Source organism: Xenopus laevis, chromosome 5S (genome assembly GCF_017654675.1).
Source record: "Xenopus laevis strain J_2021 chromosome 5S, Xenopus_laevis_v10.1, whole genome shotgun sequence".
NCBI lineage: Eukaryota > Metazoa > Chordata > Amphibia > Anura > Pipidae > Xenopus > Xenopus laevis.
This window is the reverse complement of record NC_054380.1, coordinates 87,665,462-87,737,550: the sequence shown is the minus strand read 5'-3', so window position 1 is coordinate 87,737,550 and position 72,089 is coordinate 87,665,462. Positions and strand designations below refer to the sequence as shown.

Genomic DNA, 72,089 nt, shown 5'->3' with positions numbered 1-72,089 from the left:
AGGAGGGTGGGATGAGAATTGAGCCAAGAGGGGGGAGATTGCAACACACAGAGCCCTTGTGTATAAAGCAACCACACACTCAGTCCTCCCTCCCTGCACTCACCCACTCCCCTCACTGTAGCCAGATAATTACCATGCTCCCCAACAAGCTTAGTGCTCCCCCAACAATCACCACATGTACCGGCCCCTTACACAGCGGCAGCACGTACTCTCACGTACGCACGTACGCGCTTACCGGGATCCCGTGTACCTTCCCCTGGATCCACCCTCCGGCCCTACCTGCCCTTCCCTAACCCCTCCCTAATTAGCCCAACCCTTCATCCAGCCTTCATCCAATCTAACACAGCCCTACCCTAACTAACCCGACGCCAGACTCCAGCCTCCCAGGACTAACCTATCAGGATTAAAAGGGTATGGGAGAAAAGCTGGTCCTGCTTGATGGCAAAATTCCAGCAGCTGCCCTCCCTTGCCATTATTTGCGGACGCCCATGCCCTCTTAATTCTTTGGAGTTTTGTTTATCATTGGTTCCTTTTAATATATAACATGCCTTATGTAAACAGTAGTATTTAAGCAGTGACATAAAGTTTATTGGATTAACAGAAAATTTGCAATATGCATCATAACAAAATCAGACAGGTGCATACATTTGGACACCCCAACAGAGATATTACATTACTACTAAGTTGAGCCTCCTTTTGCAAATGTAACAGCCTCTAGACACCTCTTATATCATTTGATGAGTGTCTGGATTCTTGATGGTGGTATTTCTGACCATTCGTCAATACAAAATCTCTTCAGTTAAATTTGATGGCTGCCGAGCATGGAAAGCCTGCTTCAAATCATCCCATAGATTTTCCATGATATTCAAGTCTGGAGACTGTGACGGCCATTCCAGAATATTGTACTTCTCCCTCTGCATAAATGCCTTTGTAGATTTCGAAGTGTGTTTAGGGTCATTGTCTTGTTGGAATATCCAACCCCTGCGTAACTTCAACTTTGTGACTGATGCTTGAACATTATCCTGAAGCATTTGTTGATATTGGGTTGAATTCATCTTACCCAGTCCCTGAACATAGATAGCCCCACAGCATGATGGAACCTCCACCAAATTTGATAACAGGTAGCAGGTGTTTTTCTTGGAATGCGGTGTTCTTCTTCTGCTATGCAAAGCGCTTTGTTCCAAAATGACTGTGGCTTCTCTAAATTAGCTTTTGAATTCAACAAGTGACTATTTGTGGTGTGAGTGCAGAAAGGACTTCTTTCTCATCACCCTGCCCTACAGATGTTCTTTGTGCAAATTATGCAGACCTGGGTTTTACAGCAACTGTGCCTGTGGCCTTCCATTTCCTGATTACATTCCTTACAGTTGAAACTGACTCTTCAGAGGAGAGTCAAACAGAAGCACAAATTGCAATTGGCCACCTTAAATACCTTTTCTCATGATTGGACACACCTGCCTATGAAGTTCAATGCTTAATGAGTTAATCCAACCAATTTGGCGTTGCCAGTAATCAGTATTGAGCAGTTACATCCATTCAAATTAGCAAAATTACAAGGGTACCCAAATTTTTGCACAGCCAGTTTTTCACATTTGATTTAATTTCAAAAAGCTGAATATTGCTTCACTAAAAATCTTTGTTCAGATAACACCCCAGCACTCAGATGTTCCTGGGAAATGAAAGACATTGAAAGACCACTGTTATCTTTTTTGTTGAAAGTGGAGTAAATTATTATGCAGCCTGAGAGAGGTTCCCAAACTTTTTAATATGACTGTATTTAGATACACCAGCATAATGAATAGTGAGGGTGCACCTTGTACACATAGAATTTTCCTTCTCCTCATTTTCACAAGGAAACGTCTTATTGTTTGCAATACCGTAGACAAGATAAACAGCTTTTTTTGTGGTCACACAAAAATATATAACTATATTATACAATTTTTTTTTTTATCAAAATAGTTATATATTAACTATTTCTGGTTATAGAACAAGGTTAGGGGAAAGCGGTTTAAACCTATAAATAATCTAATTTTAATACATAATTATTAGCAGCTCTTATTAGTTCCTGAATATTTTTCCATGCAGTTAATTATTAATAATAATACATATAGAATTAAAACAAAATACCTAGCAGTAATATTAGTATATTGCCATGGGCACTCCAAGGTATGAGTTTTTAACATGCTTTGTTGTAAGAATGTAACACCACTGTCTGACCCATTCATTGTTCATTGATGGACATTTTTAAGACAAACTTTTAAATTGAATGCTGCCAATTTCATGGTAGAGTAGAAATACACACATTTAATGTCATCTCCTTGAAATCAACTTGGAAACTCTTATCAGACAATACAAGCAACTTTGCTTGGACTGGGTAATTACTTCTCCCTGACAGCTGATAGGAAGGCTCTAGCGGGGCTCCGCACCTTTATTATCTCCCCAGCTGGCAAAGGGTACATTGATCCAAATCATTTTACTCCTGTCACCTTCCTAACAGAAAGCTACAAGTGCTGCACAATCATCACTCTTCAGTCAGTAATGTTGTTTTTCTTGGAGCAGTTTTAAAAATAAATAGTGAAACCTAAACGAGTCTGTTTCTTTCAGGGACATCTAACCTGAGGTAAGACAAAAACTAAGGCAGTGCAAGACAGCAGGGGGCCTACGTGAAAATAGCAAATATTAAAAGTTAGTTACTCTATTGTCAAGCACAGAAATAATATGGATTTTGTTACCTCGCTTAGGGCTGTCCAACTGGAAGCTCACGGCTTTATGTGGCCCTCCTTGAAATTATCCCAATCTGCTGAAAGGAACCACAGACTTTGTATTTGTGACTGTGTATCATAAACATTAAAGGGATACTGTCATGGGAAACTTTTTTTTCCAAAATGAATCAGTTAATAGTGCTGCTCCAGCAGAATTCTGTACTGAAATCCATTTCTCAAAAGAGCAAACATGTTTTTTTATATTCAATTTTGAAATCTGACATGGGGCTAGACATATTGTCAATTTCCCAGCTGCCCCAAGTCATGTGACTTGTGCTCTGATAAACTTCAATCACTCTTTACTGCTGTACTGCAAGTTGGAGTGATATCACCCCCCTCCCTTTTCCCCCCCAGCAGCCAAACAAAAGAACAATGGGAAGGTAACCAGATAGCAGCTCCCTAACACAAGATAACAGCTGCCTGGTAGATCTAAGAACAACACTCAATAGTAAAAACCCATGTCTCACTGAGACACATTCAGTTACATTGAGAAGGAAAAACAGCAGCCTGCCAGAAAGCATTTCTCTCCTAAAGTGCAGGCACAAGTCACATGACCAGGGGCAGCTGGGAAATTGACAAAATGTCTAGCCCCATGTCAGATTTCAAAATTGAATATAAAAAAATCTGTTTGCTCTTTTGAGAAATGGATTTCAGTGCAGAATTCTGCTGGAGCAGCACTATTTTTTTTGTATAAACTTTTTTATTGTATTTTCAAAGGTAAATAGCATAATTCAAGCAGAGAAACTGTACATAGTATTGTATGTTCGTTATGACAAAATGTGTATACAAATATCATTATTCCACGAGTTTGTTGAGCAGCAACAATCACTTTTAACAAGGTGTCTTGATATCTGTATAACACAATAAAATTTGAAAATAGACAGTTGGGGTAGGAGACAGAATAGAAAGAAAGATGGGAAGGGGAAAGAGTAAGAAACATTGGAGAGGGGGAAAGGAGGGGGTAGAGAGAGCTTCTTCATCATGTCATTTCCGACAGTTAGGAGGGAGCAGCCATTGACGCAGATATATGAGTTGGGGAGAGAGAAGGAGGAGGGGGCGAGTATCTTTTTTTTTTTTTTTTCCCTTTTTGCCTTCTTGCTCTGGAGGTGCTAGCTAAGTTCTCCTCTGAGAGAGTTTTCTGCCCACCATTTAGTACATCTGAAAGGGGCTAGTAATTTTTGTTGTTTTTGTCCTTCCAATGTGTCTAGGTATTTGCTCCAAATATCAAAGAAAAGTGAGCCTTTGAGTTCCTTGTCTTGTAATGCCAAGACCCATTGGAGTTGCATTGTGTACAGTAATTTGCGTTCCCAAAGTTGTTTTGGAGGTGGTTGCGCATTAGTCCAATATTCCAAGATGGTCTTAACTGTAGTTAGTACCATTATATCTGCAAGTCTGATGTTACCTTTGATGGTGTTGTCAGTGGGTGTGGGATACAATCCCAATAGTATTTGTGGGTTTGCTCGAGTTATTGTGATGTCGCACCAACTTGCGATATTGGATAGAACTGTACTCCATAAAGCATTTAATTTAGTACATGACCACAATGCATGTTCTAAAGTGGCGTCCGCGTGATTGCACTTTGCGCAGTTGGGTGACTGTGTTAGGCCAATTTTGTGTGCTATTTTGGGTGACACATATGCTCTATGGAGGAGTCTAAGGGCCACGTCTTGGAAGTATACTGCTGATAAGGCTTTTGTGCGTTTCATATATGCTGTAGTAATTTGGGTTATTGTTGTGTTTGGTATGATATTTGGCCATCTCGATATTCCTTCTGTACGTATGCTGTAGTCTATATTTGGTCTAATGATAGCATATACTCCAGATGTTGTAAGAAGCCGTCCCTTATTTGCCTTTATTAAGACATCCAATGGATTATTTGTTAATTGTGCTTTTATACCCCGAATCACTAGCTCTGCATAGCTTTTGACTTGCAGGTATGCAAAGATATGGTTATTAGGGAGGTCATATTTGGATTGTAGTTCTGGGAATTTATATATTGTGCTCGTGTTGGGATTAAGGAGTGAACCAATCATGGTTAAGCCTTTAGAATGCCATAGTTTGAAACGAGGGTCTGCTTTAGCATCTTGGAAGCGATTATTGCTTAATAGTGGCAGGAAAAGTGACAGTTTGTATGTATCGAATAAGTTGGTTCTGATTTTTTGCCATGCTGCAATTGTGGTGTGTATCAGTGGATTAGTTTGGCAGTGGTTTGGAATTTCCGAGGGTAGGGCATGTAGCAGATAGGCTAAGGAGATATTTGGTGCGAAATTTTGGTCTCTTTGAGTATCGGTGTACATATTCTCTTGGTTGAGCCAGTCTTTGGCTGTTCGCATAAGACTAGCCAAATTGTAATATTTTAATAATGGTAGGTTAAGTCCACCATTGCTTTTAGGTTGTGCTAGTTTCATTAATGATATCCTGGGTCTTTTACGCTTCCATATAAAGGCTTGTAGTTTTTTGTCGAGTTTAGTTATGTCGGAGGGTTTTATTATAAGTGGTAGTACTTGTACCTTATAATACAGCCTAGGAAAGGTAATCATTTTGTATAGATTAATTCTGCCAATATAATTTATGGGTAGATTTTCCCAGCTCTTCAGGTCTTGTATTACTTTTTCTATGGTTTCCGTTATGTTTAGGTTGTATAGTTGCGTTATATCCGCTGGTATCTTTACTCCCAGATATTTTAAATAGGAAGTGGTCTGTTGGAACATATTAGCTGCCAGTTTTGTATTATTATCAGGAGGGGCTCCCAGCCAGAGTAGTTCCGATTTGTCTAAATTGGCTCGGAAGCCTGAAATGGCCCCAAAGTCTCTTATTGTATCTATTATGTGTGGGATCGCTTTGGCCGGATAAGCGACAAATAACATTATGTCATCCGCGTACGCTGATAGTTTCATTTCTGTATTGCCTATGTTAACACCATTGAAAGTTTGTAATTGATTTAAATTTCGTAGCAATGAGTCTATTGCCAGATTAAAAAGCAGCGGCGATAAGGGGCAGCCTTGTTTTGTACCTTTATGTACAATGAATGGGTCAGAGTTTATCCCTTGTGTTGAGATAATAGCTTGTGGGGCCTTGTATATTGTTCGAATGAAATTGATGAAACCGAGGCCGAATTTTTCATCTGATAAAGTCCTGAGCAAATGCGGCCAGGTGACTCGATCAAAAGCCTTCTCTGCATCTAGGCTAATTGCTGCAGCTGTGTGGCTCGGGAAGTCTCTATATTTTACCACTGTTGCTATAAGGTTCCTGATCTTTTGAACAGAGTATCTGCCCTGAACGAAACCGGTTTGCCCAGGGGAGATGAGTTTAGGTAAGATCAATTTGAGCCTCTCTGCAAACACTTTGCTCAGGACTTTGTAGTCCGTGTTTATCAACGAGATGGGTGGAGCAGCACTATTAACTGATTCATTTTGAAAAATGACAGTATCCCTTTAATATAACTAAGCCACTATGTATGAAAAAGGTTTCTGGTTGGCATTAGTGAAGAGGGAGCTGACAATGCAGGATGGTTGGGGGGAGTTACATTAATGAGGTTTCTACAACCTGTAGTATATAGCTTGCAATTGCATATTGGGAGTTGCAGCTAAAAAACAGCTGGAAGGCCAGAAGTCAAAAATTACTAATATTTTGGTGATTTTAGTCAGTTGGTACATAGTGTAATATGTCCTTTGATTGTTTATCCATTATTTCCCCCAAACCTGCCCTTGTGTGAAATGTATTCTTGTTTTACACTAATAAAGCTGGGTCCCATGTTATAAGACTCTTTTTTTAAATAATCATATTCTTATGTATGTATATATGCTTTCCCAGGGAAAGCACACAACTGCCTCCCTGTTTTATATAAGAAATCGTTTCTGTGGGTGAGATCAGTAAAGAGTGTGTTTCATTAATATATTGCGCTTGGACAAAGGGAACTGTAGATGACTACTTATAGAACATATCCTGACTCATGTCCTGAAGTGTGTCACACCTGGTGTGCTAACAGTTTATTGTGTATTTAGGCAATTACACATGCCTGATGTTGCAGCTGCCAGGAATAATCCAGACATCCACGGACAGTCAAAAGATGGAGAAGGACAAAAGGAAAATAAGTGCAATCTTGACTTTCCTGGAAGAATTCAGAGTTCCCTCTTGAAGTGGATGGTCTGGGAACAATCAACATTTACAGTGTTAAGTTTTCCTCTTTATGCTTTACTTTATATGTTATTAGTCATAGTTGGTTAATAATGGACCTTCCAAACCAAGGATACATAATAGTTGACATTACCTCTGTGGTTCTTGCCTAACATTGACTTCTCGTCTTAAACTGGCCATACACGGTTAGTGTTAAACCTCTTACCAGGGTCCCTACAGTGAGTCAACAGACAAAGTGCAAGTGTGCCAAAACAATCAAGTCAAGTCAAGTGGATTTTATCACAGTAAATAGTAGAAAACGAAATGGCATTCCTCCAGAACCCCCCGGTGCTATACAACAACTCTAGTACACAGTCATGCTGGGCAAAGTGGACATTTCAGTTCCTTATAAATATATTCAGTTCAGTCCTTGGGAGTTGAGATACCTGATGGCTTGTGGAAATAGACTGTTTCGCATTCTGGAAGTCAGCGCTCGAATACTGCGGTATCTTTTACAGGATGGCAAGAGGGTAAAGAGATCATGTGCAGGGTGGGTGCTACCCCTGGCAATACTGGTAGCCTTCTGGAGACAGCGGGTGTTGTAAATATCCATAATGGCAGGAAGCGAGACCCCAATGATCTTTTCCGCTGTCCTCACCACCCGCTGCAGGATCTTGCGATCTGATACAGAGCAGTTTCCATACCAGGTAGTGATGCAGCTGCATAAAATGCTTTCAATTCCTGAAGTCAACAACTATTTCCTTTGTTTTGTTTGTATTATCATGTGCCACAGTCATATTGCCATTTGAGTGTCAAAAGTGATGCCATCCTAAAACATTTTCAGTGCAATTGCATCCAATTTGCAAACACAGGAGTGATTATTTTAAGCCATAGTCTGCAAGTGCCTTTCAAAAATATGCTGGAATTATTGGAGAACATCAAATTAAGCATTATTATTTTTGATTTAAAGGACAAATAAAACCCAGTTATAATATTATAACCTAGAGTTATATGGGATTTTTAAAAGAGTATTGTTGATGGGTGAAAGGGAAAGAGTGGCGACCTCTAACTTCACTCTTTTATAAATATAACTCCTTGTGTTTTGGGACTATCTTTTCCTTGCTAGTTAGATTATAACATCCATTTTAAAAGAGATACGATTATGGACTTCACTTGTAAAACAGTGTGGAGTTATACATGTTTATTTAAAATCCTGGATTGCCTGTAATAATCCTGTTGAGTTTAACTAGGATTATGACTGGGAGTTAAAAGACCAGTAACACCAAAACATGTGTTTTATATGCCTTCAAACAAATATACTGTTATGGCTGGCACACACATAAATCCACTCATTTGGTGTGGTCACCAGTGTAGTAATTATAAATTACAGGGCCCCACAGTACATTTATTTTAGGACCCCAAAATATCCAGTGGTTTACGAGTTTTGCCAATATATATTGAAACTGCTCATTAATTAATGGCACCCCCTATACTTCCTACCGCATCATGGTCTGCTTCCTCTGTAGTTAAACCCCTGATGGTCACCAGTGAATCAGTGAATATTTGCCCAATTTGGCCACCTATAGGATCTGATAGTTTGGCTCCAGATATCTCTGGAGAAGCAGCCTAAATCTTCCCGTATATGGACAGCTTTACTCTGCATTAGTAAAAGTTGTGTTTTGCTCCAGAACCACTACTATAGTTTATATAAATAAGGTGCTGTGTAGCCAGGGGGCAGACATACAGGTTTTTACAGCTGATAACAGATAAACTCTGTAGACTATAATGGGTTTAGATCAAATGCTTCAGCACTATAGAATGAAACACTTTCTCATATAAAATAGCATATTTTTTTTTACCATAAAAAGTTGTTTGGGTACTACAGGCAAGCATTTAGGGGGTTATTGTTATTAAAATGAAATTTTTTTAATTAATAACCTCCTAAATGTAAAAAAATATTTTCACTTTTTAACATTACTGGTGTTTTAAGTTTTGAGGGGGGTAGGGTGCAAAAATCTGTAGTGTACTGCCTGCCTTTATTGGTTTACTGTTTTATATGCATTCATCTAAGCCCCTCCTGCATTGAGACCCATGAATTCTGCTTTCATCGATGAAGTGTTGCTGTTTTTCTGTTTTCATTTATGGTCTGTTGCATGTCTACTGGGTATAATACTTATGAGGGGGGCACAACACTGTATTTCTGTGCATATACCGTACACATGAACTGCTATGAATGAGTATTTTTTAAGATTATTTAGGGCTCGAATCATGTTTCATTCCATCTTTGTTCAGTGGTTGGATGTGCCTGAATCAATACGTCACTAAACGAATGTAAAGTCTGCGTCTCATTCTGCGCTGCCCTGTGGTGGAATGCAGGAAAACTGACCATAGCAGAGCACAGGGTAAAAACAACTATTAGGGGCAGATTCATCAAGGGTCGAAGTGTATTCGAGGGAATTTTTGAAGTAAAAAAATTCGAAATTCAAAGTAATTTTTTGGATACTTCGACCATCGAATAGGATACTACGACTTCGAACTTCGAATTCAGTTTGAAGTAAAATAGTTTGAATATTCGACCATTTGATAATCAAAGTACTGTCTTTAAAAAAAATTCGATTTCAATACTTCGGCAAATTAAACCTGCCGAAGTGCTATGTTAGCCTATGGGGACCTTCTAGAGCATTTTTCTACGTTTTTTGAAGTCGAAGAAAAATCGTTCATTCGATGGATGAAATCAATTTTACTTAGACCGCAAATGGCCAAATTCGATGTAAAAAAACTTTGACTTCAATATTCGAAGTCGAAGTATTCCAATTCGATGGTCGAATTTTGAAGTTTTTTCTACATCGAAATTCGACCCTTGATAAATCTGCCCCTTAGTATGAGCCTTTAGTTGACTTCTCAAAATACAATATTGTTTCTGCTTAGCAGAGATTTTTTTCTCACACTAGAATAAATTTAGGATATTATATCATTTTATATATAAATAAAACAAAATTATAGTGTATATGTAACAGATACAATGAAACAATCAGTCTACAGTTTGCTGCCTGTATTTGTGTGCATGTGCTTCGAGAAAGGGGGGGGATATATGTGCTGCTCTTTATGGAAACAGCCCCCCCCTTTATATCTGTTTTAAATTCTGATGCAATCTGTTTCAGTTGTTTTTATTAACATTTCTGATGCAATTGCAAAGCCTTAAACTTATTCTGACACTAAAAAAATATGGTCCTTCTATTTCCAGGACTCACATCACAAAATAAAACAGATGGTGAAAAATGGCCCTATTAAGAGCTTACTATCGAAGGAGTCATGGAAATGCCTGCTCACACCTGTTATATGGGGCCCTGCTAATAAGAGCTTGTAGTCTAAGACATCAGGGAACTGCTGATAGTGGAAGTCTGAGAAATTATTTTATTATTGTGTTGGATTCCATCAAACTCACACTGCACAGATGGAAAAAAGATGCAACACACACAGTCATAAAAGAGAATATTTAACTATAATCCTGTTTCTTATTAAACAGTCATTCCTTTTGGGATATATTTGAGGATTTTTATTGGAGAAAAGTCATAAATAACCTACCCATGGGAGAAGTTTAATGCATAATAACATCCACAGTTATATTCTTACACTGGTCACTGTGAACGATGCTTTCTCAATTATTGATGAATATATATATATATATATTATAGTAGTATTTTTGCAATAGGACCCAGTTTTACAATTTAAGCCACCTTATACTCCTTTCTGTTACCTTTCTGTTGACCCATGATCCCATGATACCTTTTTAAAACAACCTGAATTTATATAGATTCCATTACAGCAGTGGTCCCCAACCAGTAGCTCGTGAGCAACATGTTGCTCTCCAGCCCCTTGGATGTTGCTCTCAGTGGCCTCAAAGCAGGTACTAATTTTTGAGTTCCTAGCTTGGAGGCAAGTTTTGGTTGTATAAAAACCAGATATACGGCCAAACAGAGCCTCAATGTAGGGTGACAATCCACATAGGGGCTACTAAATGGCCAATCACACCACTTATTTGGCACCCCGAGAACATTTTTCATGCTTGTGTTGCTCCCCAACTCATTTTACTTCTGAATGTTGCTCACAGGTTCAAAAGGTTGGGGATCCCTGCATTACAGGGTCAGTTTTTCCCTAGGGCCTATGTAACCTTTCCAAAAGTCTAAGACTCCCTGCCAGCTGCATGTCTCTCGAATGAAGAGATTCTGCTAAGGGCCTTGACCAAAGCACATGCTACCTGCATTGCTGGTTATATATTTAAAAGGCATAATAGTTGGGTGCTGCAAAATTAAAAGAATCTTTTAATCAGTGGCACATATAAGGGGTCATTTGCATACTGCAAGTGCAGTCACAGTAAAGCAAAGTGAAGTTGCTGCAGTTACTGCTCAAACTATTTTGTTCTATTAAGGTACTTGCATCTAAAGTTCCTTCTTGCACTACCAAGTTCAACAATTGACAAATGGAAACCCCGGAGCTACCAATACTTTTATGTGCTCACTTGCACCTAAAGAATTGGACACACATGTGACGGCGAGTGCCAGAAATGATACCATCTGGAGTCTGGACTTTCCAGTGCTATTGCGCCTGATTTGCATCCAAGCAGCTGTGCAAGTGTGCACATTTTGACGCATAGCTCCGCGGCAGGTTCATCTATCAGACACAATGATGATGGAATTATGGGGCACAAAACATGGCATTGTGGGAAAAAACATGTTGATTTTGTCTGAAATTGCACTATGCACGCCGCAGATCAGTATGTAAATGACAGTGATCCCTAAACACTACTTTGAGCCTTGGGTAGTGTTTGATTCATGGGACCAGCAGTCTATTGACCATTATTATGACTTCACACAAGCCAAAGCACTAACTGCATTTTGGAAGATGTTGTTGAACAACAGCTGATTGAACATCACAACTTTATATACCATGTAACCCTCTTTACCTTGTGGGCCCTGCAGGAGCCCTGCTCTCAATGACAGTATGGCATTCCTTTAATTCCACCCGTCAGAAAATTTGGGCTTGTTCATGACCCATTTTATTAACCTGCGCCTTCAGAAATATTTGTTAGAGAGCGAGAAGTAGAATGTTTGTCTTTAAATTACTACAAGTAACTGTACTTGCTATGATGCTTGTTATAATGTGTTATGCCTTGCATTCATCTTAATGGAACAGTAACAACAAAAAATGAAAGTTTTGTAAAGGAATTAAAATATAATTATTGTTTCCCTACACTAGTACAATTGTTTGTTTTCTTTATAAACACTACTATAGTTTATATAAACAAGCTGCTGTGTAGCAATGGGAGCAGCCATTCAAAGCACAGGCTATATAGCTTTGAACAGATGGACTCTGTTGTATTCTATAAAAGAGATGATAGGTCATCTGCTAAGTAGCCTGTGCCTTTTCTCCTTTTTCCGCTTGAACAGCTGCCCCATGGCTACACAGCAGCCTATTCAAATAAACTATAGTAGTCTTTCTAAAACAAACACAGAACTTTTAACAATGCAGAGCAACAGTACATGATATTTTAATTACTTTAGAATACTTTTGTTTTTCGGTGTTACTGTTCCTTTAAGCTTAGTTGCTGATTAAAATGGCAAGCAACTTATTGTTCCTCATTGAGTAAACATATTTGGCCTTCTGGCCAGCAGAAAGTTCAGAAGGGGGAAAGAGGTATATAAGAGATGCACGTTGGAGTCAGGATAATACAAGAAGGAGCAATTGCAAAGGACAAGCTGCAACTTAAAGCAGACCTTTTATTATGATAGAAAAAAAACTGCTGTTGTTTAATTTTTCTACTGAAAATAATTCAGGTGAGCCATTTAATTCTACCAATTGGGTTTTTTCCCTGCTCCATTATGGAAAACTGCTATTTGGCTTAAGGGCATTGTTGGTTGTCTGGAATCAGTGATCCCTCAAATTTTTTATTAGCTGCATGTGAAAAACTTTTATTTTTAGTATTGTATTAGAATGACATATCTGGTCTTTCAATTGGTAAATATCTTAATTACTACTGAGAATATCTGAATAGTTTACATCATTTGTTTTGTTAAGTTGGTTCCTCTTCAGAAAATGGCAAGACAATGCTTACAGTATAAGCGCGAATACAAAAGGAGTTGCTAAATTTGCTGCTGGTCTTATAGTTCATAGATAACACTCAGCAACTAGTAACTGGTTACTAGTTTCCTTCAAATATTTCACAGGCTGTTACAAATGACTAGAACTGTGATCCTTTTTTTATATTACCTCGTCTACTCCCAAAAACACAACAAAGGCCAATGTTCCATGGTGGGGTGAGAATATATTTTATTGTGGTATCAGGTAGATAATCTTCAAATAACAAGCATTTTTTCCAGTGGATGCAACATAACAGAAAAACATTGGTTTCCATAGCAATAAATAAATAACCTTTGTGTGTCTGCGTGAGTTCTGTTTCCAGTCCTCCATGGTAAGAAAATGTAAAGATTTAACTTATGTAAAGCATGTCAGCACTGCATGTTTGCTTTTAAAAAAATTTTTTTATAATAAAATTATTATATCATATCCCAGCTAACACGGTAGAAGCGGAGTGATACTTCCTTTAAGAAAAAAAAATATATATTTAAACTGATGTGAATTAATTATCATTTCTGTAAAGCACTGTGAAATATGCTAAATAAAATAAAGGGTAATAAGAAAATATATATACAGCTAGAAATGGACTGAGGTGCAGTGGACATTAAAGTGAGAATTTATCAAAGGATTTTCCGACATACAAACGTTAATGGAATCGATCCCACTGGCCGTTTAATGCTCATTAACAGATCACACCACACTGATACTCTTATACAAATACCTAAGGAATATTGTAACATGCCTCAGGCTACTCATGAGCCTTTTCTGTAATTTATTTGGAGCTTGAGTCATTTGACTTCATTGCCATTTTTCCCTCCAGAATTCCCCCACTGCAGCTGCTTTGATCTTCATTCATCCATCAATGGAAAAGTCTTTCTATGGCTCTTAGAAAGGTCTTTCATCACAATCTCACTTTAAAAGTGCACCCTCTCCAATGAGACGCAGAATTATTCACATGTGCTTAATGCTTCTTAGAGAACATATATATATTCTGGCAAAATTGCGTGCTGACTCAATAGTATTTTAACTGCATTAAATAAATGTAGATGTGCACAAAAACAATTCAACAGATAATAAAACTTGTCAATATAGTGGTGTGATTTATGGTCATCCCTACACAATATACTCTAGATAAAAGTGAGATTAAGGCATTTTGAACTGGACTTACATACAGTAAACAGTAAACTGAAAAAAATTTCAATTAAGATCGACTAATGATGCTCTGATCACATTCAGCAATGTACCTCGTTGTGCTTGAGCATGGATCCTTCTGTACACAATGGTGCCTGTTTTGTCCTGCGTGGCCTGACTAAAATCACACTAAATACCACTGAATTGCTGTAGAAAAGGTCCCCGAAAATGTATTTTATGGGATAATGCATATATGTGAATACTAATCAAGCAATGATTACACTGCAGCCTTGTCGCATTGGCTTTTAGGTTCAATTTCACCCAAGGCATTATAAACAAAGCGTTGTATGTTTTGCCTGTGATTGTGTGGGTTTCCTCTAGGTACAGTTGCTTTCTCTCACACTACAAAAACATACAGGAAGGTTAACTGGCTCTTGATAAAACCAACCATAGTGTGTGTGAATTAGTAATGTGCGGGCCATGGGGCTCGTGGGTAACCCGTGGGTCAGATGGGTTTTGGTCGTCTTCTACAAATTATTTTCTATCATGTTAGTTGAGCAAAATAATTTATTTACACTACATTTATTCTTTACATTTTGTTTCCTTCAGGCTTGGAATTACACAATCACAGCTCACAGGCAGGAGCCATTTTGTGCGATTAACATAAGTTGTGTATCAGCACAAAATCTTGTGTATGCACCAGAATGGGGGACCCAATGCCCATACACAGTACACTACATAATTATAGGGTTTTAGGAGGGAGGGCAAATGTGAGGAGGGCAGTGATATCTAGGAAATGCTGAAAGGCATAGAGATGGGGCAGATAATATTTGACTGACAGCTCAGATATTTAAACACCTTTATAACAGGTATGGATGCTTTAATGAAAAAAAGAATTTGCGACTTTTTTTATACAGCTTTTTATGTGTAGGTGACAAGTCTGCTTTTATTCCAACATAATTACCATCTTATGGAAAACTGCAATAAAATCAATGGATTGAACATTACTGACCTCCTATTAAAAAGCTGTATGGGTGGATGACTGCTAGGAAATCACATGACAACAAGCTCGCCTGCTTGCATTCCTCACGCCTGCTTCTAACAGGTATTGCAGTTTTGGCCAAATAGAACTGCCGCTCTGCCCAATGCTGTATATGAGCCAATGGCAACTTGACAAGATAACTTGCAAGCATTCAACAACACTTTCACAGGAGCCAAATACAAAAATACTTAGAATTATTATATAATAATTATGCATGACAGTATTTTAATTAGAGAGATACAAAGGGAAACATAAAATATAGATACAGAACCATTGCATGCTATTATCACTTATGCACTAGAACTAAGCCACTACAGTATTTTGAGGAAATGTTCATGATTTGCACTTGCTTATTTCAACAAAAACCATAGCACCCATTCCCATATCGCATACAATAAGTAAGAGTTTCATGGATTATTGGGACTTTTCCCTGAGACCTTGACTGTATACACATAAAGAAATGGAGCTACATTACCATGTGAACTTTACCCAACATATTGCTTGTTTATATGTTCCACACAGCCACAAAATATTTTGTAGACAGTTGGAGGCATTTGCTAATTACGTGTTCTCTATACAAGTACATGAAATCCAGACCGTGCCTGTCTCAGTCACTAAATTACAACATAGCTGAGCTCTAAGCTGAAAATATAGAGAGGCACCTGAGATGTTTTCCATGACTTGCTCCAATACATGTCAATAAACTAGTGCATATACTAGAGCTGTTCTAGAGGCTTGTAGCAGTACTCCAGACAGTATTACTTTATGGCAGTAATACTCTGAATATACTTCACCACAATATATAAATAAAGTCATATTACTCTGAAAGCTGAACCCTGTATTTCTACTTTGTCCTCTGTACATTTTGGAGCAAATATAGAGACTATGCATTTTGCAAAAGTAATGGTTATGAACCTTAAAACAAAACAAACTAAATAACCCTAAAATAAAATGCCTCTAAATGGATCTGCTCCAATTTCAAACAGGCATGCATGGGCCAAGCAGCTGATAAGCAATAGAGTTTGGTACATTAAAAACGTGGAACCACCAAACATATTTTTGAGCTAAAGAAGTTCCCTTTAAAGGATTTAAAGTTAGACATTATTCATTACGGATAAATAATTACTGAAAAACAGTATTTGTCTGCCTTTGTATCTGAGGATAGTAATCTGAGTATCTATAGCCATTTGACTCTGCATTTTAAAGGGGATTTGAAGTATCTGCATCTGACAGTATCTCCAGCATACTCATTGTGAATACAGTATGCCTTGTTCTGTGGTATTAAGCTACGCACCTTAGAGAAACTCTGGTGGTACTCCCGGTGCATATGCTCTGCTATGGGGCATTTAGCCATGGATCTGCAAGGGTTAGTGCACTTTGGCTGTGCATCTGGAGCACTCACGGTGCTTTGCTCATCTTACAGGGGCTCTGGGGGCATTTAACTGCATCAGTTAGAAAGGAATACTTGAATTCGGCTTTTCAGCAACAAAGACAGATACAGCATATGTGTGCTTGCTGCAAACAGTTAAAGGAGCAGGTGAGACAGAGAAATGACCATGCCCCAGACTCAGCAGTAAAGAAGCAGATTTTCACCACCAGTTTGTAACATTATCTGAGACAGCAGAGCACTTTGCATCTGGAACCCACTGGATCTGGGACAAGACTTGCTTACTGTGGATATCTGTGAGATATGGATGCAGGGTTGGTCCCTGCATACAGTACCACCCCCTGGTGGAGCTTTATAAACACTGTAAGGACAGAGCACAGCTTACTGTATAACTGGAGAGTGAACTGGACAGGCACATACTGGCACATTCTATACTGAGAGTGTTTAAAATTATATGAAGAATGTGGAGCATCTGTGTACAGCACAGCCCATAGCCAAGTGAGCAGGTGAGTGCCTTGTCGATTCCTTTATATCCAGAAAGCTTTTTGGGTTAAGTGCGGAGGCATTCGAGAACTGGGGCATGGGTTATAGATGGAAAAGGATACCTTGGATGGTAAATCAAAATTTCACTTAGAAAAGCCAATGAAACTTCAGGGTCTACTGACAAGAGCTATAATATTTGTTGAAATTAACATTTCAACAAAAAGGCATTGCAGATTATTTTTTATCCTTGAGTTATGCCTAACTCTTTATGCCTAACTCTGTCCCTAGGCACACTCTCTACCTCCAATGAATTGCAGCATAGAAAAGGTTAAATTACCATGAAATCCGTCTGCTCGAAGCAGACACACGCCACAAACCCCCAATTAGATTCTCTATTGATATTTAATGCATCTCCACGGAGAAAACATCCATTCAGAAGTAGTCATTAAGAGAACAGGTTTACACTGTCTATATCCTACTGCTTGCCTCATTGTTTATTTCTATTATTCTAGGCACATAAAAACCCAGTGCATGCCTTTAAGTTTAACACAGCAGCGCTACTTTTGAGAAGAATGTAAGTCGCATGGAAACAAAACAAAGTCACAGAGGGACACTCAGTGTTTTTATTCAGCTGTAGCAGCCCTTAGATAAGTGAGTGCTCAAGTACACATAGAAGTATTGGCAGCCTTGCAGGACTTCCAGCTTTTGTCTTTTTTCTGAATAGTACAATGATGTATAGAGCAGTTAACATGTAAATTGGATTACAACTGCCACATGGATGCATATATGCAAAGCGTAGAAGCCAGCATGTAAATGTGTGGTCTGCCCTTATTGAGAATTGTTCAAATATTTTAAATGTAAAAAACAGAGTTTGGTATTTGGATTGGTCATTTTTATGGGTCTCTGGTATTACAGGTAAAAATGTAGATATAATATAAATTATATCATCACTTGTTAAATTTTATATGGCGTATACTTCAGGATATCAAGCCATTGGCCCCCAGCTGTCAACGCATAGCCACTGGCTGTCAAGGGAATGCTGAGATTTGTTCATTAACATGGAATGGAATTATTTGAGAATATGAATAAATGCAAGAAAAAAATAAAATAAAGTGCTCTGTTTAGTTGTGGTACATTGCTAGTCAGGCTACAGCTACTGTTACATATAAAGGGGAAGTGATTTACTTAATGTGTTTACCAGGTCCTCATGTATCTGCATTGGACATTTACATTCATGTCTTCATGTCATTCCTTTCCCTATCCCAGACTAGATATAGCAAACAAAGGGCCATTCTGGTCAAAATCTATTTTTGAAAATGAGTTAGTTAAATAAATAGCCCCATCAGGTGCATGGATCAGTATGACACTAACATGAGTGAGCGTCTTAATTCTCTGTTCTGCTTAACTAAACCAGAGCTATAAGTGAGTCATACCAGACTGCTTAAAATGATTGGGAATTCCAAATGCTAAAGCTCCCAAACAAATCTGGATTAGAAATTTGGAAGGAGATGTGGACATAAATATATACGTTTTGCTGAATACCATTTACTTCATTTCACACTCACTGAACACAGATCCAGAAAAGCAATTTATTTCCTCCGTTTTCATGGAAAATAAAGTTAGGAATCACAAGCAGGGAAGTAGCCTGACAAACCTTCAGATTCTACAGTCAATCTATATACAGTATATACTGTAGATATATGTGTATGTTAGAGAGAGAAGAGATAGATGTGTATGTTACAGAGAGAGATAGAAAGAAGAGGTAGATGTATATGTTACAGAGAGAGAGAGAGAGAGAGAGAGAGAGAGAGAGGGAGAGAAAAAGAAGAGATTGCTGTGTATGTTACAGAGAGAGATAGAGAGAGAGAGAGAGAGAGAGAGAGAGAGAGAGAGAGAGAGAGAGAGAGAGAGAGAGAGAGAGTAAGAAGAGATAGCTGTGTATGTTTTTTTGTAAGTTTTTCTTTGGCATTTCAAATTTAAAAATACATGGGGGGAGGGAGCTCCCTTGGTAAAGGAAGGATAGAAAAGAAAGGATAGAGTGAGAAGGAAAAGGGAAGAAGTGAGCTGAAGGGAGGTTACCAAGCGGAGAGCATTACACATATATTCCTACTGCGTCCGCAGTGCTTTTCTTAGTGATTCTTGAGGCGCTGCTAAGACAATGTACAGTGGCGGAACTACCGAGGGAGCAGGGGGTGCGATCGGGCCAGGGCCTGCACCCCCTTAGGGCACCACGGCAAACTTCATCTTTCCACATCTCTTTGAAAGTGTATTGAATTGTTTACAGTCCCCATAAGGTGTGTTTGAGAGAGAGAAAGCAGAGATAGCCGTGTATTTCAGAGAGAGGAAGATAAAGAAGAGATAGCTGTGCATGCTAGAGAGAAAGAAAAGAGATAGCTGTGTATGTTACAGAGAGAGAAAGAAGAGATAGCTGTGTATGCTAGAGAGAGAGAAAGAGAGAGAGAGAAAGTTGAGTATTCTACATAGAGGGAAATTTGTAATCAATAAAAAGTATATGTTACAAATGTTACAAAGTTATCTCTCTGTATGTAACAGGGACATGAGATGTTTCCTCTATTTTCATGGATTGCAGGGTAAAGCTGGGAGTCCACAAATCCATTGGATGATAGTCTTACTTCAGTAGATTACATAAACCAGGGTCATAAATAAAAATACTGGAGCTCCCAAAAAAATCTGGATTAGTGGTGTGGATTGAAGAGCTCGACATAAATACATATTGTAGGTTAACACTAACTTCATTACACACTCACTGAACACAGATCCAGCAAAGTACATTCTTTCTTGGAAATGGAAATATATAATGTTACAGAAGAGGCTGCTCTTAGGCTATGAAAAGATCTAAAGTAGACATATCAAATATTCAAAATTGACATGCTATTTCCCATTTAAAAATAGGATTTTTTCAATGTACCACAATTAGAAATTCTACATTGTTTTAATAAAAATGCTAAAAGTATGTTGAAAAAAGGCTTACTGTATTTGTAAATGGAAAAACTGTCCGTCAGTTTTCTATTTTTGAAAAAATTTTCATTCGTTGTGTACAGTATGTCTTTAAAATGCAGTATGACTTTAAAATATTCCTCTTTCAAGCAAAGAAGGTAAAAACTAGAGATGTCGCGAACTGTTCGCCGGCGAACTTGTTCGCGCGAACATCGGGTGTTCGCGCTCGCCGGAAGTTCGCGAACGTCGCGCGACGTTCGCCATTTTGGGTTCGCCATTGTTGGCGCTTTTTTTTGCCCTCTCACCCCAGACCAGCAGGTACATGGCAGCCAATCAGGAAGCTCTCCCCTGGACCACTCCCCTTCCCTATAAAAACCGAAGCCCTGCAGCGTTTTTTCACTCTGCCTGTGTGTGCTGAAGAGATAGTGTAGGGAGAGAGCTGCTGCCTGTTAGTGATTTCAGGGACAGTTGAAAGTTTGCTGGCTAGTAATCGTTTTGATACTGCTCTGTTATTGGAGGGACAGAAGTCTGCAGGGGTTTGAGGGACATTTAAGCTTAGGTAGCTTTGCTGGCTAGTAATCTACCTTCTACTGCAGTGCTCTGTATGTAGCTGCAGTGGGCAGCTGTCCTGCTTCTGATCTCATCTGCTGACTGCTGCAATAACAGTAGTCCTTGTAAGGACTGCTTTTATTTATTTTTTTGTTGTTTTACTACTACTACTACTACTACTACTATAAGAGCCCAGTGCTATTAGTCTAGCAGTGTTGGGGAGTGGGACTGGTGTGCTAATCTGCTGCTCCTAGTAGTTCAGCAGCACCAACTTTAATTTTTTTTTTTTAATATTCATTTTTTTTTATTTTACTTTTTTTTATTTTACTACCGCTGTAGTAGTGTATAAGTTGACCTTTTAGGCATTATTTGCCCTGTAGGCATTATTTGCACACTGTTTTCTTCAACCCGCCATCGAGCTGTGTGACCTTGTTCACATTCTGTCTAAATATCCATAATATTACCGTCTCCAGAAAAAACACCGGAGTCACTTTTTTCAAGCAGCCATAATATATTTTACGTAATCCGTATCCACCGCTGTAGTAGTGTATACGTTGGCCTTGTAGGCATTATTTGCACACTGTTTTCTTCAACCCGCCATCGAGCTGTGTGACCTTGTTCCCATTCTGTCTAAATATCCATAATATTACCGTCTCCAGAAAAAACACCGGAGTCACTTTTTTCAAGCAGCATTCATATATTTTACGTAATCCGTATCCACCGCTGTAGTAGTGTATACGTTGGCCTTGTAGGCATTATTTGCACACTGTTTTCTTCAACCCGCCATCGAGCTGTGTGACCTTGTTCCCATTCTGTCTAAATATCCATAATATTACCGTCTCCAGAAAAAACACCGGAGTCACTTTTTTCAAGCAGCATTCATATATTTTACGTAATCCGTATCCACCGCTGTAGTAGTGTATACGTTGGCCTTGTAGGCATTATTTGCACACTGTTTTCTTCAACCCGCCATCGAGCTGTGTGACCTTGTTCCCATTCTGTCTAAATATCCATAATATTACCGTCTCCAGAAAAAACACCGGAGTCACTTTTTTCAAGCAGCATTCATATATTTTACGTAATCCGTATCCACCGCTGTAGTAGTGTATACGTTGGCCTTGTAGGCATTATTTGCACAGTGTTTTCTTCAACCCGCCATCGAGCTGTGTGAGCTTGTTCACATTTTGTCTAAATATTGATAATATTATCGTCTCTAGAAAAACCACTTGAGTTACTTTTTTTCAAGCAGCATTCATATATTTTACGTAATCCGTATCCACCGCTGTAGTAGTGTATACGTTGACCTTGTAGGCATTATTTGCACACTGTTTTCTTCAACCCGCCATCGAGCTGTGTGAGCTTGTTCACATTTTGTCTAAATATTGATAATATTATCGTCTCTAGAAAAACCACTTGAGTTACTTTTTTTCAAGCAGCATTCATATATTTTACGTAATCCGTATCCACCGCTGTAGTAGTGTATACGTTGACCTTGTAGGCATTATTTGCACACTGTTTTCTTCAACCCGCCATCGAGCTGTGTGAGCTTGTTCACATTTTGTCTAAATATTGATAATATTATCGTCTCTAGAAAAACCACTTGAGTTACTTTTTTTCAAGCAGCATTCATATATTTTACGTAATCCGTATCCACCGCTGTAGTAGTGTATACGTTGACCTTGTAGGCATTATTTGCACACTGTTTTCTTCAACCCGCCATCGAGCTGTGTGAGCTTGTTCACATTTTGTCTAAATATTGATAATATTATCGTCTCTAGAAAAACCACTTGAGTTACTTTTTTTCAAGCAGCATTCATATATTTTACGTAATCCGTATCCACCGCTGTAGTAGTGTATACGTTGACCTTGTAGGCATTATTTGCACAGTGTTTTCTTCAACCCGCCATCGAGCTGTGTGAGCTTGTTCACATTTTGTCTAAATATTGATAATATTATCGTCTCTAGAAAAACCACTTGAGTTACTTTTTTTCAAGCAGCATTCATATATTTTACGTAATCCGTATCCACCGCTGTAGTAGTGTATACGTTGACCTTGTAGGCATTATTTACACACTGTTTTCTTCAACCCGCCATCGAGCTGTGTGAGCTTGTTCACATTTTGTCTAAATATTGATAATATTATCGTCTCTAGAAAAACCACTTGAGTTACTTTTTTTCAAGCAGCATTCATATATTTTACGTAATCCGTATCCACCGCTGTAGTAGTGTATACGTTGACCTTGTAGGCATTATTTGCACACTGTTTTCTTCAACCCGCCATCGAGCTGTGTGACCTTGTTCACATTTTGTCTAAATATTGATAATATTATCGTCTCTAGAAAAACCACTTGAGTTACTTTTTTTCAAGCAGCATTCATATATTTTACGTAATCCGTATCCACCGCTGTAGTAGTGTATACGTTGACTTTGTAGGCATTATTTGCACAGTGTTTTCTTCAACCCGCCATCTAGCTGTGTGTATTATCGTTTCCAGAAAAACCAACTGAGTTTTTGTTGTTGTTGTTGTTTTTTTAAAAATAATGCCAGGCAAAGGCAGGCCGCCACGCAGAGGCCGTGCTAGGGGCCGTGCTGCTATGCAATCCTGTGGCCCTAGCAAATTTCCCAGTTTTAAAAAGCCAATGACCCTGAACTCCCAAAATGCTGAAGAGGTAGTTGACTGGCTTACACAGCACACCCCATCCTCTACCGTTTCTAACTTTACCACAACATCCTCCTCATCCTCCACTGCTATGGCCACCCCACGTAACACTTCCTCCACCACCGGTGCCCCTTCTTCACTGGGGTCAGAGGAGTTATTTTCCAATGAGTTTCTTGAACTGAGTAATGCGCAACCATTATTGCCAGAAGAAGATGAAGGAGATGAGGACCTTACACCAGATTTAATTCTGGCAGAGAACACGATAGAGATGGACATAATGAGTGATGAGGAGGAGGTCCCCGCTGCTGCTTCCTTCTGTGATGTGTCAGAAGAAATTGATGCATCTGAGGAGAATGATGATGAGGAGATTGATGTTTTGTGGGTGCCTAGTAGAAGAGAGCAAGAGGAGGGTAGTTCAGATGGAGAGACGGAGAGTCAGAGAGGCAGTAGGAGAATAAGACTTAGAAGAAGCAGGGAGGACAGCCCGCAGGGATCAGCAGGGCAACAACATGTATCGGCACCTGTGTTCAGCCGGCCAACGCACCCGCCATTGCCGCCAATACCGCCAACTCCGCCAACTTCTACTGTTACCGCCAGATCGCACACTTCCAAAAAGTCAGCAGTGTGGGATTTTTTTAATGTGTGTGCCTCTGACAAAAGCATTGTAATTTGCAATGAGTGCAGTCAGAAACTGAGCCTTGGTAAGCCCAACAGCCACATAGGTACAACTTCTATGCGAAGGCACATGAGCGGCAAGCACAAAGCACTTTGGGAGCAACACCTCAAAGGCAACAGGCAAACTAAAAGCCACACTCCTTCTGGTCCAGCATCTTACTGCTCTACCTCTGCTCTCCTTGACCCGTCTGAACCACCCTCCACTCCGCCTTCCACCTTGACCACCTGTTCCCATTCCCAGTCATCTGCCACCAGCCAAGTTTCTGTGAAGGCCATGTTTGAGCGTAAGAAGCCAATGTCTGACTGTCACCCCCTTGCCCGGCGTCTGACAGCTGGCTTGTCTGCACTCTTAGCCCGCCAGCTTTTACCATACCAGCTGGTGGACTCTGAGGCCTTCCGCAAATTTGTAGCAATTGGGACACCGCAGTGGAAGGTACCCAGCCGCAATTTTTTTTCTAAAAAGGGAATACCACACCTGTACCAACATGTGCAGAGCCAAGTTACCGCATCTCTGTCACTTAGTGTTGGGCCAAAGGTCCATATGACTACTGACGCATGGTCCTCCAAGCATGGTCAGGGCAGGTATGTCACCTACACTGCCCACTGGGTGAACTTGGTAATGGCTGGGAAGCAGGGAATGGGTAGCTCAACAACAACAGTGGAGTTGGTGTCACCGCCACGGATTGCACGCGGTTCTGCCACCACCTCTACTCCTCCATCGCTCTCTACCTCGTCTTCTTCTTCTTCTTACTCTGCTGCTGGGTCCTCCTTCTCCTCCTCCACACCTGTGCACCCCCAGCTCCCCCTAGGCTATTCGACGTGCCAGGTACGCCGTTGTCACGCTGTCTTGGGGATGACGTGCCTGGAAAGCAAAAACCATACCGGATCTGTACTCCTGTCATCTCTGCAGTCACAGGCCGATCGGTGGCTGACCCCACACCAACTGCAGATCGGAAAAGTGGTGTGTGACAATGGAAGCAATCTGTTGGCAGCGTTGAGACTAGGCAATTTAACACATGTGCCCTGCATGGCACATGTGTTAAATTTAATAGTCCAACGTTTTGTCTCCAAGTACCCAGGATTCCAGGACGTTCTCACCCAGTCCAGAAAGGTGTCGGCCCATTTCAGACGTTCCTACACAGCCATGGCACGCCTTGCTGACATTCAGCAGCGCTACAACATGCCAGTCAGGCGTTTGATTTCTGACAGCCAGACTCGCTGGAATTCAACGCTCCTTATGTTGGAACGTCTGCTGCAACAACAAAGGGCCGTCAACGAGTACCTTTTTGAACTGGGTGGTAGGACTGGATCTGCACAGCTGGGGATTTTTTCCCCCGTTACTGGGTGCTTATGCGCGATGCCTGCAGGCTCATGCGACCTTTTGAAGAGGTGACAAATATGGTCAGTCGCACCGAAGGCACCATCAGCGACCTAATACCCTTCGCTTTCTTCCTGGAGCGTGCCGTGCGACGAGTGACAGATGAGGCTGTAGACCAGCGTGACGAGGAGCTGGAAGCGCACGATTTCTGGTCGGAATCACCAGAACGAACCCAGGCACCTGCTGCAACGCAGGGAGAGGTGCCAGAAGTGGAGTCAGAGGAGGAAGGTGGCTTTGTGGAGGAGGAGGAGGAGGACCAACAGGAGCAGGCTTCCCAGGGGGCTAGTGGTGACCTTTTGGGGACCCCTGGTCTTGTACGTGGCTGGGGGGAGGAGACCGTGGATGATGCAGTCCTTGATAATGAGGAAGCGGAGATGGATAGCTCTGCATCCAACCTTGTGAGAATGGGGTCTTTCATGCTGTCATGCCTGTTGAAGGACCCCCGTATCAAGAGGCTTAAGGAGAAGGACCTGTACTGGGTCGCAACGCTACTAGACCCTCGGTACAAGCATAAAGTGTCAGAAATGTTACCAACATACCACAAGTCCGAAAAGATGCGGCATTTACAAACCAGCCTGCAAAACATGTTGTACAATGCTTTTAAGGGTGATGTCACTTCAGGAACTCATCAACATTCCAGGGGCAGAGGTGCCAGTAATCCTGCCACGAGCACACCTGCAAGGACAAAGCCCTTTGGCCAGTCTGTAACGTCAGACATGCAAATGTTTTTCTGTCCAAGGCAGCGCCACAACCCTTCTGGATCCACCCTCAAAGAACGCCTCGACCGGCAGGTAGCGGACTACCTGGCATTAACTGCAGATATCGACACTCTGAGGAGCGATGAACCCCTGGACTACTGGGTGCGCAGGCTTGATCTGTGGCCAGAGCTGTCACAATTTGCCATGAACCTCTTGTCTTGCCCAGCCTCAAGTGTGCTCTCAGAAAGGACCTTCAGTGCAGCAGGAGGGATTGTAACTGAGAAGAGAACTCGCCTAGGTCACAAAAGTGTCGATTACCTGACCTTTATTAAAATGAATGAGGGGTGGATCTCGGAGGGTTACTGCACGCCGGAAGACTTGTTCTGACTTCTATGCAGCTGTCCTTCTCTTCAAGCCTCATGACTCCACACACAGCTGTCCTTTAGCGTCCTCCTCCTCCCTCCGCCACCGTTACAAACTAGGGTGCAAACCCTACTGGTTTAATTTTTTCTGGCCTCTGTGCTTCAGTGGCTGCAACCAAAAAAACTGGGCAAACAATGTCTACAAGGTCAACGTATGGCAAAAAATGACTATTTTCAGCATTTATATGGCATATTTTTTCTGGCAACTGTGCTTCAGTGGCTGCGTCCAAAAAAATGCATATTTTCTGCATTTATATGGCATAATTTTTCTGGCAACTGTGCTTCAGTGGCTGCGACCAAAAAAATGCATATTTTCTGCATTTATATGGCATAATTTTTCTGGCCTCTGTGCTTCAGTGGCTGCAACCAAAAAAATTTATATTTTCAGCATTTATATGGCATAATTTTTCTGGCCTCTGTGCTTCAGTGGCTGCAACCAAAAAAATTTATATTTTCAGCATTTATATGGCATAATTTTTCTGGCAACTGTGCTTCAGTGGCTGCGACCAAAAAAATTACTATTTTCAGCATTTATATGGCATATTTTTTCTGGCCTCTGTGCTTCAGTGGCTGCGGCCAAAAAAACTGGGCAAACAATGCCTACAAGGTCAACGACGTTGACCTTGTAGGCATTGTTTGCCCAGTTTTTTTGGCCGCAGCCACTGAAGCACAGAGGCCAGAAAAAATATGCCATATAAATGCTGAAAATAGTAATTTTTTGCCATACGTTGACTCAACGTATATGGCAAAAAATGACTATTTTCAGCATTTATATGGCATATTTTTTCTGGCAACTGTGCTTCAGTGGCTGCGACCAAAAAAATGCATATTTTCTGCATTTATATGGCATAATTTTTCTGGCCTCTGTGCTTCAGTGGCTGCAACCAAAAAAATTTATATTTTCAGCATTTATATGGCATAATTATTCTGGCAACTGTGCTTCAGTGGCTGCGACCAAAAAATGCATATTTTCTGCATTTATATGGCATAATTTTTCTGGCCTCTGTGCTTCAGTGGCTGCAACCAAAAAAATTTATATTTTCAGCATTTATATGGCATAATTTTTCTGGCAACTGTGCTTCAGTGGCTGCGTCCAAAAAAACTGGGCAAACAATGTCTACAAGGTCAACGTATGGCGAAAAATTACTATTTTCAGCATTTATATGGCATATTTTTTCTGGCAACTGTGCTTCAGTGGCTGCGTCCAAAAAAACTGGGCAAACAATGCCTACAAGGTCAACGTATGGCAGTTGTTTAAAGAGAACAGTAGATTACTAGCCAGCAAAGCTACCTAAGCTAAAATGTCCCTCAAATCCCTGCAGACTTCTGTCCCTCCAATACAGAGCAGTATCAAGCAGATTACTAGCCAGCAAGCTTACTATCATCTGTCCCTGAAATCACTAACAGCTCTCCCCCTACACTATCTCTTCCAAGCACACACAGGCAGATTTTTCAGATACATTTTTGCCCTTGATCCCCCTCTGGCATGCCACTGTCCAGGTCGTTGCACCCTTTAAACAACTTTAAAATCATTTTTCTGGCCAGAAATGTCTTTTCTAGATGTTAAAGTTCGCCTTCCCATTGAAGTCTATGGGGTTCGCGAACCGTTCGCGAACCGCTCGCATTTTTGCGCAAGTTCGCGAATATGTTCGCGAACTTTTTTTCCGACGTTCGCTACATCCCTAGTAAAAACATTATGGATTGATAGAAAGTTTAGCATTGAGGTTGGTAATTACAAATTGCCATTTAAAGGGGACCTGACACTCAAAAAAAATATTCCAAGTCTTATTTTATAACTTTTAGACAAGCAAAATACAATTTAATTACACTATATAATTCATCTGAATCTTGTTTACTTTGGTTTGGGAATTCATGATTATAGCAAGCAGGTAGGAGACATTTTGTGGACACTGTTATTAAGGCGAGCCTTGCATCAACTCGAAATCTGGGATAAAATGATAAATGATAATGTGAAATCTAGTAAGTGCTGAATGGAAAGTGAATGGAAAGTGAAAGTAATTGCCTGCCCCGCCTCTATGCCTAAGGCATAGAGGAGGGGCAGGCAATATTGTATTTGATTGACTGCTGAGATTTTTAAATGAGTTTACAACAACTATGAATGTTTTAATTAAAAAAAGAATTTGGATTTCATGTTTAATTTGAAAAGAACTTTTATTATACAACTTTTTATGTCTGGATAACAGGTCTGCTTTAAGGCATTCAAGTTAGCTGGGATAGCTGAAACTTTAATTAGGCACAAAGAGGCCAATAAAGCATGTAAAAAGCTATAATAGAGAATGAAAAGGACATTCGAGGAAGAGTATATAAATTATATACATTCTTAGGAGAAATATTAAGCAAGAATTGATGGGACCCATAGTATTAGAGGGAGGTAAACTGGTCAATGAAAGCAGGTAAAAATCTGAGATACTGAACCGTTATTTTTTTCCTTTCTTTTGTTTATACAAAAGAGGAACCAGCAAATGAGGATAGAACATTAGAAAGTAAACAAAGATTCAGGACCAGATGGTATTCACTAAAAGAGCTCCACTATGTGATTGTCATACCGTTTTACTTAATTTTCCAGAATTCTTTGAAGTCTGATCTAATTTTGACATTTGATACAGTACCACACTGAAACATTAGCTGGTAGTGTGTTGGGAGCATCAGTAATTGACAATTTGGGGATCTCAAACTATAGGCAGTGTCAGTAAGTCGGCTACTAAAGCAAGTTAAGTGCTGTCTTGTATAAAAAAAAGGCTTTAATCTGAGTGGTGGATTTTGCCCCTTTATTTACCCTTGGTAGAGCCTCACCTTGAGTAGGTAGAAGGATATTAATGAGCTGGAGAGAGAATGCACAGACATGCAACTAAATTGGTAAAAGGAATTGAACAGTTAAACTATGAGGGTAGACTATCACTGTTGGGTTTTCAATGATTACCTTTATATGTACATTAGAGCGCATTATAGACAGATAGGGGGAGATCTTTTTCCCATTAAAAGGATCAATACACCAGAGGTCACCCATTACAGGAGTTGAACCTTCAATTGAAGCAGTGAGAATGGATTTTCAGAGTGAGATCAGAGGCCCCCGATGTTGGCGTAGATGGCTTTTTCTAGTAAAATATCTGCAACTATAGTGATCATAAAATATATGGTTAGTTTTGTTTTATATATGTGAGTGTATTAATAGGTCTGTGTAGGTATGAGTATATATTCAGTATATCTGTTTAATATAGGTAGAACTTGATAGACTTTTGTTTTTTTTAAGCCCCAATTAACTGTGTAGCTATATGTGTTAGCGAGAAAGACAGAGATGGTTATGTATATTAGAAATATAAGAGATAGCTTTGTATATTACAGAGAAACATAAGATAGTTTTATATGTTACACAGAGAAAAGAGAGCTGTACATATACAAGCAAAGAAGAGATAGTTGTGTAAAAATACAGAAAAAAAAGAAATAGCTGTATATGTTACGTATAGAAAAGGGTTAGTTTGTATGTTACAGATAAAGAAGAGATACGTACCTGTATAAGTTACAGAGAGAGAAGATGGGATAAAGAAGGGATAGGGATAGATGAGATAGTTGTGTATGTACCAGACAGAGAGAGTGGAGGGGACATCTGTTTATGTAACAGAGGGAGAGAAGAGATAGGTGTGTATGTTGCAGAGACTGTAAAGACACCTGTGTATAGAACAGAGAAGAAGAGGGAATAAATCTCTGTGTGTTGCAGAAATCAAAGAGAGAGAAGACATAGAAAAAAGGCTCCTATGTTGCCAATTTCTTCCAAACCCTGTAACTGGACAGCTCCTTAGATAGACAGCAGACCTTTCAATCCCTTTGCTTGATATGGAAGGCAAAGAACAGTTAATAAAACATCGTTTTTTCTCTAATAAAACAGACCACATGATGAAATCTACCACCGACTAATTTCTCTGCAAAACTGTCCCTGACATTCCTCATATCCCAGACTTCACTTCCATAAAATTAGAGGAAACTCCACAATCTACTGGGAGAAGAGGCACTGACAGTAAGGGCAGAGACACACATTAAGATTCTGGGAGATTAGTCGCCAGGCGACAAATCTCCTTTTCTTTGGTGCAACTAATCTCCCCAAACTGCCTTCCCGCCGGCTAGAATGTAAATTGCCAGTGGGATGGCACTCAGGTGCTTCGTTTTTCGAAGTTTCCCCGAATCTGAGTGTGCGTCTCTGCCCTAACACTGGCTGCACATGTAATAGACTGTCATAGACTGAGAGAGACAGCTGTGTATGGACAGAAAGAAACGAGGACTCATTTACAATGTTACATGCAGTGCACAAAGTGCAAAAGGGCTGCATTTGGCCATTTTTTTTGCACTTTGCTCACCGTGTGAGAAATTATTTTAACAGTTGCAGGCCTCTTCACTCCGTTTCAGAGACCTGTGGACTGAAATGCTGCCCTCACCAGGCACTGCTCAGTTTAAGAGAGGCTAGGGGATACATGTACACCCCCCCACCCTGTGCCTTGTACTTCATTCAGATGTGCAACATATGGAGTGAGTGAGAAGAGAGAGAGAGCAGTATATGTTACCAAAAGAAGGGAGAGAGAGCTGTGTATGTTAGAGGTAGAGGAGAGAGCTCTATGTTATAAAGAGAAGAGTTAGAGCTGTGTATGTTACAGGGAGAAGTGTAAGAGAGCTCTAGGTTATAGGGAGAGGAGAAAAAACAGGTTGCACCCTAAAGCATGGGTTAGAGGGGAGCCTGACATTTTGTTTTTGCTGCTGAGCCCAGACCATGAATTTACATTTCTGTCAGGGTGGTCTTGGACCATTCTCTGCCTCTTAAGGACGGAACTACATAGGAGATTTTCGATAATGTAAGATCAAAGTCAGATGTATTTGCACACTTAGAAAAAGAAAAAAAAACCTGACGTGTAAACTACATAAAAGATTTGCCATCTGGCACGAGATGACTTTGGGAAGGAAATGCTGCTAAACTTTCATCTGAACAGATAAAGTTGAAAAAACTTTTAATGAAACTGTCTGTCAGTTATAAATGTAGCACATTCGTGGTAGGGTCTGAGAAGTGTGTGAGTAGTGTGACTTGCTAACAAGTTTACCCTGGTAACCCTTAGGCTGTGAACAACTCCCTGCATTGTGTAGTGGCCCCTTTAAAGGGGTTGATCACCTTTAAATTAACTTTTAGTATGATGTAGAGTCAATTTGCAATTGGTTTCATTCTTTATTATTTGTGGGTGTTGAGTTATTTAGCCTTTTATTCAGCAGCTCTCCGGTTTGCAACATCAGTAGTCTTGTTGCTAGGGTTCAAATTATCCTAGCAACCATGCATTGATTTGGATAAGAGACTGGAATATGAATAGGAGAGGCCTAAGCAGAAAGATAAGTAATAAAAAGTAGCAATAACAATACATTTGTCGCCTTAAAGTGCATTTGTTTTTAGATGGGGTCCGTGATCCCCCTTTTAAAAACAGGAAAGAGTCACATTAAGGCAAATAATTTAAAAACTATAACAATAAACATAGTAAAAGTTAACTTAAAGGTGAACTCCCCTTTAAGCACCTTACTCTCAGACGGGTCCTGGGTTTCTCATGGTGCACAGATCAAGCAGCTTGGATATAGCAGTCCAGGAGTTACTTGTAACAAATAAACCTCTTTATTGAACAAGCAGATAAGCGTCTAGTGAATGCAATAGTGGTAGTTGGTACAAATTAACATCAATTCACAATTTTAACTATGCTGAACTTTAACTAACAGGCTTTGGAACTGCCCAAACCCAATCCTGTACCCACCTCCCCGCAAGATGGGATCCAGGAAGAGCCCTGAACACATGTGCTCTCCTTTTATCAAAAATTATACTGGCACCTACTGGGCAAACCTTGAACTGCAATGGACAAAGGAAAAGGGACATAGCTGTCTGGGTGAATCAAAGGATCACTTGGGTGTCCAAATAAAGGGGAAACTGCCTGAATAAAACATACCCAAACCTCAGGTCTCTACATAAATAGTGGAAAACAAGAAACCATTGGCTTTATTTGATCAGATATTACATTACAGCATAGATTTTGCAGCATACGACAACATTTACTACTGCATAACAAGATCCTGTGGGTCACACCAAAATCTCAAGTGTAGTACTGCACTTAGAATACTTAAAGCTGTCCTTACTACATAACAGACATATATATATATATTTATAAAATAATTTTTATATTCCCCATTCTTCCATAGTTCTGGGTATATCTATAACAGGAAACAAGGTTTCATCCATAATCTTACTAACTTCGAATTTCGAAGTGTTTTTTGGGCTACTTCGACCATCGAATGGGCTACTACGACCTTTGACTACGACTTCGAATCGAACTATTCGAACTAAAAATCGTTCGACCATTCGATAGTCGAAGTACTGTCTCTTTAAGAAAAAACTTCGACCCCCTAGTTCGCCATCTAAAAGCTACCGAACTCAATGTTAGCCTATGGGGAAGGTCCCCATAGGCTTGGCTAACTTTTTTTGATCGAAGGATAATCCTTCGATCGTTGGATTAAAATCCTTCGAATCGTTCGAATCGAAGGATTTTATCGTTCAATCGAAGGAATAATCCTTTGATTGTTCGATCGCACTATTTGCGCTAAAATCCTTCGACTTCGAAGTCGAAGGATTTTAATTCCCAGTCGAATATCGAGGGTTAATTAACCCTCGATATTCAAACCTTTGTGAATCGGCCCCCTAATTGTACTTCAGCTGTACTTCGTTGATCCGTATATTTGGTCCAGCACCACAGTTCGAGAAACTTTGATGTAGATTGATGTTTCCTTATGCACACTATTTGGGAAATATGTTCTTTCTGTCCAGAATCCAGATTGCTAAAGCATTTAATGACTTCTACATCTCACCACTCATTATGGTGGTTCCCCTGATGTCAACTTACTACTCTTACAACCCCAATGGCTGCTTGGCTTGTTAAAACTATGTTCTGCTACTTATATTCATGTATTTGCATGCACTTTATCCTTGTGGTTTCCAGTGATCCACCGTTCAACTTCAATCTCCCTGAATACAAGTCCAGCTGACTTTTGATGACTCCCCATTATGCCCATAGAATGCTTGTTATGCCCAGACAATGTCCACTGCTCCTTTGCCACTGGGGGTATAAATACACATGATTCCTGAAAAAATATAGGAATTGACAGGTCTGCGGCAATACAAAAACAGTTTTTTTGTAGAATGAATGAAAATGTATTTCTAAGCAACTCTTCATTTAAATTCTTTCCAGTGATTTTCCAATTATTTTAATGCTGCAACTTAAAATTGCAATTGCAATTGGAACCATATCTATGTAACTGTTAATATACATTTACTTCTGTTCTGACTTCTGAAACAAGAATCCCCCTAACGTGGTGGAGAAGGAGTTACTACTGCTACATTGTTTCAAGAGGCAAATCAGGAGACTAGAATGTGATAAACAAACACTGCACTCAATTCCAATTATATTGAATTATAATTAATATGTAGCTATATAAATAAAGGGGCAGATTCAATTCATTGAGAAAAAAATCATCACATGAAAAGTCAAAGATTAGATTAAATTGGAGATACAATTCAATTCAGAAAAAACACTGTTTATCACGTGAAAACTCTATTGGGGTCTGGCCACACAAGCAGATTCGGGGAGATTACTCGCCCCAGCGACAAATCTCCTCTTCTTCGGGGCGACAATCTCCCCGAACTGCCTTTCCCCTGCCCTCCACTGGGCTAAAATGAAAATTGCCTGGGGGAAGGTACACGCAGCACTTCGTTTTCCGAAAGTTGCCATACGAGGAAACTTCGGGCGACTTCGGAAAATTGCGTGCCGTGTGTGCCTTCCACCAGGCGATTTTCATTTTAGCCGGCAGTGGGCAGGCTGTTCGGGGAGATTGTCATCCTGAAGAAGAGGAGATTTGTCGATGGGGTGACTAATCTCTCCGAATCTGCTCTTGTGGCCAGACTCTTAAAGTCTATGGAACTGGAACCTACTTAATTATTAATTAATAAAACTATTTTTCTCCACAAATTGCATCTCATCCATGTGAGTTAACTTTTTCTCACTGAATCAAATCTGCCCTAAAATATAATAATATATAATACTAACCATTGAAAATATTAAATGTATTAAATTGCATTGCTTAACATTATATTTTCTTCCATTATGCAATGTGGAAGGATAGAACTGAGTTGAGAAGCCTCAGCAGATGCCTCCTGCATCAGTAAATTAAGCTTTTGCTATTCTGTCTGGCCAGTCCTCAGGTAGAAGGGCATGTTTGTGTGCCAAATTATTATTATTAATCATTCTCCAACATATATTTCAGAGATGACATATTATTCATTTCAGCCCCTGCCCTAGTAGTACATAAGTCCCTATCACATACACAAATTCTTGTGCAATTAACCTGGCTGTATGTTTTGGTTGTATGGGAGGAAACCCACACATCCAAATTCCTAGCAGATATTGCCCTCATGATAATAAACTGCTGAAAACAAAAAGAAAAAAAAGTGATTTACAAGACGATTACAGCTTTCCTTTTTCTAACTTTACATCTTGTTTTCCCACTAATTAAACCAGTAAGGCTAACATTTATATTCCATACAAAGACCTAGTACATTACAAATGAAATGCACCATAGGCCCATAGGCATAAAGCTGCTTTATTTTAATCAAACTTCATTTGTTTTTTGAGACAGTAGCTTCTCTTATAGCACAAGGAATTTACTGCTGCTTTTTCCCCACAGGACCGGTGAGCGACTTCCAGATCTACTAATAAAGAGTGATGCCGCGTTCCTTTGGCAACTGTTCAAGTGTGGGAGATTCTCTAAATCATGTGGAACCTTTTCATAACCTAAATAAATTGGAAGTCAACATGGGAAACAATTGCTATAGTTTTTGTGATATAAATCCTGAGGATTGTAACATGACACTGGATGAGTTGCTTTTTAAATATCTGGGTCCTCAACAGTCGAGCTACTTTACCCCAATATGTGTTATTTACCTGTTCATCTTTGCAGTTGGAGCTGTGGGAAATATACTGACTTGCATCGTGATTCTCAAACACAAGATTATGAGAACTCCTACTAATTACTACTTATTAAGCCTGGCCATTTCTGACTTGCTCGTTCTTCTTCTGGGAATGCCTCTGGAACTCTATGAACTTTGGAGCAACTATCCTTTTGTTTTGGGGGAAGGTGGCTGTTCATTTAAGACACTGCTCTTTGAGACAGTTTGCTTTGCCTCTATACTAAATGTAACTGCTCTGAGTGTGGAGAGGTACATTGCAGTTGTACATCCTCTTCGGGCCAAGTATGTGGTAACCAGAAACCATGCCAAGAGAGTCATCTTCACTGTGTGGGTCATATCTATTCTGTGCTCCATTCCCAATACAAGCCTTAATGGCATATTGCACCTACGTGTGTTGGGAATAGGTGTAGTGCCAGGATCTTCCACCTGCACTGTAGTGCGGCCCCGTTGGATATACAACCTTATAATCCAGATTACCACCATATTTTTTTTCTTTTTACCCATGGGCACCATCAGTGTCCTGTACCTTCTTATTGGCCTTCAACTTAAGAAAGAAAAAATGTTGCAAGTCTTAGAAACCAAATCTGGAAAGGAAGGAGACAGTTACCAAAATATTCGGCTGCAGCAGGAGAAGACCCGAAGGAGACAGGTGACAAAAATGCTATGTAAGTATGGAAATGACTAAAGGCCTAGAAATAGGTATATGTTTTTACATTGTGGCAAAATGGTTCAACTCTAGATAGTTGTGGTGGAGCCCTGTGCAAACAAGACTGTGCAGTGTCCAATAATTTATACATTGTAGGAGTTTATGATTCTTCAGCTTTTGTTGAAGTACAAGTTGTAGGAGCAATTATCACTCCACAGGTCGGACAACACAGGCAATCTTGCTCTACAGACCTGCTATACCGCTGCAGTCGTTCATTCCCATCTTTACTGTTGAACCAAGGCTGCAATAGAAACTGCTTACATTGTCTCAATTTGTCAAGAGTTATTTAGTATTCCCACAATCTTCCTAGTCTTCGTTTCTTCAACCTCTAAAAGACAGCTCTGGTCACTTAGTGCAATGTTGGCTGCTATTTTTCATGTGAAGCACCTAGTTTAATGTGTTTTGGAAAAGCTGGCTAGCAATATAAGGAGAGTAGCAAATTTTATGGGATTCTCTTACATATACAACAACATTAAAATGTCTATGTTGTTCATTATTACCCACTGGCTCCTAGTGTATATGTAACGTGACTAGAATGGCATCTGATATCCAGTGCCAACATATTTAAAAACTGAACTATGCTCCAGCAAAATGGGCGGGATTAAAAAAAAAAAACAACTCACTATTTTAAGATATAATTTAAATTTTTTTTTAGGTTACTAGTTAAAGATGATACTACACTCAAATGTACATGCTTTTCCATAAAGAAGTTTTAAACTAAATCGGATCAAATAAAACCTGACTCATTTCAGCCAGAGGTTATGTTATTCTCACATGAATGTAGAATTGAGACTTCCTTTTCAAAGCCAGCTGCAAATATGTGACAGTGAGAATAAATACAAGAGGAGGAAAAACACTCATATTCAGATTGGTGGTTTCTTATTACATATACCTGCCATATTATATGGAAACCAGAGAGCTACAATATAAGGCAGTGCAGTTTCGTATGCTATCCTTACATATTTTTGTCTGATTTGCTTTTGTTCCTCTATAATAAGACAGTACGGTATAAACTAAGAAAAGATACCTATTTGATGACCTTGATGATGGTGCAACCGTTCTACTGTTCTTGAAAGGTTTAAAAGTATTTTTAGTAGCCACAAGATATGGTGCTTTACATTATAGAAAGGCCACACATTCCAAGCATCCTGTATAATAAATCCCAAACCTTTATTATAAAAATATATTTTGCATCATGCTGTTAGCTTGCAACATCAGGGATATACTGCAAAGGGCACAGTACGGGTTGTAAGCCATCAAGTCAGCTAGACTAGAAGCTCTGTTAAGCTGATTCTTTGAATAAAAGCTTCTCTGTCTCTGCTATACATCAGCCATAACCTTGCCAATGTATTTTACTTCCGCTATAGATGAAGCCAAGAATATGTTAAAAATACGACTGCAATTCACACACATAGATCAGTTCAACGTTTGAAGAGAATATGCAGGAATACAATCACACAGGGTTTCTGTTTAAGGCTTTATTACACAACCACTCATACAGGAAAGGCCAATTTATGCTGGCTTATCACCAGGGGAGGTCCCTGCAGTTGTATTCCTTACTGTCCCATGAACTGGAACCTCTCTCTCTTTCTCAATAATAATTCTATTACACACCTCACATCTTTAACATAGCAACATTCTTACTGATAACCTCAAAAAGCCTATCAGTTGGTTCCAGTAATATTTAAATATTTAGCATTTAAATCATCTGACATAAATATACCCAATCTCAATGAATTATCAAATATTCTTATAACATAATGCAGAGATTTGACGGCATAACACCCACAGGCAAATTCAGGCAACTATTTCCCAACAAAATATTTGCACTACTAGTACATAGACTGTTGTAACAGATAAGGTAAATAATATAAACATCATCATGTTAGTTTAAAAATAAAATACAATCAATAAAGCCCAGTGACTTGGAGTTCAACTATTTCAATTTCAAAATATATAAATGTACAAAATTGGTATTCAGAATATCTTAGCTGACTGACTGAAATGGATCCACTGTATTAATATTTAGTTTAATTCTTATTTAGTTTAACTAATAGAATTTAACGTCACAAATTGCTCCACAGAAATTTGTAGCTATACAAATCTAAAATGGAGTTATACTATATGTAAACATGTGCATTTTCTCAGTAGGCAGATGAAATATAATCACAGTTAATGTAGTTTATCTATTTAGAGCAGGGGTCACAACCTCTTTTTACCCGTGAGCAACATTTAGATAAAAAGAGTAAGAAGGTAAAAACAGTTGGGGAGCAAAGAAAGCATATAAAAAGTTCCTGGTGGGGCAAAAATAGGGGTTGTCATTGTCCATTTTGGAACCTCTATATGGAATTGCAGTCTATACGAGGCTCTGTTTGGCAGTACCATGTAATTGGATGTAGGAAAAGAGTTACATGTGACTGACGTGTGCTGACCCTCTAGAGGGATCTGCACCACCAAGCAGGAATCATAGGAGAGGCAAGGAGGTATGTATGTATGTATAACTTTATTTGTAAAGCACTGTTAAGGAGCTGCAGTACTGTACAGTGCATAAAAGTACAATATATATATATATATATATATATATATATAAAAGTATACATGGGGGAGACAAATCACATAATAAATATATACAGAATCATAGAACAAAGAGTTTAAGTGCTATGTGGTAAGAGACAAAGTGGGAAGGAGGTCCCTGCCCCGTAGAGCTTAAAGTCTAAGTGGATGGGAGGCTTACATACAGGTACAAATTGGAGATAAAAAAGTGCACAAGGTAAGGCATAGTCAGTAGGGAAAGGACTGGGCTAATGTTCTAGTGGTCCAAAAGGTAAACTCGTAGTTTTTTCTTGAAGAGATTAAGAGAGCATTCCTTACAGAGGAATTCAGGGATGGAATGCCAGAGGTAAGGAGCAGCAAGATAAAAGGGTTTACGAGACAAGAGGTGGCAGTGGATGTGGATGGTGTGAAGAGCGGTGAAGACGACCAAGAACGTAAAGTGAGATAAGGTGCGGCAATTCACAATATTGAATCTGTTTGGCAGTACACCAGTTTTGTATACAACCAAAATTTGCCTCCAAACCAGGAATTCAAAAATAAGCACCTGCTTTGAGGCCACTGGGAGCAACATCCAAGGGGTCAGTGTGCAACATGTGGCTCACAAGCCACTGGTTTGGCACCACTGACCTAGAGACAGTGCATACAAATCACATTTCAGAGTGACAAATAGGATAGCTGACTTTATTGAAATCAACCTAAAATCTAGTGTATATAAAAAGAATACACAAGCAGGGCCACATTTCTATATAAGCCAGTGTCTAGAGAGGCAGCTTTAGGGGTGGCCCTTGGGAGCCTCAACATAAAATGGAAAGGCTTAACAAAAAATCCCTCTGCTCAGGCAATTGAAGCTAAATCAGGTGGCAAAGCTGAGGAGAAGGGGTGTACCCCAAGGGAAGGGACGAGCTGCTGGAGCACCAGAGATGAATACAGTTCTGTACGTTAGCATAGCTGCACAGAGACTTATAATTGAATACTTAATTTCAGAATCATCACAAATTGCCATGCACAGATATGCAAAGACAAAATTCAAAAATGTGTGCACATTATTCCATACAATGAAAATCTAATACAAATGCTCAGCATGAGAGCAAATGCTCCAATCAGTCTCAAATTGTGTGTTTATGTATAAATATATATAAAACATTTTTTTACACATAGAAAATAACTTGTCATCTATAAAATCATTTTATTCACATTTTCCAAGGATTTTATGCTATTGGTAGGAGAGGCATGCTGGGAACTACAGTTCAGCAATAGTGGATGGGCTACAGATTTAACATTCTGATCTGTCCAACCTTGTTAAAGGAACAGTATCACCAAACAATGAAAGTGTTTAAAGGGATGACAATATAATGTACTTTTGCTGCTCTGGTAAAATGTGTTTGCTTCAGAAACTCTACTATAGTTTACATAAACAAGCTGCTGTGTAGCCATGGGAGAAGCCATTCAAGCACATGATATACAGTAGATTACATTAGTTCTGAAGAATCCCATTGTAAACTACATAGTTTACCTTTTATCTGCTGTGTATCCTGTGCTTTTCTCCTTTTTCAGCTTTCATTGGCTGCCCCCATGGCTACACAGCAGCTTGTTTATATAAACTATAGTAGAGTTTCTGAAGAAAACACACCAGTTTTACCAGTACAGGGAAACATTACAATATATTGTCATTCTTTTAAAACACTTTAATTTTTTGGTGTTACTGTTCCTTTAATGTGCTTCATATGTTGTGTGACAAAGGTTCATGTTCCATAGTTCATGCAGAACAGAACAGTACAGTATACAAGTGCCCATTATAGAGCCTTATCTTAACTAATTAATAATGATCGATAGTGTGCTTTAAAAATGAGGACATCAATCTGCTTAAGAAAATATAACCTTCTTGGAATGATCGTTCCTAATTGCTAGGATACCATCTGTATGGCTGATACTTATGTATAATCAACTGACATCTGCTGGACAGAAAAGGCAGTGGTTTATTTGATATATTGCATAGGATCAGAGGCATAACTATAAAGGTAAACTGCGGTCGCTGGGGATTGCGGGGTTGGCTTACTCTATAGCAGGGCTGTCCAAATGGCGGCCTGTCCTATGCTACCTGTGTGTGCCATACTCTGCTTGCCCTACTCTACCTGTGTGTGCCATTCTCTGCCCTACTCTACTTGTGTGTGCCATACTCTGCCTGCCCTACTCTACCTGGGCGTGCCATACTCTGACTGCCCTACTATGCCTGTGTGTGCCATACTCTGGTTCTTGTGATAACATGGGTGTGGTTTAAAGTGGGTGTGTTTAAAAAATTGGGAGTGGTCAAATTAGGCTTCCATTATTGGCCCTCTGCCGTGTCGCCCATAAAAATTCCATCCCTTAGTACTACAAAAGTTGGACAGAACTGTTCTTTTGCATTAAAATCTGACGCTCTTCTTCTTTAAATAGTTGCATGAGCATTCAGCTGGGGAGAGGTTGCAGATGGTGGCAGCTATGTGTGCTGGGCTCTTCTGAAGATTTTTATGGCAGGGGCCCAACATGCACTGCATAGGATATTTATAACATAGGTGGGATATGTTTTTAATGTGCAATGTAAAGAGAAAACCAATAATTTTTTACTTAGCACTCTATTACTTGTGCTGACAAGCCCTAAGTTAGCACAAGTAAGCGCAAATGAGTGTGAAATCAAAATTAAACTATAAAAATGTCTTGAATATGCCTTATGCTATTGCCATGGACTAGAATTATTATGTTATAAATAAACATTAGACTAATAATGCAAATCACCTGCCAAGGAAAAGTCATTATTTAAACCAGAGTACAAAAGTGCGTTGTATATAAAATTAATGTTATGCCAAAAAATGTTTTCTCACCTTTTATTAAAATGTCAAATGTTGGGTGTCCCATAATTGATTTGAATATCTTGGTTGGGGAGCAGGGAATTTCTGGTTTGAGAGCAGTTTCATTTATAAACCCTTTCTTACATTTCACAGTGCTCTTCAGTTTTCATTCCTTTTGAGCTGTGTGCACTTGGAATAATCCTGGGACCAAATTCCAAATTGCAAGGCAGACAACAATGAACAAATGTAGTGCAGAATCTGTTTATGTTGCAATTGCCATCTTAAATAATGCCCATTGATCCTGTGTCTAGATACAGCAGAGCCCACGGGTGAGGGGGCCAGACCACTTGGTCTCCTGTATATTAGTCCTCCCTCCACAGCATCTCTCCTATCTTAAACTTAGAGATGCAGCGCAATCAGGTAGCAAGTGGGCCAGGAGGAAATGTTCAAGCCGGCGCCTCAAGATATTTTCTGCAGGGAAGGGGCCTGGCACTTGCTAGTTACACTACTGAGCTGAATGGGAAACTAAAGATCAGTGCTAAAGAAAGGTTGTAGGTATTTGCATGGCAGGAATCTAATTTCCTTGCAAGTAAATTTACACAGAAATGCTCTGGATCAAGCCACTTCCAAAGGAAACCAAATAGGATAAACCGTTTGTTCACAGCTAGTATCGCCTTCTCTTGTGCTACTAGAATTGTTTACATACAACATACATGAGGTCTAAAATTTGATTTGGTTAAACCATTATTTTGGGCAAACGCAAGACCAGTGTTCCTTATCATGTTCTGGTTTGACTGATCACCCTGTGCAACTCGACTGGGGTCATCAGTCTAAGGGGCAAATTTACTAAAGGGTAAAGTGGCTAATGCTAGTGTCAATTCGCTAGCATTACTGCCCACAGGGACATCGCCAATTCAATAATGGGTGCAGGCGCCAATTCGCTAGCGAAAGAGACAGGCACTAGCGGTCATTTGCACTCTTTCGGCAGGCAACAATTCGCGCTGGCGAATGGGCCGCAAATCAACTAAAATGCGGACTTTACTGAACGCTATCCTCTTTTGCCAGATTTGCCTTCGACAGCCCCGGGCCCCCAGTCCGACTCTGACTCCTCATGTTAGTGAATTGGTATTGTCTGAGCGAATTGGCGTCTGGTGCCGTGTTGCGCTGGGTGCGAAGTGGACGCTGGTGAATTTTTGCCGGATAGTAATTCTGCCCCTAAATGTCTTCATTATAAAACAATTGTGGTATGATAGCAGCAACGACTGATCATCCAAACCAATATGAATTCATTAGAAATATCAAATGATTTATAGGTATTTGCAAATGTAACTGCTGTTTAATGTGGCACAAGTATATAAATAAACCTAATATGATTGTTTTGCCTCAAATAAGGATCTATTATATCTTAGTTAGGATCAAGTACAAGGAACTATTTAATTATTACAGAAATAATTTGTTTAAATTAGAGTCGACGGGAGATGACCTTCTCATAATTCTGAGCTTTCTGAATTATGGGCTTCTGGATAAGGGATCCTATACCTGTACTTGTTATACTTTTTTGTTCTTTGATTCTGCCTGTTAATAAAAAACATTATTTCAGAATCAGAATTGCAGAAAATATAATAAGCTAGAAAGTACTTTCAAAAGCAATTACATTTACAATTCTTAAATATTTCTATGTACATTTTGATTTATATGGTCATATATTATTTATCATACATACTTTACATATATTAAGAATCTGATTAAATAACTGGGGCATTGTGAAAAATTATTTATTTCACACTGCCTGTCAGTATTAACTGCTTAGAAAGAAATACATACTACTCAGAATACTGAATGCACTTGCCATTGGATGCCCTTTATTTTTCAGATTACAGGCTTGTGACAGCATTCTTTTTCCTTAATAGTAAGTTGTCAAATATTGGTACCATTTGACATCTAGGAAGATGTTCTGTGAATTCTATTGAGCTTCTCTAGAAAGGTAATCGGATGAACGCGGTAATGGAATTCAGTCACTTCTGTGCTCTTCTCCAAACACCATTTAGACTTCACACAGAACTATAACCTTGCCTGTTGCATGTACAGTACATTGTATCCAGATTAAGTGCTTATTATCTGATGAACTGATGTCTGGGCCATGCAATATTACTGCAATACATATACTAAAAGGAGACAGCTGCAAAAGGACAATAAAAGGGGAGGATAAAAACATGTCACTCTTTTATTAGACTTTATGCTGGAGAATGGAGCATGGTCAGTGAATCGGAAGTTCAGTACAAAGCATTATTGGCAGGAATGAGTTTAAGAACATTATTTTTAGGGACCATAAGAGTGATACAATCAATGGGATCCAAATAAATCCAACGTCAAAAGACATCAGAAATCGTTGAAAGGCAATTATTTATGCAACAGTTCACATAGACACAATCCAAGATATTTCATATTGTATATTCGCAAATTATATGGCTGAGAGCAAATTACTGATTTTCATAAGCAGTCAATTTAGGCTGATGATGTTTTCTTCAGTTATGATAAGGGAGCCACATACCTTCCATAGTAGTGTTTCTCCATTTAAAGATTACAACTTCTAAAATTGTTCAGCATATTGTCAGGCGTTAAATCATTATGTAAATCAAAATGTAGGGGCATTAGCCAACTGATGCAAGAGAATACTGCCTGCTCTGTTTATACTATTCTTGGTTTTAAATAATCACAGCTGAAACACATTTCTAGCTCTGAATTCAACAGCCTTGTATACGTGCCCCTGTTAAGTATAATGACTGGGTTCTGTGGGGAAACCAATATTGCTCAATAATCCAACCATCTTCCAAAAAAAAAATTGCAGAAGACTGATCTAGCCATTTTTTGTTAATTAATGCAATTTAATTATTTTTTTAATTAAATAATTCTAGCAGTGGATTTATTTCAGAATTATGTAGTTGGGTTGTAAATCAATTCAATAAACGTCTATCTATGGAACTTCAAAAATCTTGAAACAGAAAAATCATACAAGAATACTAAAGAGAAAAAATATGTGAGAAATGGTACTCAATATTTTGCAAGTGACAAGGAACTAGAAAGTTCCTTGCATTTTACTAATTTGCCCCTACTAAACTTGTGTATGGCTTTAAAATAGCACATATATGATCATACATGTTCATGCTTTATTTATTATGACATTACAGGCCACTGCTCACAGATTCTCATTCTTCTGATTTAAACTGATCTCTTTCTAAATAATGCCAATATATAACTTTCATAATTTTCATTTGGGGTACTGTCTGTGCATGGCTGAAGCAGTTACAGCATATAAACTTCAGAGATTTCTTGTATTTTTTCAGGAGGTCAGGGTATAAAAGGCTGAAAACATATGAGAATTTTATTTTCAGGGTCCAGAATTTAATGTGTCCTGTGTATAACTTTATTAAGGTCAAAGGTGCAATATATGTGAGGGTGATGAGTGGGATGAACAAACCTACAGGGGCAGAGTTATCAAGGGTCGAATTTCGAAGTAGAAAAAGCTTCGAAATTCGACCATCGAATTGCAATACATCGACTTCAAATATCGAAGTCGAAGTTTTTTTACATCAAATTTGGCCATTTGCGGTCAAATCGAACGATTCGAAGGATTTCATCCATCGATCGAACGATTTTTCTTCGACTTCAAAAAACTTAGAAAAATGCTCTAGAAGGTCCCCATAGGCTAACATAGCACTTCGGCAGGTTTAATTTGGCGAAGTTTTGAAATTGAAGGTTTTTTAAAGAGACAGTACTTCGATTATCGAATGGTCGAATATTTGAACTATTTTACTTCAATCGAAGTCAGAGTCATAGTATCCTATTCGATGGTCAAAGTATCCAAAAAATTATTATTATTATTATTTATTATTTTGAATAGAATTCAATTCGACCCTTGATAAATCTGCCCCACAGTGTCAAATACAAATGTGTGAATAAGAGGTGAGTAAAAGGTGTGTATACATTTATGGTGTTATTTATCTCAACATTTTCTTCTACAAATTCCGATCAAATCTGCTTGGGTTTTTTACCCTATTTTTACTCATTTTTAACCCGAAAACTCAGATTTCTTATGCTTTTTTGCCTGAAAACTTCGGGGTATTGCACGAAAACCATCGCACAATAAAAAAATCATTGGGACTTCTCCCATTGACTTATATGCAACCTCGACAGGTCTGAAAAACGTTTGCATTAAGTAAATAACCCCCGTAATGTACAAGAATGAATGAATTGTTTTCTTTTTCTTTTCAGTATACAGAACCATACGCACATTTCATTGTACTGTAGCTGTTGTCGTGGCTTTTTCCATTAGTGGTGGGATTTTCGACTTTGCTAATAATAATCATTCATAATAACACAATCATTCATATTAGGCTTAGTACCAAGTATCTATATTTTTGTGCAATCACAGCTTTAATAAATGTTTTAACAAGTGAAACCTTATAATTTTTTTTAAGAGTTTAATTTTTGTTAGTGACCAAATAGCAGGTGCATGTCACAGAAACTGCAACTTTTTTTTAAACCTGTCAATGGATCCCATCGATTATAATGTAAGGTCACTAATTGCTTAAATGGCAGTATACCCCTTTGTTCAGTGGATAGGGCTTATGCTGAGTATAGTTTTGGCCTATTGCTTTAATTACAGTAAAATGTATACTTTGTTATTCTTGAGCTAAACAGGGCACACATAGGTAACTTGAAGCTACTCCATGTTTGATAATTACATTACTAGAGCTCAGATAGTGTCTCTGCATAATGGGCTTTTGCTTATCTGCGCACTAATAATCTAATATTTTATTGACCTCCTAAGATTTTCTTGATGAAAACGAAAGGCAAAATGTATGTTCTGCACAAGCTCTATTCGTTGCACTCATGTTAAGCAAGGGAGTGTTCTTCCCCTAAATACAGTCATGTCTTAAGTATGCGCAAAAGTTTTGAGAGCTGAGCAGAGCATGGACAGCTTCAGGGCAGGCGGGTGAGTGGGAGTCCTGCTTATGGTTTATAGGTTTCTAAACTGCAGTTTCTATGGAATATCCTATAGTAAGTCACCACTTAACAGGATTAACCTTTTGCGTAATCTTAAATTTTATGCTCTATTATTATGCTATACAGCTTTTTATTGTAACATAAATTTTCCTAAGGAAAAAGTAACCTTAGTTTGCAACATTTTAGCAGACCTTGCTCTGCAATGACTACAGAACTAAATCAGATATACAGGATCACTCATTTAGAATTTATGTAAGGTCCACAGGTCTTACTAGTTTGGCTTTTAGGAGCAAGAGAAAAGTTACACAAAAGAAGTCATTGTAACAAGTACCTTCTACCACTTGGTAACACATGAATTTCTGGAATTTGATGTAAATCTCCATGTATCAGCAGGAAGCTAATCTAAATAGCCAAGTGTAGTGGGATAGTCATGTGAAACCCCCTACACAACAAAGAAAAAAAAAACTATCTGCACATATGAATGGTTTATAAAGAAATTTAGGCAGGTTTACAAAAAGTACAAAGTAAATGAGCCATTAATGCTTATCTCTCAAGACAGGTTTCCAAGATCCCTTCTAAATATTTGGAACTTTATCCACCCAACTATTTTTCACGGTTGTTTAGCAACTGCTTAATATATTCATTTTGTATAAAGGATAGGCCTTGATTTTAAGTAAATAACTTAGGCCTATGCTATGCATGAGGGCACAAAACAATATGAAATAATGTTCTGAAGACAAATGACAGTTTTCCATAATAATAAGTTCCAGATTATAAAAGCATCCTGGTGGACATATCAAGGCTGCAAATATGGCATAATCATATCAGCAGTAGTGAAATTGAAGGGAGGAGCATAGCAGGCAAAGCAACATAGACAAACTACCACTATGGCCCAACATAGAAGGGCTAACACCATAGAAGGACTAGACTCAGGACTAGACTCAGCAGTCTATCGACATCTCAAGCAAAAGGGACACTCTTTTGAGGAAAACAATGTGCACTTTTTGGATAGAGGACAGATGGTTTGAAAGAGGTGTGAAAGAGGCCATTTATGCCAAAGTGGAGAACCCATCTCTGAAAAGAGAAGGGGGCCTGCCACACCGCTTGTCATCAACCTACAATGCCACTTTGACATCCTTACCCTGGTGGGTTCACAACAATTCACACTTCCAGTCATGGACATTGAAAGATTAACACCTGCCTCAATGAAAATCATGGTATCATTGTAACTGGATAACACTTTCACATATCTGTGAGTTTAATGTCCAGTTGCCTTTGACTTAATACTACTATATACTACTTACTACTACTAGATACTGTTTCAAGTAGCCTATCTATAAAATACACTAATATTGGTTGTAGTTCAGTGTTCTTGTTGGCAGCACTGATACTTGTACTCTAATGTGTGCAGATACTTTTGTCTTAAAATGTGTCTACATATATTCGGCCATATAGAATCTTGGTAGCAAGATTTGACCCTACCCTAGATTAGATTTATTGGATTATTCTCTTTTTGAATAGGTAGAAATACTATCTGCAAAATTCTATTTCTCCACACATTCTTGTATATACTGAGTAGTAGGCTTCGCCATGTTCTTCGCTTTGAACCATCTCTGGTTATTTCCAAACAGTCCCTGGATGCAATCAATTATTGGATGCAAGCATTATATGTAAGCAATGTGTTTTTTTATGGGTGATCACAGGCAAACAAGCCTAAATTTACCATGCACAAGTAGCAGCTGGAGTGGTGTAAAGATCCCAATTTACCCAATGTTGGTAGAATACTACCTGCCAGAATATGTAATGACAGTAATTTGGTGGAGGTGGAATTATGTAATTTGGTGGAGGCGGAATAATGGTCTAAACCCGTTTTACGTGGTTTGGGCTAGTGCCCTGGTTCCATTGAAAGCTAATTGTAAGACTACAATGTACAATGACATGCTTAACAATTCCATGCTTCCTACTTCATGGCAACAGTTTGGGGAAAGCCCTTTCCCTTTTCAGGACAGAACAATGCCACTATGCATGAAACAAGGATCTGTACAGAGCATGTTAGCGCTTTACAGATCTTATACTGTATATCATTCACATTAGCCTCTGCCACAGTGGAGCTTCCTAACATATTCACAAACAAAACCTTTTTATTAGAAGCCAATAAACCTACAGTACCTGTATGTTTTTGGAGTATGGGAACAAACTGAAACCCACACAGATATAGGTACGACATACAAATTCTGTGCAGATAGTTTGATTGGAATCAAAGTCAGTGCTGCAGGGCCAAACTGCCACTGTTTATTTCATTATCAGGTTATTTTCATACCATGAGTCACATGAACCATAGGTCATATATACAATATATTATGTGATTCAGATTTCAGTTTTTTACACCACCATGGAAACTTGAAGCATGTATAGAATGCTTAATAAAAAAAGTAGAAAAGCCATGGCAACAGCACTTTTAATTTATTAAATGTGACAACACAATAACAGAAACATGTTTCACTGATTTAATTTGGATCATCTACTGTATATGTATTTGATTAATTGTATATGCCTAATTATCAATGCAAGATTTTTTTTAGATTGTTTTAATTTATAGTATATTTTTAAATTAAGCTATCCAGGCAACGGTCTCCAAGCACAGAGCTATTGCGCGACACTGAACCGCAATTCAATGTAAAAGCAAGTAGTTGTTAGAGCCATATTTTCAGGATAATGTCCATATATTGCCCCTTTAATGTCAGAAAAGGGGGCAGAGAGTAGGCATGTCCAGTGAGGAAAATCCTGAAGCATCACCAAAAGCCTCTTAGCATTCTATCGATCGTGCAGTATGCAAACAAAGCATTATGTTAATTTGTCACCGAGGTCTGCCTGTCGCCACTCAGCATTTTGTCCAGGTCTAAAACCCGGAGAGATAGTTTTGAACTGGACAGCCCAAAGCAAAACTGGGCTGTCTGGTTCAAAACTAGAGAGATGGCAACCCTAACTCCATGTCCCAGGGGTCTAATTGCTTGTAGAAACAATACAATGCATTTATATAAATTGACATTTATATTTCAGTAACAGTAAATATTTCTGAGCTATTTTCTTGCTATACAGTCAGTGGCGTAACTAGATATTACTGGGCCCCAAAGCAAATTATTTTTCAGGCCCCCAAAATGATAAGAGGTTGACTAGTTTTACCAATATTTATTGAAACGGTATATAAATTATGGCCTCATGGGGCCCTAATTTCCTCCTGAGCCCCCTGCAGCAGCAGGGTCTGCTTCCTCTATAGTTACGCCCCTGTATACAGTGCAATCGGTATAATCAGTTTATATATTCCTACTTCCTTTAAAGGGGATGTATAGGCAAAAAAAATAAAATCCCACTTTTAGTTTATTTAATTAAAAAGAAATCTACTCCAATATACTTTGATTAAAAAATATCTACCAATTTTTTAAATAAACCTGACTTCGTTTTACTTGCTCTGACAGTGGAGGATCAGAGGAGAATAGGAAACTTCAGACGGTCCCTAACTGCTCTGCAGGGAAACGATCATACTTTCAAGCGACAGCTTTGTTTGTTTACCTATAAAGCTGTGTAGAGATTTGAATCCACAGACCCAGTGTTATCTGCATATTCTGATTATTAGTCAGTCTTGCTGTATCGGCTTCTGCCAGATATTATTTGACTTGTACTGTTTTGATAATTTATGACAATCCCTAAGTTTAACCTCCCAACAGCAGCCCAGATCACACTGAGCATGTGTGTAGTCTTGATCTTCCAAAGATGTTTAACAAAGTTACAAGATGACAGCAACCTGCGGCCAACTTTGAAAACATAAATCATTTGTTTAATTAGGTTTCTGGTGCTGTAAGTTCATGTTTATGTTAAGTATACAAATACAGCATTTCTAGCATTATTCTATTTTAGTTCCCCTTTAAATGAGACCACACCTTGATTGTAGGAACTTATCCCAGTCTATCCATCAGAATGCCATCTGTTTTTCTAATTTCTTAAGAATTGGGTGCTGAATTGCTATGAGTTTGACTTTTACACTAAGTCACATTAAATTTTAGCTAGGTATGTCATAACAAACCTGTAGGAAATAAACACTAATCTAATGAATCCTAAGCACTGCACTGTTTACGTAGCAGCCCGGCTTATAAAACCAGCCTATAAATATCAGTAAGCAAAGTGATTGTCTTTTTCAGACTGACTACTATAAGGGAAGCTGTGTCATTGTCACTGAGTGATGGCAACTTATCTGGACTTATAGACCCTGCAATTCATCCAGGTGATGTTTGTATCTTGCTGCCTGAAGCTCTGGCCTCTCTCACAATGACAGCACATGGCTGTACTCCTCTTTTATCTGTGGAATTTTTTGTCAGATTTTGCCCTTATTAGGAAGTCATCCTCAGCCTCTTGGTTCTGGGAGAAATATCCCAGCTGGATGAACTGATGAGAGGACATTCATGAATCTTGCACATATTAACACCTTGAGCACTGTCAGAGATTTAATTTGATCATCATCATTTATTTATGAAGCGCCAACATGCTTTCAACAATTAAATAACGTGTGTGCCGGCACAGAGAAAAATAGTTCCATACTGGTCATGAACTGGTGATGATGATTTTTATGCAGAATTTCAAACAGAACAAGGAAATTAAATCCTCTTAACTCTTCTAACTCAATTGGCTTTTGGTAGAGAGCCCAGAACAGCTCAGGTGCAAATAAAATGCTTTGTAACAATTTTGAGATAAGCAAATAAGTAATTGTAACAATTTAGATAAGGAGGTCCCTTAGGAAAAGTTAGACTTACAGCTTAAAGGGCAATTCACCTTCATTAGCAAAACTGTAATAACTGAAAAAAATATGTTCAAACTTTCATAACCTGCCAAATTTTGTAAAATGAACATAATTAGGGGATGTGACCACAAAAATGGGCGTGTGCAACAAAAATTTGCCGCGCTAAATGCAGCAAATTTCTTTTGTCCCTCTTTTTTCCCCCAAAATGTTGGTAGGTATGTGTTTGTGTGTGCTGTGAATTGTAGGATCCCAGGGGTTATTCCTTAGTTGATAAAATTGCAATTTTATATTTCGAATTACTCAATAGCACATACTACTAAAAAGTATATTTTTTAAGGAAATGGATTATTTGCACAAAGCAGGGTTTTATATAGGAGCTTTTTTATGCAATATAGTTTTATAGAGATCGACTGTTCGGCGGAATAGTTTTCATTTAGGAACAGTAACACCAACAAATGTACAGATGCTCTGCACTGATACAGCTGGTGTGTTTGCTTCAGAAACTCTACTATAATTTATATAAACAAGCTGCTGTGGAGCCATGAGGGCAGCCAATCAACACTGAAAAAGCAGAAAAGGCACAGGATATAAACCAGATAACAGATAAGCTCTGTAGCATGCAACAGGATCCTTCAGAACTTTTCTGTTATCTACTGTGTATCCTGACTGGCTTTTCCTGACTTTTGCTGTATTTGCATAGTCAGCTTGTATGTTCCGATATTCTTGACCCTGTTAGCCCCGCCCGCCTAATCACATTCTGCAATCAGATCACACTCCTATACGAAATGATACTTGCAGAAAACATTGGTGTTCAGTGGTTGCCTGCATTTTACGATGCAGCAATATCTACACTACTATACTCATGTGAGTGTTAACATTTTATTGAGCAGAGTAGAGATTGATGACATGACAGGGTCAGGGGAAGAAAATGTTTCGCGCAGGCACAATATGCAAGAGTCGCAGGGGGAAGTGACATCAGCGGTTTGAAAATGGAAACAGCAATCTATCAAATAGACAGATTACTTTGAAGACAAGTAACTCAAGTAAGAAAACACATACAGATGACCTAGTATAGAGGTTCGGGAGGCACAAATGTGATAAAACTGTTGAAGCTTTTTTTCATTTAAAACCTTTCCTTCTCCTTTAAAACACTTTCATTTTTGGTGTTACTGTTCCTTTAATATTTTATTTACAGCTATTGCATTCACTGGTGTAACAAGATGTTACTGGGCCCTGAACATATCCAGAGATTGCCCTGTTTTTACCATTAAATGTTGAAATTGTTTATTATTTGGGTCTCATAATGCCATAGTTACGCCCGATTGCATTATATCATTGGGTGGACAATGTAGTGGCTACTAAAAAATAAATGAACTGCCAAAATCCTTAGAAAACGGTAACAATTGCTTCAGTGGTTTCAGAGATTATAGAACGCTGCATAATAGAATTGTACTGTTCTAACTACAATATCTTGGAGTCGGCTTTGTAAATCAAAATTTACTTAATTGCTACAAATTGCTTAAATAGCATGTAAACATCAAACCTGCTGGCATTCTTCTGGATATTGGTGTATATGTGTATATGTGTATGTGTATATGTATATTCTTGTTGTTACTGGTCCTTATAGAATTATGAATGGCTGCAAGGGAAAATAAACTGCATGTCAGTTAAGTTTGTAGCATTGTGCATCAATGAAAACTGGATGTTCACAATTATTTTCTTTTCACTGCAGTTATCTTAGTGGTGGTATTTGGGATCTGCTGGGCACCCTTTCACACGGAACGGCTCATGTGGAGTTTCATAAATGACTGGACAGAAGCGATGCATCAAATATTTAGCTTTGTCCATGTGATCTCTGGGGTGTTATTCTACCTGAGTTCTGCGGTTAACCCCATCCTGTACAACCTACTGTCCACGCGATTCCGGGAGATGTTTAAGGAGGTCATGTGCCATGGGAGGACAAAGAGGCTGGGTTCCAGGAGGTCTTCCCCAAGTGTCACACGTGGAACCACACGCAGCACAGTGTGTGAGAATATTCCTGGAAATGGATTACGATTCTCTGATGTTGATGAGTTTGTTGTATATTTAGAGTGTGATAATGTGGCAAAAAGTTAGTCATTTTTCTATATCAACTAAAACTACCTTAAAGCTGGCCATAGATGCAAAGATCCCATCGTTCGATTCCTCGAACGATCGGACTTCCCCATCTCTTGACCTGCCACTAACCATTCAGATCAAATAAAGTAGAAAAGAACAGATCAGCCGATGTTCTGCCCCTACAGCAATCGTATGTCCGACAAAGCTGGTGACAGTCTCCCTCTGAAAATCGTACGATCGGCAATAAATGCAGAGATATTATCAGCAGCCGACAGAGATCTTTTAACCTGTCCAATTGACCAAACGACCGATCTTCGTGGGATGAAAAATGCCGGGACTCTCCGCACACAGTCCGAAAATTGTACGAATCGAGGATTCGTACGATCGGATCTTTGCGTCTATGGCCAGCTTACATCATGCAAACACATCTGCCAAACTGTAAGTCATTGCACACCTGTTTCATACATCTTTTTTTTCCTTTCCCCCACCTCTGATGACTGCTCTGGACATGAGAAAAACACACTATATATAGCTACAGGGGAAGGCTAATGACCAACGGCCACATGAGTTAAAGGCAGATACACTTATTTCCTAAACTGCCATATACATTATTTCTGAAGAATAATCTCACTGTCATGTCCACTAAAGATCACAAAGCGTGTCTGATTTTTGAGGTACTTTATAGCCATGAAGAAAAAGGAAAGGCTAAAGTTTACCGGGAATGATAACCAGCCTAGGCCTGCACAGTCCTGCATATTTTCAGTCAAAATTATTTTTTCATCCCTATAGTTTTTGCACTTTTTTTTTATGCAAGACAGAACTTTATTTGCTTTAGTAGCCACATATTGACACTGCCCAGAATTAGACAACGTGTTATCTACAAAAGCCCCTAGATCCTTCTCAGTTAAGGAAACTCCCAACACAGTGCCTTTAGTGTTTAGCATGTATTTATATTATTTTTGCCAAATGCATAACCTTACATTTATCAACTTTGAACCTCATTTTCCAGTTTGCTGCCCAGTTTCCCAACTTAGACAAATCACTCTGCAAAGTGGCAGCATCCTGCATGGAACCTATAGTTCTGCACAATTTAGTATCATCTGCAAAAATAGAAACAGTACCTTCTATGCCCACCTCCAGGTCATTAATAAACAAGTTGAAAAGCAAATGACCAAAGTACAGAGCCCTGCGGTACTCCACTAACAACACTGGTCCAATAAGAAAGTGTTCCATTTACCACCACTTTTTGTAATCTATCTTTTAGCCAGTTCTCTATCCAGGTACCAATATTATACTGCAGGCCAACATTTCATAATTTAACCAGTAACCTTCTGTGTGGCACTGTATCAAATGTGTTAGCAAATTCTAAGTAGATCACATCCACTGCCATCCCATAATCAATCGAGGCTCCTGCTCACCTTCTCATAAAAGAAATTAAATTAGTCTGGCAAGATCTATTACGCATAAAACCATGCTGGTACAAACTCATAGTATTATGATTTGCAATGAAGTCAAGTATCTTATCCCTTAATACCCCTTCGAAAAGCTTTCCAACCGCTGATGTCAGACTATCCAGCCTACAGTTTTGAGGCTGAGAACGGGATCCCATTTTGAATAGTTGCACCGCATTAGAAATGACCAATATTTATAATAACATAACAAAAATTACATAAGTGTTATCCAAGGTAGCAAGCATTCGAGAGAATATCAGAAATGTCAGATTTCCCATGCCACCTTTGTTTATACCCCAAACAGTGTTGGAGTATTGACTCAAAGAAGAAGAAATAACTGGATGGCATTTAGAGCTCTGGGTCTGAATTGCAGGTATAAGTGATCTGGATATCACCTGCATACAAATTATATTTAAAGCTTAATGAACGGACAGTGTAAAGGGTCCTCTAACAGAGGGACAAGTACAAAACTGGGGATGGCACTCGGTTTCTGAAGTCATCTGAAGTTTCCTCGTGAGGCAACTTGAGGTGACTTCGGAAAACTAAGCACTCTGAGAGCCGAAGAAGAATCGATTTTTCGCTGGGTGACTAATCTCCCACAGTAGCTTTGTGTGCCTCTGCCCTAAAGAGAAGCATTTGTTAGAGAAGATGCTACAGCATGATTAGGGCATTGCAGGGATAAACCCAGACTGAAAAGGCCAAAAGACACTTCTCTATTAATATCCACCTGAATTTATCTTTTTTGTTGGACAACGTTAATCATTCCCTTCTAGTTAAATTTAACATTCCCTCCATTTCTGTGAATCTGTCATCAAGCTGTATCATCTTCTCTAACAAATGCTTTTCTTGATGTGTGTGTGGATGTACTTAAAAGTTTTGCACTTGTCCCTCTGTTAGAGGACCCTTTACACTGTGTCCATTCATTAAGTTTTAAATATAATTTGTATGCAGATGATATCCAGATCACATATACCTGGAATTCAGACCCAGAGCTCTGAATGTCATCTAGTTATCTCTTCTTCTTTGAGTCAATGCCACCTTAAGATGTGGCACTTAATTTTAGTTTAGTAACTGTATATACATTATTTATTGAACTGTTCCACCCCTACAATGCAAGCACTGTGCAGAGCCACATTTTCTGTATAGGCAGCTGTTGCTTTAGCATTCAGTGGTATATTCAGTCTATATAAAAAATAATATTGTAGCCTGCCAGTGGACACCTAGAACAAAAATCCAATGGCAGAGTTGAAGGGTGGGAGTGGGGTGTTCTTCTCCTGCTGGTTCAGTAATGCACAGTACTTGTTTTTAAAACCACACCACACACTAAAACACTCCTGGTGCAATGTGTAAAGTAGCACTATAAAAATAAAGATATACATATACCCATACAGTATATACATATTTCTCTTTAAAAATTATTAAGTAATTTGTTCTTTAAATGTAATAATTATTTGAAGGGCAATTCAGTTAATGCATTTTGTTATTAAAAGAAGATTTAAATAGTCATAATTTTATTATATTCTTTCCATCAGCAGCATTGTATTGTGAGTAAAGTGTAATGTTAATGTAGAACAGCCATACCAGTTTGTAATACTTGTATACTTGTGTGTAAATAGAAAGTGTCATAAGCTCTCCCTACCAATCTAATGTATTGGCACAACGTGGTTCCAAAGTCAGTTTAAGATGCTTGGTAGGTAAATAGCCAGGAATGACTGCTATTAAAAAGAAATATGCACAGAACAGTGGATACATTAAACAGTTTAATTGCATTGGTTTATATTTTTTTTTCATGACAAGCATGGTAAAACACTTTTATTCTCTGCATATAGGTTCTCATGTTGCTCAAGGTGTATATATTGTAGAATATATGTTGTTTTTCGGAGTCAGAAAGGGATTTATGAATTTTAGAAAATATATATTCCTGACTTCTTCCTATGTAAATATAATGTTAAAATATTTTAAAATATTTGTCATTTATAAATGGTACATTATTTGGTGTTGTTTTTTTTTTTAAAATCTGAATGTAATTTTATGTTTCTGACATCCTGAATGTCATTTCATTAAACACTGTACAGAAATTACTCTCTCCAGTAAGAAGTGTCTTAAAATTCAGTTTGAGAGTTGGGCAGAGAGGACATTTGTTCTAGGCTCTACCATTATGGGGGCCTTGAAGGGAAAACAAAAGTACAGAGTATTTACATTATGCCACACTAAGCCTGTATCCTTTGCTGTTCCCTAGAGACCTGCTACAATTCTGTATTGAAGGAAGGCAGTGCGTAAAGTGCAAAATATGATGCATTGTCCCTGTACATTACATTTATATACAAGTTTGTCTCCATACCTTGTTCCACTTCCACGAGCAGTTACCCCATTGTTTTCCCTAACAGCATAATGGAGATGGTAGCAAATATGTGGTGGCAGTGAGTAGTTATGTAAAAAAACATTCTCGATGCCTAGCCATTCTCCTGTGGGAGAGGTAGATATAAGGATGAGAATGCAACATAACTGCCACCTGTAATATAACACATATGACAAAGTCTGCCCCGGGTGGCAGCCAGCAGCTGGTAACAAGGGGCGGTAAAATGCCAACTTTGGGGGGCAGATTTATCAAGGGCCGAATTTCGAAGTAATGGAAGTTTTTTTGAACTCCCAGAACTTCGAAATTCGAATAAAAAAAGACCAACCGAAAAAAAAAAGGTTTTTTTCTGCGGTTGAATAGGGTGTATTCAATCGAATTTGATTCAAAGTATTTTTAAAAAAAAGTCCACCAATTGACTCCAAATAGGTTTTAGGAGTCACCTTATAGGCTAAAACAGCAATTTGGCAGGTTTTATATGGCGAATGGTCAAAGTCGAAGAGACAGTACATGATAAATTTCAAATTTCGAATTTGGACTATTCCCTAGTGGAAGTATACAAAAAATTTTTTACTTAAAATTTTAAATTCAACCCTTCATAAATCTGCCCCTAAGAGTCAAATTTCCAGATTTTAACCTGGAAATTCAGCTCCGCTAGGGCAGAGAGCACTATAGTGTCCGTTGCACTAGCGATGTGGCCCCCCTTTTGCCCACTTTTAAGTGCAGGAGAGGGGCAGCATCGGGCTGCTGCTGCCTGAGGATCGCACCTGCCCCCAAACAATATAGGTCTCTATTAAAAATATATTGTATAAAACAGCTCATATGTAAAACCCTGCTTCATGTAAATAAACCCTGTTCATAATAATATACTTTTTTAGCAGTATGTGCCATAAGGTAATCCTAAATAAAAAGTTGCCATTTTAAAACTAAGGGCTAGCTCCTGGGATCCTATGATTCATGGTGCACACATATATGTTGAGTCTTATGAGCCAATTAACGGACACAGTTCTGTCTTTTGCTCCCACATGTCTTCCTGTTAGAGCTGCAGTATTTCTGATCAGGTGATCTCTGAGGCAGTTAATACAAAAAGAAATTTTTGTCAGCCCAAATAGTCCTGTATCTATATATAAGAAACGGGAAAAGACAAAACGTCTTGTGCATGTGCAAAATTAATAAAATTATATTCAGAGGAAGGTGAGAACGAAAATCTGTCTCAAATGAGCTCACCCTTGAACTCTGTTGACCCAGGTGTATAGGGAACCCTGGGTCCTGCACATGAATTCAATCCCGCAATTAACTCAAACACGGCTTGATGTAGGAATAGCACTCACCAAATATGCAGGGTGGCCCGGGTGCATCGCCCCGAACCCGTAGCTGGGGTGAGTAAGGAAATATGAAGAAAACGGCAAGCACTCCTGGAACCACTCGTAAGTAAAATCAGCTTTTATTCAGTCGGTTAAAAACATGGAATCCTGACGCGTTTCGTATCTCACCGATACGTAGTCATAGGCATAATGAACAGAGTAACATGTCGGCTTATTTAAATTGTTAAACCGGAAATGACATATAAGATGACACTATATTTAAATCTCAAATAGGTTTCATTAACCATTTCGTGTACATCCATTTTAAAATGTTAAATATAAAACAAAAATTACCCAAAATGTTTTCAAATTAACTGAAGAAAAACCAATACAAATTTTCTTTCAACTTGTCTAGCTATATAGCCAAATAACCTACTGCTGCAATGTTGCTCAATCCATGTTTCCAAAATATGTTAATCTCTTAAACAAATGTTGCATTTTTTTAGAGCAACTAGTTACAATTTTGTTTGTTGCATTAAGACTTTTCTGAATGCTAAAATTAGCTATACTTTCTTTTCAAAGGAAACAATATGTTGAAAGTTAAACTATAACCTTCACTATGGATTGAAAACTAGAATATATACACCAGATAATAATATATCATAAACGAATGGAAAATTATGAAAAATATGAAAAGTTGAAAACTCAGAAATTTAGAAAAATGCAATAAATGAAAAATGCAATAAATGAAAATGCAATAAATGAAAAAATTGAAAAAAAGGGGGGGAAAAAATAAGTAAAGACAAAATACACAAAATATTAATACAATAAAGACAGACACTTCACATATATTACTTGTTTATGTCCTATTATGTGAAGTCAAACACAGCAAGAGATATCGAACCTACAATTCAAACCCACTGGCTGTCGCGTTCCCAAAGAGAATATCCAAAAGGCTTCCCTATGGAGGAGTTTGTCCATTAGACTCCCTCCTCTATATGCGGGCTCGACTTTCTCTATGCCTTGTATGGTAAGTTTTGTGACATCACCGCCATTGCACTCTAAAAAATGTCTAGATACTGTCGTTAATTTACTTTTTGATATAATTTGATTAATGTGCTCTCTCATCCTATCTTTTAATCTTCTTGTTGTACAGCCAACATATTGAATTTTACACTTAGTGCAATTCAAAAGATACACTACCCCTTTACTATTACAGTTTATGTAGTTCTTAATTTTGAAAGTCTTACCCAAACTATTGCTCACAAAATCAGTAGAGGTCGTGATCCTTTCACACGTAACACATCTATTAGAACCACATTTGTAGGTCCCCTTTACATCCAACCAAGTCCTGTTTTTTCCTTTTCTTTGAACAACACTTGGGGCCAACAAATTCCCTAAAGTAGGAGCACGACGAGTAACAAACTTACAACCATTACCCAAAATGGCTTGCAAGTCCATATCACCATATAAAATAGGCAGGTGCCTCTTTATTATTTTTTTAACTATGGGATATTGTTTACTGTAGGTGGTAATGAACATCGGCATTTCTTTAACCCCTTTTTGCTCATTCCGGGTTTTGTTACTTAGAAGAGTGTTTCTATCGAGTTCTAGCGCTCTTTTAAAAGCTGATTTAAGTGAGTCTAAGGAATAGTGTGGAAACGTTTGGATTCGTATTTGAGAGATACTAAGCATGTTTTACAGATTTTGGATAGTTTTCCTTGGGATAGTTCTTCTTTAAACTGGGCTACGATCGATGTAGCTAGTTTGTATACGTGTATTCCTCACAACAAAGGCTTAGAAGCCGTAAAATACCATCTAGATACTTACAGTAATTATGAGGTAGCAATGGTAGAGTTTATTCTGAGAGCCCTTCAGTATTTACTCACTCATAATTTCTTTAAGTTTGATTGTACCTTTTTCCTCCAAAAATGTGGGACTTCGATGGGTGCGAAATTCGCACCTACCTATGCCAACCTATATATGGGTTGGTGGGAAGAAACCCACATTTTTGGAGGCACTTCTGTCCAACTGCAAAATATTAAATTTTACAAAAGATATGTGGACGATTTATTGTTTATTTGGCATGGGACGAAGTTAGACTTCGACAATTTTGTTGCTGATCTAAATATCAACAATTGTAATTTAAAGTTCACTAGTGAGTTCGGAGGAACAAAAATTAGTTATTTGGATTTGGAGTTATCTTTTGAAGGTAACAAGATTATGAGCACTGTCTTCAGGAAGGCAACGGCTGGTAACACCATTTTGAGAGCAGATTCCTGTCATCCACCTCATGTCTTTAAGGCCATACCTTTTGGCCAGTTCCAACGACTTCGCCGGAACTGCAGTACAGATAACGAATTCATAAATAAGGCTTTTGAGCTTAGGGACAGGTTACTAGCTCGACACTATTCCTTAGACTCACTTAAATCAGCTTTTAAAAGAGCGCTAGAACTCGATAGAAACACTCTTCTAAGTAACAAAACCCGGAATGAGCAAAAAGGGGTTAAAGAAATGCCGATGTTCATTACCACCTACAGTAAACAATATCCCATAGTTAAAAAAATAATAAAGAGGCACCTGCCTATTTTATATGGTGATATGGACTTGCAAGCCATTTTGGGTAATGGTTGTAAGTTTGTTACTCGTCGTGCTCCTACTTTAGGGAATTTGTTGGCCCCAAGTGTTGTTCAAAGAAAAGGAAAAAACAGGACTTGGTTGGATGTAAAGGGGACCTACAAATGTGGTTCTAATAGATGTGTTACGTGTGAAAGGATCACGACCTCTACTGATTTTGTGAGCAATAGTTTGGGTAAGACTTTCAAAATTAAGAACTACATAAACTGTAATAGTAAAGGGGTAGTGTATCTTTTGAATTGCACTAAGTGTAAAATTCAATATGTTGGCTGTACAACAAGAAGATTAAAAGATAGGATGAGAGAGCACATTAATCAAATTATATCAAAAAGTAAATTAACGACAGTATCTAGACATTTTTTAGAGTGCAATGGCGGTGATGTCACAAAACTTACCATACAAGGCATAGAGAAAGTCGAGCCCGCATATAGAGGAGGGAGTCTAATGGACAAACTCCTCCATAGGGAAGCCTTTTGGATATTCTCTTTGGGAACGCGACAGCCAGTGGGTTTGAATTGTAGGTTCGATATCTCTTGCTGTGTTTGACTTCACATAATAGGACATAAACAAGTAATATATGTGAAGTGTCTGTCTTTATTGTATTAATATTTTGTGTATTTTGTCTTTACTTATTTTTTCCCCCCCCCTTTTTTTCAATTTTTTCATTTATTGCATTTTCATTTATTGCATTTTTCATTTATTGCATTTTTCTAAATTTCTGAGTTTTCAACTTTTCATATTTTTCATAATTTTCCATTCGTTTATGATATATTATTATCTGGTGTATATATTCTAGTTTTCAATCCATAGTGAAGGTTATAGTTTAACTTTCAACATATTGTTTCCTTTGAAAAGAAAGTATAGCTAATTTTAGCATTCAGAAAAGTCTTAATGCAACAAACAAAATTGTAACTAGTTGCTCTAAAAAAATGCAACATTTGTTTAAGAGATTAACATATTTTGGAAACATGGATTGAGCAACATTGCAGCAGTAGGTTATTTGGCTATATAGCTAGACAAGTTGAAAGAAAATTTGTATTGGTTTTTCTTCAGTTAATTTGAAAACATTTTGGGTAATTTTTGTTTTATATTTAACATTTTAAAATGGATGTACACGAAATGGTTAATGAAACCTATTTGAGATTTAAATATAGTGTCATCTTATATGTCATTTCCGGTTTAACAATTTAAATAAGCCGACATGTTACTCTGTTCATTATGCCTATGACTACGTATCGGTGAGATACGAAACGCGTCAGGATTCCATGTTTTTAACCGACTGAATAAAAGCTGATTTTACTTACGAGTGGTTCCAGGAGTGCTTGCCGTTTTCTTCAGATCTCTGAGGCAGCACAAAGAGTATCATAAAATGGGGGCTCAATGTGAAAGATGTAAAAAGACAATATTTACTGATATATATATCAACGTATGATAGGACTTCCCCATCTCCCGACCTGCCACTAACCATTCCGATCAAATAAAGTACAAAAGAACAGACCAGCCGATTATCTGCCCCTGACAGCAATCGTACGAAAGTTATATCCGACCAAAGTTAGTGTATACCTCTGAAAATCGTACGATCGGCAATACATGCAGAGATATTACCCTCAGCCGACAATCTTTTAACCTGTCCGATCGACCAAACGACCAATCTCCGCCGGACGAAAAATGTTGGGACTCTCCACACACGGTCCGAAAATCGTATGAATCCTCGATTCGTACGATCAGATCTTTGCGTCTATGGCCAGCTTTATAGTCCTGGACCGCTCAACCTGAGGGTCATAAGCACTGTCCTAGACACATAGCAGAAAATAAACAGATTTGTATTTCCCTCAGCCTCATCTTCCATGTCTTGAGAAGGGGTTGGTATTCTGCAATTGCTCATAGAGTTCCTGACTAAGGTGGCCATACACGGGCCGATAAAAGCTGCCGACAGACCAAGTCGGCAGCTTATTGGCCCGTGTATGGGGCCCCCGACGGGCTTCCCCGATCGAGATCTGGCTGAAAGTCGGCCAGATCTCGATCGGATGGGACAAAAAATCCCGTCGGATCGCGGCCGCATCTGTTAGTTGATGCGCGTCCCGCGGTCCGACCCCCGTTTCCCATGCGTTAGGATCCGTCCGTTGGGCCCTTCCCTAGAGGGACCCTACCTTGTCAGGTTGCAGGAACCCTGTGAACGAGGCTTTCAATGACAGGTTATTCCATGTAATAGCACATTCTAGGAAAATTTAAATCAGCTTGTGCTCTAAGGGTGGTGGCACATGTAGCGTTCTGGGGAGATTAATCGCCCAGTGACAAATCTCCTCTTCTTCGGGTGACTAATCTCCCCGAAATGCCTTCCCGCCAGCCAGAATGTGAATCGCCGGCGGGATGGCACCCGGAACGCTTCAAGATTAGTCGCCCGAAGAAGAGGAGATTTGTCGCTGGGCGACATCACCCAGGAATGCCACGTGTACCACCACCCTAAGAAGGATTGATAGCAGGGAGAATCTCTCCTCTAGGCTCTGCTTTGCCTAAGAAAAGTGACCGCAGTCTGAATAGGAAATCAGGCTTAGATTATTCTCCCTGATTAAATTCTGCTATATGGGATCTGGACCACATGATACTTCCCTAGCTGTCTCTACATGGTGCCACATTGTGGTGTCTTTTCTTGAATTGTCCTGATGTCGAACATCTTGTGCTGCATTGTAGTGTGGATTTGTTAGTACTTAACCCTGTGGACATTGTCTTGGACAATAAACCTGTTCTATTGTTTTATCGCAAAACCCTCCCAGGGTCCTTATTTTATTTTAAAGCACGGTAGCCTCAGTGAGTTGTAGTTCTACTACACCTACCCTTCTTACCTTCCACATAATGAAGGCCCATACCTGTGTGTTAGAGTCCAGTGTAACCCACTTTATTTTTAGCTGGACATACATGAATATAGCCCAAAATAGTGTTACATTTAACTAATGTTTAAATGATTTATTAGTGGACTGAGGGTATGGTGACCCAAATTACAGAAAGATCCGGAAAACCCCAGGTCCCCAGGATTCTTGATGATAGGTCCCTTACCCATATAATGCTTTTTTTACTCCTTTACACATGTAGTCGAGAATATTCTTGGAACCTTGAATAGCCAGGATTTATTAAACAATAAAACTACGAAAATGTGCCAGAAAAAAACTCACCAAGTAAAAGCTGACAAGGTTTAATAGGAATCAGTGAGAATTATCTCTAACAGCTTTAATTATATTTTTATTTTCCCAGTTCATTAAAACTTTACATTTTTTTAACCTCATTGAAAATCAGTGGAACATTGTGATTCTAGTTGGTGCTCAACTCTTTTCCTGAGAAAAAATGTACAAGGGAAAATTCTGTTGCATTCTTTTCTTAAATAAGCTAACTTTCGAGAAAAAAATTGTCGTAGTTTTGACAAAGTCTTGACCTTGACAGCAACTAGGTCTCCACCTCCAGTATATCAATAAAGCTATGGTTTCTATAAGTTACTTATTGGGGCAGTTATTATACTCAGACATAAGCATTTAGAATTCTATAAATGTATTCCCTATGTATTGACTCAAATAACTTCCCAGATTATAAAAAGTAAGAATGTAAAATATTCTAAACACATTTAAATCACTTCACCTTATTATAATTGCTCCTAAACAACTATGCATTGTAAAATATGTTGTTAATATTAGGTGATTTGGCTGTAAAAGTTCATCATTTTCTTTTCAGACTGTGATATTAAAAAATTATGCCCTGCAACACAAAATGTTTGACATTGTTAGTATTATATTTCAAAAGTATATTCAAAAAACTAGAGCCCTCGTCACTGTGGTGTTTGCTTTACAGAAGTATAATAAAATAAAGTACTTTATAAAAATGAATGAAATAATAAACATAACTTAATTTAGTAACATTTTAGCACTTAGAAATTTACCATAAATTTTCCCTGCGTCATTTGATAATTCACAGTGGATTTAAATGCAAAATGTTCCATTTGGAATCTTACCCATTTTAAGTCCTACCCTTGCAGTAATTTCCATTTGACTGTTTATATTCCAGTTCATAGGTTTATGTTCTTGAAATATAATCCAGAGCTCAAAGATAACCCCTGTACCAATAAAAGACCAGCTGCTATTTCTAATTACTAAGTATATGTGTAGAGAAACTAAACATTGGAGAGAACTAAGGCATAAAATAGGGGCAGCAGACTCATGCTGCTGGGGGACCCAGTACTGTAGAAAGCCCCTGTGGGGCCGCGCTGATGCAAAGATGTTTATTTAATAAAGGTTTAAAGTTTGAGACCTGATGGGAGCCATATAAAGATTTTTATGAGGGCCCATAGCTTTATTCTTCTGGGAGGGAAGCAAAAAACTGGAGTTGGTATGAAAATGTTAGATATGAGGGGTTTAGGAATTAGTAGCATTTACCCAAATACTCGCAAGTTCCAGCACAATTGTTCTTTTTTGTATTTGTAATGGAAAAAAGACATGGAAAATAGAAAGTGTGTGTTATTGCATGTGCTATGCTAAACAAGGCAACATTTTAGTTTTCAACGTGGAAAAAAATTGGACTGGGCCAACAGGACAGCTCCCATTGTGAACATACTGTACATAAATGGGTTGTTCTGTCCATTTAGCCATTTAGGGCTCTTTTTTGTGTGCACATCATCATCCCCCCAGGCTGTTAATTTAACAAATGGACTGCATATGAGATAATTTAAGATTTTTTCATTCCCCTCCGTAAAAATAGCTGCAAGGATTCTACTGTATGTGCTGCACAGCCTTAGGAATAAGGACAATGAGCATGATGAAAACCAGGAACAAAGTAATAGTTTACAATTTGTATAAAAGATAAACAGTAGACAAAATAAAATGGCAAAAGACCTGTTAAAGTGTCAAAAGACCCATGGTAGACTGGCAAGGATGATACCAGGGGTTCTGTCCTGGGGGGGGGATGTTGTAGAGTGTCTGTCAAAGAAGGGTATTGGATTCTTATGGAGACACCAGAAGGGGCTGGGTATTATTGTGGCTTGACTGAATTTGACCTGTGTGGCATATCTGAATTTAATTGAACTGACTGGCTCCAAATGAATAGCATGTCAGTGTGAAATGTCAGATCTATTGGTGACTGAATGTGTGAAAGCTTCTACTCAGATTTTGATTCTACCGGTAGAAGAAATCTGCTCTATGGGGCAGATTTACTATAAAGGGCCAAGTGGCTAACGCTAGTGACCTTTCGCCAGCGTTGACACCTGCAGGGATATCGCCAATTCACTAACAGGCGCAGGCGCCAATTTGCTAACTAACAGGATCGTCGCTTGCGTTCATTCACACTCTATCACCAGGCGACTTTTTGCTCTGGCGAACGATCGTTACTCTGCAAATTCACTAAAGTGCCAGAGTTGACTTTGCAACCTCAGACCAGACGAAGTGCTTAAAAGAAGCAAGATCTTCCTCAATCGTCTGTCACATCATATCCTGTATGCTAAAAATCCATTAAAGTTCCAAAAACGCTGGCGACTTTTCCTTGTTATGAACTGGAATTGCCTGCAAAAGTCCTGACTTAAACTTTTTTTGGATAAGCGGTTTTCTCCAGACATTTCATAACATATGGAACATTAATTTTAGTAAATCTGCCCTATGAATTGCCTCTTTTTTGCTCTCTTCATCTAAACTACTTCTTCCTACCTAGGGGTATATTTATCAAAAAGTTCGAGATTACCACAGTACTTTATAGTGAAATTCCGCATTTATCAAAGGATAAGAATACCATTGATAAATTGTCTTTTAAAAATCCCATAGAAATGACTGGAGAGTGGTGGAATTTCACTGTAGAGGACTGTGGTGATCACAAACTTCACTCTGATAAATAGGCTCCCTAGAAGTTTTATCAGCAATAAATGGCTGCTGTCCTGGGTGCTTATACTCACTGACACACACAGTATCTGAAGCCAAGCACTATAACATACACAGCTGCGTAATTTTGATAAAGTGTCCAGTAATGCCAAGAAACATGTATAAATATAACAAAAATAATGTTTTTATTTCCATTTACATGATAATTATTTCTATGTAATTGAGATATTATTGAATCCAAATCAGTGAAAAGTGGACACAAGCAGTGGGTTTTGCATATATTCTTATCTAATAATAGTTAGTAATTAATACTTTGGCCAAGGGACCTATAGTGAGGATAAAGGAGATCAAACTTACCATGACTGGTGTGACATTTTCTACACAGTACATTACGTATTAATGCACAAAGTGCATTTTCATTTTCATGTTAAAACAATGTATAGCATACTTCCTGCACTGACTCATTTAATGGTCCATGAAGGTACCAGCTTGTGATAATGCTTCTCTGAAGAATTTACTCTAAAATGTTTCTGTCAGCAACACAAGCTACTTTTCAGTTGTTCAAACACTGCTGTTCTGTCATGATATCTCAGTTCCTGTACAAAGCGTTACTACAGGTAAAAAAGGCATGCAAATAAGCACTTTCACCTCTTTGCTTGCTTCCGATAAAGCTTTTCTGTACCAGTATCTGTCTTGTCCCCTGTTTATTCAACGAGCATACACTTATGCCTACATCTATCATGTCTTTTTCTTTAGTTTGCAGCCTGGCAAAAATAATGTACATTAGCTTTTTGTTGCAGCTATATATTTTATTTCTTCAAATTGCACAGCATGAATAGCAAAAAAAGCTGAAACTCAGATTTTTATTAATTGGATCTACTAGTGTAGAGAGAAAAATTGCACTTTCCACACTAGCGATGAGACAAAAAGGCCGCCTCAGGGTAGCAAGAAGCCCTGAAACGCCCCATAGCCATCTCCACTTCAACACAAGAATAACACAGCATTTTGGCTTGCTGCTAGCTGTACATACCATGATATGTATTATAGGCATGGGATCCGCTATCCAGAAATCTTAGAATTATGTAAAGTCCATCTCCCATAGAATCCATTTTATCCAAATAATTCATATTTTTAAATATGTTTTCCATTTTCTCTGAGATAATAAAACATGACTCAAACTTAGACTTAATTAATTCTTATTGAAGACAGAACCAGCATATTTGAGTAATATTTACATAATTTTCTAATAGACTATGAAGGTATAAAGATCTGGAAGGCCCCAGGTCATGTGCATTCTGAATAAGAGGTCCCATACCTGTAACACTAGTAGACCTGTATTTTCACCTGCAGAGCCCCATTAGAAAGATAACTCTACAGCTTCAACATTTTCATTTAAGATTTTTTTCTGTAACATCTTGTAAGCTTTCAGATATCCCTTAACCTTAAAATTCCACACACTAGTTTAATGCTGAAGTTAAAGACATCCTTCTCCTTTAAATAAAACTTCGTGCAGTGTTTTTTGGACTATTTCAGCTCAAGCTCCATTCTGAGTATCAACATTTATTATAACAAGGTTACAGATACATGAAACTATCAATCATCTAGTGAATACCTATGATAATAAATAAGCTACAATCTATTCTAACCTTCTCACTGGTCTTTTAGGACTATCTGGAAGAGCAAACCGGCTTTTTATCCTAATCTCCCCCAAACTATCTTTCAGAATTGAAGTGTTCTTTATTAGTATATACAATTTTTGTGTGTACTGTATAAAGGGGTTGTTGTCAACTGTAAATGTACTTGTAGTATGATATTGATTGGTCTTCACTTTTATGTAATTTATTTATTTTGTATATTTTTCAGTAACTCTCCAGATTCCCATTTCAGAACCATCTGGTTGCTAGGGTTCAGTATATAACCTAGCAACCAGTTGGTGGTTTATCAAAAATTATAGACTCTCAGAACAATAATTGTATGGCTGCTGGGATCGGTGACCACCATTTCAAAGAAGGAAAAAAGGCAGAAGAGGAAGGCAAATAATTAACTTTAAAAAATAAGGTCCAACTGAATAGGGAATTCTTTTTCATACTCATTTAAGTTAACATAAAGTTGAAATACCCCTTATATATATATATATACTTTAGACAAGCATCTAGTCAAAATGACTATTCTGTCTGCCACTGCTTGCGAGCAGGTATCCCAGTTCTCATTACAATGCTTATTTCTATACACTGCGGGGCAAATTTACTTAAGGTCGAAATCCTTCGACTTCAAATATCGAAGGATTTAGCGCTATTCGTTCGATCGAACGAAAAATCCTACGATCGAACGATTAAATCCTTCGAAGGATTTTAATCTATCGATCAAACGATTTTTCTTCGACCAAAAAATAGTTAGAAAGCCTATGGGGACCCTCCCCAAAGGCTAACATTGCACCTCGGTAGGTTTTAGGTGGCGAAGTGGGGGGGGGGGTCGAAGTTTTTTTAAAGAGACAGTACTTCGACAATCGAATGGTCGAATATTCAATGATTTTTAGTTCGAACCGTGATTGTTCAAGAGGAAAATCCTGTCTCACCGCAAAAATTAACATTTCCATGGCACTCGTCCATGTTGATCTCTATAAGCTCCAAAAGAACTTCTAATTACTTTCTGGGATTGCTGATTTAACTCCCAAGGGTTTATTTACAAACATTTGAGTAAGATGCAAAAATAGATTTTAATAGTGGCACAAAGTGCCAAATGTATGTGTCACATGGAGTACAATTTTGCAGCAAGGTCATGTTTCTAAAAAGAAAAAAAACAGCAGTTTTCGTCATATTTTGACAGGAAAAAACATCTTTTTAATATAATCAGCACTTGACATGTTACAAATTATATATAAAAAAATCCCTCCCCCCAACAACAGGGGCAAAGAATAAAGGCTTTAAAGCTTGATGTACCTACAATTAGACAGGGAGCAACTAAAACAATCCTGTTTCACAGAAAGGACTACATAATATGCTGAAAATGACCGGAATTATTGACCTTACATTGCATCTTTAGTTATACACTAAATGGCAGTGTGTTGGGAGTTTCCTTAAATGAGAAGGATCTTGGGGTTTTTGTAGATAATACGTTTTTTAATTCTGGGCAGTGTCATTGTGTGGCTACTAAAGCAAATAAAGTTCTGTCTTGCATAAAAAAGGGCATTAACTCAAGGGATGAAAACATAATTATGCCTCTTTATAGGTCCCTGGTAAGGCCTCATCTGGAGTATGCAGATCAGTTTTGGACTCCAGTCCTTAAGAGGGATATAAATGAGCTGGAGAGAGTGCAGAGACGTGCAACTAAACTGGTTAGAGGGATGGAAGACTTAAATTATGAGGGTAGACTGTCAAGGTTGGGGTTGTTTTCTCTGGAGAAAAGGCACTTGTGAGGGGACATGATTACACTTTACAGGTACATTAGAGGACATTATAGACAAATAGCAGGGGACCTTTTTACCCATAAAGTGGATCACCATACCAGAGGCCACCCCTTTAGACTTGAAGAAAAGAACTTTCATTTGAAGCAACGTAGGGGGTTCTTCACAGTCAGGACAGTGAGGTTGTGGAATGCACTGCCGGGTGATGTTGTGATGGCTGATTCAGTTAATGCCTTTAAGAATGGCTTGGATGATTTTTTGGACAGACATAATATCAAAGGCTATTGTGATACTAAACTCCATAGTTAGTATAGATATGGGTATATCATACCTCCCAACTGTCCCTTTTTCAGAGGGACAGTCCCTCTTTTGACAGCTCAACCCGCAGTCACTCATTTGTACTGGAAAGTCCCTCTTTTCTATGCACTGAACAGCCAGAAAAAGAAACAAAGTTTCTCACTTAATTGGCTTTTAGCAGAGAGCCTAGAACAGCTAACAGGTGCAAATAAGAAGAAAAATTTTGAGACACAAAAACACAGTTTAGATAAGGAGAAATATTTTCAAACTTTCATAACCTGCCAAATTTTGTAAAACAAACATGGTAATTAGGGGGTGTGGCCACAGAAAGGGGTGTGGTCAAAAAATTGCTGCGCTACGTGCGGGAAAAACATTTTTGTCCCTCTTTTTACTTCCAAAATGTTGGGAGATATGGTATATATAATTTATGTGAAAGTATGGAGGGGTGTGTGTATGGATGTTGGAGGGGTTGAACTCAATTTAACTATATAAATCTTTAATTCATGCTCAAATACTACAAGGCCTACTATCTGAAAAACAACACACATTACACTATGGCCATGTATAAAGTCAGGCCCGGACTGGCAATCTGTGTTCTGGCAAATGCTATAGGGACTGCTGTAAGATGCCATAGACAGCACTGTGGATTGGACTGGTAGGAGACTGGTTGGGCCTTGAAAATGCCAGGGCCTATTTTGAGTTCCAGTCCAGGTCTGTATAAAGTACTTATTATAAAAAGATTATTTCTTTTGCAGGGCCGTAGCAGGAAAGGCTGACTACTACTAGAGATATTGTATCAGGGAAGTACATCTACAGAGGGCAAACAGGCAGTTTATGGTATATGCAAAAAGCTGCTTTACTGTAACATTTCTGACAAATGTGTTTATATTGTGCTGGATCCTTCCTGTGCTCAGCAACTATCTTATCTTCTTCTGGGAGGGAGGTGTCTCTGGGAAACATACAGGCCAATACACCACTGAAAACATTTTCTTGTTGCAGAACATAAATTACCTGTATGTGCAATCTTGCATATTATGAAGGTGCATTTACTAAGCATTGGAAAAGAAGGGCACAAACTGCCATTTGGAATCTACTACATACTATTTATTCCCAACGTTCCAGCAGGCAGATACCACTGTAGAAAAGAAAACATTTAAATTATTCAACATCTGTAAATAAAGGTGAATTAAACTCAAGAGCAGTATGGGGAATGGAGCTGTGCTGTGGGATTTATTTCTTTTCAACTTTCTCTTGCCATTTTTAGCATTTATCTACCTCTTTCTGGCGGTGTACATGACATAATGTTAAGGTACAGTTTTGCTTTTATATGGGGATGCCCATGGATTGTTCTAGTAACACTGTTACCTTGTA

At 38.6% G+C, this 72,089-nt stretch overlaps 1 protein-coding gene across 1 annotated transcript; it reads left to right on the top strand.

Annotated features, from left to right (window-relative positions):
- The first annotated feature begins 16,945 nt into the window (after positions 1-16,945).
- On the top strand, positions 16,946-53,541 carry nmur1.S (neuromedin U receptor 1 S homeolog). Its single transcript, XM_018265601.2, has 3 exons — positions 16,946-17,079; positions 35,162-36,109; positions 53,060-53,541. The coding sequence occupies exons 2-3, from the start codon at positions 35,200-35,202 to the stop codon at positions 53,440-53,442; spliced, it is 1,293 nt and encodes a 430-aa protein (XP_018121090.1). The 5' UTR covers positions 16,946-17,079; positions 35,162-35,199; the 3' UTR covers positions 53,443-53,541.
- Positions 53,542-72,089: the final 18,548 nt, after the last annotated feature.

Bases quoted from the DNA above. Each gene is read 5' to 3' on its own strand.
- nmur1.S (XM_018265601.2), top strand. From the start codon at position 35,200: ATGCCGCGTTCCTTTGGCAACTGTTCAAGTGTGGGAGATTCTCTAAAT. The intron at 36,110-53,059 runs GTAAGTATGGAA...TTTTCACTGCAG, and splicing joins ACAGGTGACAAAAATGCTAT to TTATCTTAGTGGTGGTATTT.